This window comes from Mesoplodon densirostris, chromosome 2 (assembly GCF_025265405.1).
Source record: "Mesoplodon densirostris isolate mMesDen1 chromosome 2, mMesDen1 primary haplotype, whole genome shotgun sequence".
NCBI lineage: Eukaryota > Metazoa > Chordata > Mammalia > Artiodactyla > Ziphiidae > Mesoplodon > Mesoplodon densirostris.
The window spans coordinates 91,898,212-91,970,300 of record NC_082662.1 but is presented as its reverse complement, the minus strand read 5'-3'; the positions used below and the strand labels follow the sequence as shown (position 1 = coordinate 91,970,300).

Genomic DNA, 72,089 nt, shown 5'->3' with positions numbered 1-72,089 from the left:
ACAGAGCTGGGGAAATCAGACTCCCTGACTTCAGACTATACTACAAAGCTACAGTAATCAAGACAATATGGTACTGGCACAAAAACAGAAATATAGATCAACGGAACAAGGTAGAAAGCCCAGAGATAAACCCACGCACCTATGGTCAACTAATCTATGACAAAAGAGGCAAGGATATACAATGGAGAAAAGACAGTCTCTTCAATAAGTGTTACTGGGAAAACTGGACAGCTACATGTAAAAGAATGTAAACATTTTAAAAACAAGGAAAAGTAAAATATGTGCGCCCCCACACCCTGCCCAGCCAGAAAGAAAGATACAGGGAACACTATTTTCAGAAAGGGTTATTCTGAAAAACAAAAATAAAGATCTCCTTGTTACAGGGCTTGCAGATTAGAAATTTACAGAATTTAAGATAAATGGCCTTAAAAGCTGAACCAAATTGAATATATTTTAGTGGACTATTCAAGATAGAGAACTACCTCTCAGGTCCTTTGGAAAACAATGGAATTCAAGTGCAGTACTAATCCAATAAGAATTTTCAAGAGTCAATATCAGCTACTTAGCATTGTGATAGCCCCAAAGCCATTATTACTATTTTTAAAGCCATTATTATTGCCTCCACTTCCACTACTCAGAAGTATTGCTTTCCTATTAAACTATGGCTTTAGGGGATATTTAGACCTCTTCCCCCTAAGCATCCCTCATAATTTATTCCATCTGGAAGATTTGCATGAAGGATAACTTAAAAACTTTAGTCTCTATTCTCTCCTGCTGCAGAAGTATAACTCCCATTAGCACTAATGAAAGCTATCTGTTCATCTCAAGCAGTGTACTGCTCATAAGTGTTTAAGAGCCAAAATGTTTCATGTCCTGTGAGAGAAGCAGCATTAAAGAGAACTTGTATACAATATAGTAAGGTTAAAATGCAAAGTGTGAATTGTTTTCCAGATGACAGTATTCTTTAAAAAGTATGTCATGTTTCTTTCAAAAAAACAAGCTTCTCACAGACTCACTGGGGAAAAAAGGAGTCCTAACCAACTTTGAACATACACAAAAAATAAGAAATACTTCTATTTTAAAAAGGAAGTTTGCAGTTTGAGATTGCTATTCTTACCTTTTTTTTCAAGAGGAGAAAGATATTTGTGCTCTAAGAGTGTAATACTTTATCTATGGAGTATCCCTTGCCTAAGTTCAGAAGCTCACCAAATCTTGTATAGGCCCTATATCTCCTTTAGCTATATTATTAGAAGGTTAGAAAATTTTTTTTGCAAATTCGTGACTAAAAGCCTGTCATTTCCCACCTCCATGGTACTCAACTGCTGTTCTCCTCTTGCTTTTCTAGCCAGTGTGCCGCTGGACTGGATATCCCCAAATCACACTCCAAGCAGCCTGCAGTCATTTCTTCTGACAGCCTCACCAACCTTGGAGCTTCCTCCTGCAGGTTCTCCTGGCCAGCTGGTGAGCTCATCTGGATCACCAAAACCTTGGGACTGCTAAAAGAGTAAATCTGTTCCAAGTCCCCCCAACCCCTTAGTGAAGCAAAGGGGATATTTAGTGTTTCCTGAAAACACAGAAATAATCCTGAAGAAAATAAAGGATTTCATCATATTTTGGAATCAAATGGATGTTCAAAAAACTGGGATAGTCTCCAAGTTTTGATGTGGGGAAAAATTTGGTTATCACAACATTATCACTGAGGCTGTACATGGCACAAAATATTGATATAAAGCAACATCACTGCTGATTAAACACTATTAGCATATTCAGTTGGAAACACAAATGTAAACACAGATTTCCAATGTTTGCATCACGTACAACTGCAATACTCATCTTTGTGTAGGGGTGAGAAAATAGAGACTCAGAGACAGAAGAAAAGCTAGTGTGCACACTCAAAGAATGTATAAATGAATACTTAAAGTGGCTTAGGAGGTCTTATTTATTTTTAAAAGAAACTGGTTAAGCTCTCTTTTATTTTTTCTTTACAGCTTGTAGCTATTATGTACTTGTGATCTTGCCAAGTGGAATGTGGCTGGGAGCATATGTTTAATAAAAGTGTGTGCAGGCATGCACACACACACACACGCAGCATTAAGGCAATGCTGTGGTCTCCTCTTAAACTGACAGATGCAAGGCACTGTGGGAACTGAGGCACTCCTCTATTTTAACTCTCCACATTACATTCAGGCACTTGAAGTTTGAGTACAAAGGGAAAGGGAAATAAGTAAGCCTTATGCACACCAAGAACAGTAAGAGCTGACAGGCAGTCTAGAGCAGTTACTTTTATTGGCACAGAGTTCTTTTAGTGTTTTTCCCCCCAGGTTTGATTTCATACATTTTCAAGGTGCCAGAAATTCTGTGTTGTGTTTCTTCTGCACTAACCTCTACCAGACTCACCATCCATTTATAGCCCACCCCTACAACCATCCAGACTTTAGCACAGGTATTTTGCAACTCTAGTTCCACCTCACTTTCCCTCCCCCAAATTCCTAATTTGTTGTGGCAAGCCACCTCAAATTCTTCATGGAAAAATGTTGTCTAGAAATAATAATTTTAAAATGTGCATGCATATTCATGGAGAAACATATTAAGATAATATTAAAGTCATGTTTATATTGGGCTAAAGTAGCTCTTTATCCTATGCTCTGAAGGCATCAAGGATGGAACACCTGAAAAAGTCTGAGATTCAAAAACCTGAATTCATATCCAAATTTTGTTTCTACCAAATGATATAATAACTGTGTAATTTTCTCTTAGTCACTTAACCTTTGTAAGCTTCAATTTCTTAACTTGTAAGATGGAATAGTTGCTATACATAAGTGGTTTTCAATTTTTTTAGTAATAAAACACTTTATTTCATGTGAAAGCCTACCCAGAACCAATATTCAAAAGAACCAAAATCATAGCAGCTCAAGTTGAAGCTGGATGGACTGTGGTGTTCCTTCTCTACAAACTTCTCTTTCAGCTCCCACTTCACCTTTATGGTTACCACATCTTCTAGCACCTCTTCTGTGAAACCTTGAGTGTTCCAAGGAATTCTATTGAAAACCTGTGAAATACATCATCTCCATGGACCCACTCCAATTGAAATTATTTTATCCTATATATACTGAGAACAAGAATAGTAGTCAAAACATTTAACATATATAGCATGGGCACCAACCAGTCAGAATGGACTCCAGCTGAAAAAAAACAGTAACCTATACCTCCATCTACCAGGTGAAGGTCAATCCTTAGTATTCATGCTAAGCATATTTAATCAATAATGAATAACGGTAACTCATTTATAGGATGAAAACCTGGCAATACCTATTCAGCAGGGCTGTTGGGAAAATACAGTGAAATAATAACTGTGAAAGTGCACTGAAAGCTGTAAAATGTTACACAATTGAAGGAAGAGCATACAACCTCTTAATTCAGTGCTCCTTAAACTCATACACCTCCCAAAAAAACACATCAACAGATACAACCTAGTCTAATCTTTATTTTTTTTTAATCTTCCTTAAATATAAACTCTAGAGACACAGATGACTGAAATCTTTATCTAATTTGCTGTGATACATACAACGCTTAAATTCTCCATCGAAACACCTATATTCAGGTAGTTCCTGCCATTCAAATCTTCCTTAAGGGACTTTTGAAGATTGCTAATGGTCTGTTTCTGGATTTGGGTGCTGCCTTGTTCAGTTTGCATAAGTTTATTGAGTTGTATTTTTATGTATACTTTTCTCTATGTATTTATACTTCAATAAAGTTTTAAAAAATCTTCCCCAAGAACAGCAGACAGGCAATTTCTTTAGTGTTAAGTATGTGTATTAGTTTTCTATTAATGTGTAACAAAATTACCACAAATTTAGCAGCTTAAAATAACACATATTTATTATCTTACAGTTTTCATGTGTCAGGAGTCCAGCATGGCTTAGCTGGGTCTTTTAATCAGGGTCCCACAAGTTTGCAATCAAGGTTATCAGCTGGGCTGCATTCACATCAGGAGGCTTGACTGAGGAAGAATCTACTTCCAAGCTCTTTCAGGTTGTTGGCAGAATTCATTTTCTTATACTTGTAGAACTACAGACCCATTTCTTACTGGCTATTGACTGGAGGTGCCCTTCTAGTTCTAGAGGCCACTCACAGTTTCCTGCTATGTGACTCTCTTCATAGGCAATTCAAAACATGGCAGTTGTTCTTCAAGGCCAGCAGACTCTGCTAAGAGGGACTGATATATAATGAAATATAATCATGAAAAGTACCTACTCCATCACTTTTTCCATATTCTGTTGGTTAGGAGCAAGTCACAGGTTTCAACAACACCCACAAAGGGGGAATTCTATTTCCCTTCTCTCAGCCTCGGTCTTCTCAAGTGTAAGAATGGAGCAAGTAATAATAATAATACCATTATATTATTGAGAGGAATAAATGAGATATGTGGAAAGCTTAATAAGGAATTGAACACCTAATAAGCTTTCAGTAAGTTAGCCACTGTTTAACTTCTTATTATGTAGAGTCCTAAGTCTATTCAAACTTGGCTTTAGTATAATGCAGCTCATTAAAAGAAACTGAAGGTAGGTGGGAATCTACAATAAGACTTCATTTTTAAACTTCTTTTTTCTTTTATTTTTGGCTGTGTTGGGTCTTCATTGCTGCGCGCAGGCTTTCTCTAGTTGCGGTGAGTGGGGGCTACTCTTCATTGCGGTGCATGGGCTTCTCATTGTGGTGGCTTCTCTTGTTGCAGAGCATGGGCTCTAGGCACGTGGGTTTCAGTAGTTATGGCACATGGGCTCATTAGTTGTGGCTCACAGGTTCTAGAGCGCAGGCTCAGTAGTTGTGGCGCACAGGCTTAGCTGCTCTGTGGCATGTGGGATCTTCCCAGACCAGGGCTCGAACCATGTCCCCTGCATTGGCAGGCGGATTCTTAACCACTGCACCACCAGGGAAACTCTAAACTTTCTAATATTTGTGGGAAAAAATATTTTAAATGTAATGGGAAACTTACTAAACCTGAAATATTTTACCCAATCTAGTAGCAGCTGAAGATTTACACAAGCCTGTTAGTTATCTATTACCACATAATAAATTACCCTCAAATTTAGTAGCTTAAAACAACATTTATTGTCTCACACAGTTTTTGACACTCAGGGATCAAAGAGTGGCATAGCTAATAGCTTCTGACTCAGGATCTCTCTCGAGGTTGCAGTCAAGATGTCAGCTGGGGGCTTCCCTGGTGGCGCAGTGGTTGGGAGTCTGCCTGCCAATGCAGGGGACGCGGGTTCGTGCCCTGGTCTGGGAGGATCCCATATGCCGCGGAGCAACTAGCCCTGTGAGCCATGGCCGCTGAGCCTGCGCGTCCGGAGCCTGTGCTCCGCAATGAGAGGCCACGATAGTGAGAGGCCCGCGCACCACGATGAAGAGTGGCCCCCGCTCGCCGCAACTAGAGAAAGCCCTCGCACAGAAACGAAGACCCAACACAGCCATAAATAAATAAATAAATAAAAATTAAAAAAAAAAAAGATGTCAGCTGGGGTTTAATCATCTGAAGGGCCTGAAGAATCCACTTCCAAGCTCATTCACATGGATGTTGTCAGGAGACTTCAGTTCTTCACTATGTGGGCCTCCTCTTCCAGGGTTGCTCAAACAACATGGCATCTGGCTTCCCCCAGAGTGAGTGATGAGAGAGAAGAGAGAGTCCCAGGATGGAAGCTGCAGTCTTTTAATAACTAATTTCAGAAGTGATATACTTTTGCTGCATTCCATTTGTTAGAAGCAAGTCACTAAGTCTAGTCCACATTCAAACAGTAGGAATTAGGCTTTTCTTCTTTAAGTGAAGAGTACCAAAAAATTTGTAAATATACCTTTAAAATGACCACAAGTATTATTGTTGTCTTGAGATTTTTTGGTGTTTGTCTGTAATTTTCTTGGCCATGGATGAACCAAATTTGGCACCCAAAGTTGAGTCATTTCCTGGGAAAGATGCAAAGGAAAGATTAGCTGAGACCACTAAGTATTTTAGCTTTTGGCATCTTCTCTAGTTCCTACAACTCAAGCGTGTGTGTGTGTGTGTGTGTGTGTGTGTGTGTATGATTTTTTTATAAGGAATTGGCTCACATGATTATAAAACCTGAGAAGTCCAGATCCAGAAGAGCCAGGTTTTTTTCTATTGAGGCCTTCAATAGACTGGATGAGGCCCACACATATGGGGGAGAGCAATCTGATTTACTCAGTATACAGATTCAACTATTACTTTCATTCAGAGAAACCTATATAGACAAACCCAGAAATAATGTTCAACCAAATATCTGGGCACCCTGTGGCCCAGTCAGGTAGTGACTTGCTCCTAACCAAATGAATACTGCAAAGGTGATGGGATGTATGTGATTGCTTTATATAGGATTATAACATTCCTCTTTCTAGATTTTCTTCGACGAAGGCAGCCATGTTGAGAAAGCCCACTGGGCAATGATCTGAGAGTGGCCTCCAGCTGACAGAAAGTAAGGAACTGAGGTCTTCATTCCAACTACCTACAAGGAACTGAATGCTGCCAATAATCATGTGCACTTAGAATCAGATCCTACCACAGTGGCGCCTCAGATGAGACAGCAGTACCAGGCGAAACTGTGACTACAGTGTTGTAAGACCCTAAAGCAGAGGACTCAACTCTGCCATTCCTAGATTCCTTACCCAAAAACACTGTGAGATAATAAATATGTGTTGTTTTAAACCTCTAAGTTTGCGAAAATATAGTTACACAGCAATAGAGAACTAATATAGTCCTCTTTTAGGCCATTCTTCCTCCTAAAATGAAGGGTAGAACATTATCATCTGGACATATGATTAATCCAGTTCTGCACTGCTGGATGATGTGTTCTGGTCGTGTGTAGAGTTTCTGATGGTAGTCATTCCAACACTAAAAAGTATCAGATTTTCTTATTTTTTGTGGAAAAGTCATTAACTGCTTCATTTCACAGAACAGTGACCTCTCCACAGCATTCAAGACCCCGAAAACCATACAACTGAGCACTGAAAAACATACACTAACTGAAGAATAGTAATCATAATTTGTAGTCCATGCATAATACAGGAACCAAGAGAAAACATCCCATCCCAAACCAAAAAGCCTGTAAAACCAGATATGGGAATATAAGCCAAATTACCTAATTTCATCATGTCTTTGTTCCCTGGGTATTTTTAGTAATATAAAAGATCCTGGAGAGGTCTACAGGGATGTAAGTACAATATTCTTCTCCTAAGACGGTATACATTCTACCTCCAGATGCCAATATCCTAAAATTTAGTACTATCACCTGTCTAATTTCAGAAACCTCTCCTGTAAGTTCCACAACCTCAATGGCATTGTCTAGCTCTCATGCCATACATTGAACCACTGCATGTAGGATTATCTACATTTGTGTGGGCTTTTGTAAAGTATAAACTGAAGAAGTTTGGGGGCAGAGGAAAGATGTCCAAAATTCTCTTTCAATGTCTGAATGCAAACTGGGACCCAATTTTTCTAATTTTTGAGTTTAATTATCTAAGTAACACTTTTTTTTCTGAGAAGAGAAACTGATGGGCTAAAATGGACCTTGGGTAATATCTGAAGGCAGTCATCAGACTACCAAGATAAGACATCTCTACAAAATTTGTGGGGACAGTCAATAATCTTTTGTGACACAAATCCAATCCCAGTCATTAAGAAACAACCACTGATCTACTTTCAGCCACAACGCCTCATGTGGTTGTCATATAGTATGGCAATGTTTTAGTACCACTCATCAAGAATGGCCCTGTGCCAGGAGATAAAATTTGTCGTACAGAGACCAGCAGGCTTAATCACCCCCAAATACTCAGAGGTTAGAGGAGTCTCTTCTGGAGGAACTGAGCAGCCCAAGAAAAAAAAACACACAAATATGGATATTTAATATTCAGGGATTCCCACACACATACCACATCTGACCACTCTGCACATCATTTGACAAGCCTCTCCCCCACCCCTCCCACCCAGCTGCACAAAAAGATTTCAATCATCTTTTTAGTGTCATAAATACAAAAAAAGAGTCAAGGATCACCAGACACTTTAGAAAAGCCTCCAATAGGAAAGACAAAGACCAAGAAAAACAAACAGAAAGGGGAAATTTGAAGAAACAATGGCAATGCATTGGTTGGTGGCAAAAAGAAAACTTAAAATTTAAATTAATATCTTCTGAGAAATAAGAATATATATTGAATTCATGAAACCAGAAGGAAAAATACACTAAAAAATGAAAGAAAAGAACTCTTAGACACTAAAAATGTGACAGCAAAATTTAATTTTAGACTGAAAGATTAAGTTATGACTATATTATAATACACAGAACAAAATATCAGAATTGAAAAACTGGAGAGAAAAAATGAGAGCCCTATAGGTTTGTGGTAAAAGTAGCTACATTCATCAAGTATTCAACTATATTTCCCAGCACACTTGGGACTAGGCAGGGTCGTGTGACTAGTCATGTCCAATGAAGTGTGAGCAGAAGACATGTGTTACCTCCAGGCTGAAACAGAGAAAATTCTCCACTCTCTTATCTGTTTGATAAAAAGCTTTGCAGCAAATGGTGGTGCCTCCATCAGCTGGGTACCTGTGTGACCATGTGGAGCCGAAGGAATCTCACCCAATTCACTTTGAACATGAGTATGAGACAAACAGTTGTTGGGTTAAGCACTAAAACTTCACAATAGAAATTTATAACAGCAAAACCTGGCCCATACAAGAATCAATCCAGGAGGTTCAACATGTGACTAACAGGAATTTCAGAACAAGAACACTAAAAAAGCTGCTGTTTTTTAAATATAAATTTATGCTTCTACTTCTACTTTATAAACAATACACAGTCATTAATTTGATAAAAATTTGAAGATATTTAATAAGATAATTTTAGTATTCAGATTAGAAAAAAGTTATAGATTGATACTAGCAATATTTGCAAGATAATAGGAAAATGGGCAGGCTCATGCATTAATGATGGGCTCAAAAACCAGTAGGACTTTTTAGGAAAGTAATATGGTAGTGTCAATTAATCTTTAAATTTACACACCAGTTATTCCAATTCTAAGTGTCTTCAGAAATACACTAGTATATCTACCAAAGTATTCTTAGAATAATACCAGGGAATTCCCTGGTGGCGCAGTGGTTAAGAATCTGCCTGCCAATGCAGGGGACATGGGTTCAAGCCCTGGTCCGGGAAGATCCCACATGCCGCCGAGCAACTAAGCCCGTGTGCCACAACTACTGAGCCTGCGCTCTAGAGCCCGTGAGCCACAACTACTGAAGCCCACGTGCCACAACTACTGAAGCCCATGCACCAAGAGCCCGTGCTCCGCAACAAGAGAAACCACCACAATGAAAGCCTGCGTACCACAACGAAGAGTAGCCCCCTCACCACAACTAGAGAAAGCCTACGCACAGCAACGAAGACCCAATGCAGCCAAAAATAAATAAATAAATTAATTTTTAAAAATACCATAAATTAGAAATTACCCAAATATCAGTTGGGAACCAGTTGTATATAAAGTACATCCATACTCATCAATGCATGGAATAGTATGAAGTGCATGGGGTTTTTTTGAAGAAGTAGATGTACGTGTATGGATATGAGAAAATGTCCATGGGTCTTCCCTGGTGGTGCAATGGTTCGAGCCATGGTCCGGGAAGATCCCACATGCCACGGAGCAACTAAGCCTGTGCGCCACAACTACTGAAGCCTGCGCGTCTAGGGCCGGTGCTCTGCAACAAGAGAAGCCACCGCAATGAGAAGCCCACGCACCGCAATGAAGAGTAGCCCTGCTCACTGCAACTAGAGAAAGCCTGCACGCAGCAACGAAGACCCAACACAGCCAAAAATAAATAAATAAATTTAAAAAGAAAAAATGTCCATAATAAATTGTTGAACAGATAGAACAAGACACAGAACAATATATATAGTATGATTTTTCATTTATGTAACTAAAAAAGGGAAAGTGAATCTGCATATGTGTGTGTGTGTGCGTGCGCGCACTGAAAGGGATAAAAAGATAAGAGGCTATAATGTTTACCATCTTCTTCCCTCTCCATCACCATCACAAAGAAGAGAGATGGGGCTTCCCTGGTGGCGCAGTGGTTGAGAATCTGCCTGCTAATGCAGGGGACATGGGTTGGAGCCCTGGTCTGGGAGGATCCCACATGCCGTGGAGCAACTAGGCCAGTGAGCCACAACTACTGAGCCTGCACGTCTGGAGCCTGTGCTCCGCAACAAGAGAGGCCGCGATAGTGAGAGGCCCACGCACCATGATGAAGAGTGGCCCCCGCTTGCCACAACTAGAGAAAGCCCTTGCACAGAAACGAAGACCCAACACAGCAAAAATAAATTAATTAATTAATAAATTCCTACTCCCAACATCTTCTTTAAAAAAAGAAGAGAGATGAAGCTGACTTACTTGCTCAGTCAGCTTCAAGACCCTACTTTGTTTTACAGAATCTAGGTACTGAAGGAAGAGAAAAACTGACTGAGTAATAGAAAACTACACCAGAGAGAGGGTTGGTCTGGACTGAATTGGGTGGAGAATTTAGAAAGCTTGGAGTGAGAAAGGAGTGAATCTTTAAAGCATTGCTATGGGTGTGAACAATATTGACAATAAGAACTTGGGGAAAGAAGTTTTTGAAAGAAATTCTGGGATGCATGGGAATGTTCTCCTCTTTGGATATTTTTATGCAAGACTGGAATATGATTCACATTACTTTGAATTATTTTCTTGGACTATAGATTGGTTTTTTTTTTCATGTAATCAGATCTTTGGGTATACAAGGATTATAATTGTATTATAGACAGATCAGAAGATAACATATAAAGATATACGGAGATAATCTACAAAGATGAAAACATTTATGTTTCATGTTTAGGAAAATTTATTGAGGAATAGACATCAAACTACTAACGGCAGAAATCTCTACAATGTCAAACTAGGTGAGGGAAGGCAGAACATATGGTCAGGAGGACTTTTTTTATACATGCATATATGCATTGTTTGTAATATGATTTTTAACTGAAACAAATGAAGAAAATAAATGCAAGCTATTACTTCTTAGAAAATGTGACATTTTCTTATTTATGACTGTTAATTAAAAACTATATCTTATAGGTAATTTTTTTTCTTCATTTCAAATACCTCTCCTAGTCAACAGACTATGTTTATATGCATATACAGGTCACAGAGGTCCTTCAACTAAAACATTAAAATAATTGAGGTAAAGATGTTTTTAAAGCATAAAATAAGCATGTAATTATTCAATTCGCCTACTCAATTTTCAAGTATAGACACATAGCGAAAGCTCAGTTTTCACTAAGAATTTTCTCTCTGGAAAAGCTCTTTCTGAACATGTTTAGTCTTCTACTCTCTAAACATGAATATTCAAAGAAAACATTTTTATATTGTGTTGTCAGATCTTTTCATGTACGGGCTAGAGGAAAATGACATCTTAAACGATGTTAGACAAAGTGACACTCCGTACATACTTAATTAGTAACATTTTTAAGGTAATACGATTTTAAATCCGACAATAATGACTCTAAAAATAAGGGACTGCTCTCCAAATACAGTTAGACAGAGGAAGGTGTGTGAAGTCTAGATATGGGATATGAACTCTAGCGCCATCTAGCAAACATGATGGGTAATGTCACTAACATTCTCTGTAACATCTAACAAAGCAAGGTTGTGTTCTTGAGGTCTATGCTGTCAACCTTGGAAATCCCACTTAAGCATTCTTTAGTCTTTCTAGAGTTCTGAACGTGGTTTATAGCCCTTTAAAAGGCAAGGGGAAAAGACACTTTTCAATTCCATCGGGCCTAGTACAGAAAGGTGTCTTAGAAAAGAATAAACACCACTTAACTATAAATTTGATACTATATAAATGTTTTCACCCTCACAAGAACATTGATATCTTTTTATTTCTTAATAAAAGCAAAATGTTGCTAAATTTACTAATCTGTAATCTGGGCTATTTTCAGTCATTAAAGTAAACAAGAAAAAAAACCACATTCTCAGACTCCCACCCAACACACACACACATTTACTTTAATTTACTGATACTTTAATACACACTCATATGTAATACTTGTCAATCTATCCAAACCTCAGCTACGCAATGATTTTCAAGCAAAAGTATATATTTAAGCTCACATTTGTGAACAAAATGAGTTAAACGCAAAAGCCTCTTGGCCTTCCAAGACCTTGAGGTCTAAATAATATGAAAACATAGTACCTGATACTTTGCTGCTAAAATTCCTCAAGTAAGGGGCTATAAACATATGTTTTAATGATGAAATCCCAAATATCATAATCCCAGATGGATTTCAGCAATATTGTAAAAAGTTCTATTTTATAACAGAGAAGACATGAATGAATGACTAGAAGAATTAATAAATAAAACTTCTATTATCACCATGTTATCAACCACAGAAAACATTTCAAAAACAATATTAATTTATTACTTTCTACTTATGAAGAACTTCTTCAAGAAACTCATTATGTTTGCAGCCTTCAAAATGCTTATATGATGTTGCTTTTACTGCTCCCTAGCAGCAAGAAAAATATGGGTAATAATATGACTCTATTTGGCTAAAACACGTAGCCTTTTATATCTTCAGATAAAGAGAAATGTAGACGATGTTGCTTAATTATGAATGTCCAACAAAATTTGATACTATTTGTATCAGTCAGGGTCCTATCAGGACCTATATCACAAAGATTATACAGGAGTTTATGGGGAATGTTTAATATAAATGTTTATTAAATTCAACAAGGGATTGGCTAGTGAAAAGCGAAGAAAACACCAAGGAATACAAAAATTACAGATAAAGGAGCAGCCACTACCCTTAGGGCTGAGCTATTGCCCCACATAAGAGTCTCCCCCAACAAGGGCTAATCCACTCCCTCACTGGAGAGGGAGCAGCTGTGGCTCATTGGTTGGTAGAGAAGTTGCTGAGGTCCTGTGCCAGCAGAGCTTGCCAGAAAGTTGCCCTCTGGTGTCCTGGAAGAAAGCCATCCACAAGGTTGTCCTTCAGTAGTGGCTCTGCTGCAAAGCCACCTGAAGGGGTGCCGGGAGAAGCTGCACTGATGCTACAGGAATCTGATGCTAGAGAACTTGCACAGGCGGCCAAAGCCAGACCTTGGAGAAGCCATGTGTGCTACAGGAGTCCGGAGACAGGTGCACACTGGGCTCAATATAAGGAAGTCCTTCCTCCAGTGTCCCTGCAGCGCCCTTCACTGGCAAATCGTAACAACTTGTCAGCTGGCAAACAGAGGCCAGTTCCACTCTCACAGAACAGGCATCGCAGTGTGAATTTGGAGCTGAGAGGCAATAAATTCATACCTGGTGCACAATTCTTTAATTGTACCCATTGTCACACATCACATCATGCTTTAGGAACTGCTTATTCTCAGCTCACTGGTTTTCTCAAGCTTAATTTCCACAAGAGGTTTCTTACTGGTTTAGCTGCCTTTAATCTCCACTTTTAAATCTATAGAGCACTATCAGATTGGTTTCCCTAAACCATCATTTCACTTCGTCTTGATGCTGCTCAAAAGCCTTCAAAGGACTCATATTGCCTAGAGTAGTGATCCTAAACTTCTTAAATATGAAAACCCCTTTACAATATCAACAATTTTGTACAGGTCACCACATGATAGTAGTCTTACTATTAGAACACTTTAATTAAAAAAATAGATGATACATGCTGCAATAAATTTAGACATATACAATTAATTTGTATTTTGCTAAGTAAGTCACATCACCTACAGTCAAGTACAAACCGTAGCTCATATCATGGGACAGACATATCTGTTCCATGTCCAGGCTATGCATGGTATGCATATGGATCAGAGAGCCCCTGACAATAACTCCTCCAGGGTCCCAGAGGCCTCAGGCCCACAAGTTGGGACCCACTAACCTAAAATCAATTCCCATCCCTTCAACTCACCATTAAGCTGTCCATAACCTGACCCAACCTATTTTTATAACTTTATCTGTCACTGACTTTCCACATGACTTCAGTCAATTTGCTATAATCCCTGCACCCTGAACACATTTTGGAACATCCTAAGCCTTGGTTCCACCTGGAATACACACCTTCCTTCTTCCTTAACCAAATCTCACTTCTCTTCAAGACCCACATTATATCCCTCTTTCAGTTGCTTTTCTTCACTACTGCAGAAGACGTGTCTGTTGATTCTCAGAAACATCACTGCCCTCTAGGCCCTCTCCTGCACGGAAGGGTATAAATTCAGGAAATTACACTTCCAGGCTCTTTTCAGCAGAGCTCACTGGATTCTACCAATAAGGGGCTGACCCAGAAGGCAGGATGAACAGGTCATTACTCCCCTAGATCATGTGCAGGTAAGTAAGGTGGCACTCCCAGATGGTAAATGTAAGTTTTGGCCGGGGACACTCCCTTCTCTATGCCCTTTGTGCACTCTGTACCTGATTCTACCACATCACTTATCACACTGTATTTTGATTATGAGTTTATCTGATTATTTACCCCAGCAGAACAAGCGCTCCACAAGGATAAACATGATCTCCTGAGAATCAGCCACTCCAATGTTGCAGACAGCTGAGCTCATCAGTGGCAGCTTCCCTGTGAACCCTGCGCTTCCAGGTCTCCTAAAAGCCAGCACTCCCAGCCCTTTCAACACTTGTGTAAGTATCTCAGGCCCTGCATTTAACCCCTTTCTATTCAAAATACCTATAGCAGCTTTCACTCCTCCAAATTGCTAAAAGGCCTTAACATAGTCGTTTTACTGCTTATACAGTTAGTTATCTTTTCATATGTATTCAGATTGTCTTCACAACTAAGCTACTGAAAGAAAGGGCTGAGTTTTATATTTCTTTATGTACAATGTAACATCTTCCCTTGAAAGCAGTTTTTCAATAAATAATTACTGATTTGACTCATTTAATATAGGGATAAAAAAGACTGAGCTGATAGCCTATCAGACTTACATCTTAGAAAAAATGGACAGACTTTCAAACTGCCAAGTCAATACTTAAAGTTTCAGTGGTTTAGGACTTTTCAATGGTTCTTACCTTTCTGCCCTTCAGTAAACTAATTTACCTATTTTGAATTGTTTCTGACTTCCAATCTAAATATCTGTAACCATTTTTGGATGAACAACTTTGGGGAAGTTAGGCTATCACAGCACTTCCTGCATTACATTTTGGTCCTAAGCATTTCATATTTCTCTACATGTTAAATCTCCTTACCTCTATCAGATCTTACCTAACTACCCTTAAAGTCTACCTTTTCCCCACATCTTTTTCTTTCTAGCACCAGGTATAAAAATAGTATAAAGAAATATCTGTCTTCAAATATGAAGTATAAAGCTTTTATCCTTGATCTGCAAATATATCTTTTGCTGTTTCTGTAAATCTAACTGTAATAAGTTGAATAGTGTTCCTCAAAATTCATGTCCGCCCAGAATCTAAAATGTGAACTTACTTTAAAATAAGGTCTTTGCAGACATAAAATTAGTTAATGACCTTAAGATGAAATCATGCTGGGTTTAGAGTGAGCCCTACATCCAGGAGAGAATCAGAGAGACACAGGGGAAAAGGCCATGAAAAGACCAAGGCAGAGATTAGAGTGATGCTACTACAAACCAAGAAACATCCAGGGCCACCAGAAACTGGAAGAGGCAAGGAATGATTCTCCCCTAGAATCTTCCCAGCATGCCTCAGAAGAATGGCTCTGCTGATACCTTGTTTTAAGCCACACAGTTTGTGGTACTTTGTATGGCAGCCCTAGAAAACTAATACACTAGTATTGCTGGTATTTTTCATTAAAGTCAAAACAACTTTATAAGCATAAATGAATGTATTACATTGTGAGTAAGTTGACATCACTGTACATGCTGCTAAGCACAAAGTGTTCCTAATACATACCCTCTACTCTTTTAGGACCACCTCCAGAGATGTAAACAAAGTATTTCCTGGTGAAAGGACTTCCTGGCTAAATAGTTTATTAGGAGAATCAATCTGACATTTAGAAATTGGTTTCAAAGAGAATTACATTGGTAAAATTAAACTATTTTCTACTTTCTAAAGATAATACTTTAGTAATTATTAAAAAAAAACTTTAAAATTCAGTGAAGACATAATGCTCTTTTCCCTCTGGGGATAGAGTAGCTGAAAAAACATTGCACAGCCTGCAAGCACACATGCTTCTCCTCCTGAACACATCAGACCTTCTGAGGTTTGTATTCTAAGGGATGCTGTAGAATACAAATTCCCAGGCAGAGTTAGACACCTGCTTCTCAGGGCCCTCTCTGAACTCCGTAGGCAGCTCTATTGTTATCACATTATTTTGTTATTATTGGTTTACCTGATTGTTCCTCCCAACAGACTGAGAACTCTGAAAGGGCAGGAATGTGTGTAACTCATCCTCATATTCCCGGGCCCTGGCACCATGTCTGGCAGCACTTGGTGCTTGATAAATACTGAACTAATTAAACTGTTGACCTTACTCTGTTCATAAGGGAGTAGACAAATTTAAAACACACTGCCAAATTGCAGTCCTGAAATTGAGCATTTATTCTTAAATCAGATGCAGCAGACATATTTTTATTTACAAAATATATTTTATATACTGCCCCTTTCTCAAAAGAAAGCAGCAAGACTCAGCAATTAATTATCCAAACCTAATGAGGGAAACATTCACAAGTGACTGCAGCCTGATATTTATCAGAAAGACATAACAGCCTGGGTGGTGGCAAGGTCAAGACATTTTCCCTCTTCAGGCGCCATCCTCCCATACAGCAGGTTTTAAGAACAATGGGAATGTGTAGCTGAAGGACAATGAGTTTTGCCTAGAAGTCAAACAAAGCCAGAGGTTCAATCTTCCAAATTCTTTGGCCTGGGGTTTTAACCAGATTCCACACCTCCTACATTTAAAATTGATAATAAATGTGTAAATATTCTAAAGTGGGTCTCAAGTTTTTTTAATCCTCAAAATTGGTAGGTCAAGAGAACACACGCTATAGCTAGTATACCCGTCTCTGAGATCACACCAACAGTCTAATTCTAGGCCACTGCTAATGGCTTTACAGAGCAACCTCAAAAACTGTTCCAGGAAAAAAATTCATGAAAAGTGAAGAAATTGGGAGATTTGGGACAGGGATCCCAAAGAAGAAAGAATATTAAGAATCTTGGTTGCAGGAAGTTGACTAAGAGGGGTCTTAAAGAAGAACTACTCTTGCCAGGTTTTCCCAGTTTGCAGTTGGCAGCCTCTGAGATGGCCCCAATGATCCCTGCCTCCTAGTATTCATGCCCTGTGAAGTCCCCTCCCCTTGTGTGGGCTGGACCTAGTGACTGGTTTCTAACAAGGAGGCCACAGCACAAGTAACGGGACATCAGTTCTGGGATGAGGTTACAAAGAGATTGCGCCTTCCATCTTGGGCTGCCCTCCCTCCCTCCCAATTCTGCACATTCACTCTGAAGAAAGCCAGTGGCCATAGTGTGAGCTGTCCTATGGACAGTCTCCTTTGGCAAGGAACTCAGGCCTTCCATCCAACACCCGACTAGGAACCGAGTTGAGCCAACAACCACCTGAGTGAGCTTGGGAGATCCATGCCTGATTGATCCTTGAGATAACTGCAACGCTGGCCACCTTGATTTCAGCCTTGTGAGAGACCCGGAAGCAGAGGCACTCAGCTAAGCTACACCAGATTCCTTACCCATAGAAAATGTGTGATAATAAATGCTTGTTTTTGTAAGCCATTAAGTTTTGGAGTAACTTGTTACATAGCAATATATAACTAATATATAGCAACTTCTATTTATAATACTAAGTTCTTCCTTACTTCTCAAAACACATATTCTGATTTTTGTTTGTGTGAGGTCATCTGACCCCTTAGGTGGAAGTAGAGACCACTCTCTTAGGAGCTAAGTACTTTTTTGGATACATAAATTCAGGGAGCAAATCATTATAATCAAGGATTGGCCTATTGCCCTTCCCAAAAGGCCAATCAAGCAGAATGTGGTGAAACTGACTGTAGGGTAGCCTTCCTAACACCAGAAACCATAGCAGCTGAAGTATCAACCCATTCACTCATCACCTCATGAACGGTAGTGGAAACAAAATCATTTTATTCTTTAAACATACAACTGTATGTTCATTAATCTTTTCAATGCAGTGTTTTTATAGGGAACTGGAAAGCACCAAGAACTGCTTCTCTCTTTTGAATCACTAGAGATGCCCTCTACATGCACAAAATTGATACTAAGCACTTATTCTGTGAAGGAACATAATTGCTTGGCTGCTATGAGACATTTGTTTTCAGATTCTATTCATTGCTTACTCATTTCCCCAAACAATTTCCCTTTTACTCAAACTTTCCTAAACAATAGAGTATTTTATTAGATAATGTTTACTAACAAATTGAAGGCATGGGTAACTATTAAAAAAGATAATGTATTTAATTAGAACAGCTTAATTACAATGTGACTTTTCATAGAATTCTAGCTCGTAATTTTATCTGATAGTAATGTCAAGTGTTTGTTGAAAGTAAGAATTGCACATTTAGTTCTTTCCAGATTTAACCAGATGAGCTGGACAACACAGGGCTTGGACATGGATTCGTGGCCTCTAGGCTTTCACAAATAATGCTGGCATGTTTTATGATGGGAAATTATCATATTAGAACACCCATTTAGGGGCTTCCCTGGTGGTACAGTGGTTAAGAATCCGCCTGCCAATGCAGGGGACACGGGTTCAAGCCCTGGTCCGGGAAGATCCCACATGCCGCGGAGCAACTAAGCCCATGTGCCACAACTACTGAGCCCACATGCCACAACTACTGAAGCCCGTGCACCTAGAGCCCGTGCTCTGAAACAAGAGAAGCCACCACAATGAGAAGTCCGTGCACCACAACAAAGAGTAGCCCCCACTCGCTGCAACCAGAGAAAGCCCGCGTGCAGCAATGAAGACCCAACGCAGCCAAAAATAAAATAAATAAATTTATAAAAAATAAGAAAAAGGAACACCCATTTAGAACATGCACGTGTTTACGTCTCTCAACCTAAGCTACCACCATGAAATTTTGTGTTAATGGTTCTCAAGTAGGGGAAAGAGCAGAATTTGTCATTGGAAGTCTGTTCCACATTCTCTTTTCTACTTTTTCAATGTACCAATATATCTAAAGCTGAAGGTACACATGAATTCTTCTCCTTGAATCTTTTTTTGAAGTCCCCTTTTTTTAATGGATGGAGTGTTTTGAAGTCTCACTTAACTTCTCACTCTCCCTATATCAATCCTAACTGAACCAGTGACATGATTAAATGATGGTTTTGTCCTGCTGGAAGACTGATTAGGATGCCTGCCACCATCTACAAAATTGCCATTAACCTATCTCTTGGACAAATATAAACAAATCACTAGCTTCACATACTGGCGGCTGTTGAAACAATGTTAATGCTGTCATTAGACCTCACCTTGGCTTATTGATAGTAATTTAAGTCAGGCCTTTCTTGACACTGTATTTTTCTTATTATATCTCACATAATTGTTAAAACATTATAGATTCTTTTCCTTGAAATCTTGTTCCCTATTCAAAGAAGGAATAGATGTTGCTTCATTCACATAAACTCTGCTTAATTATCTACTACCTTTATATAGATATGTAACAACTCAGGTAAAGTGAGCTGGCAATAATCTGGAAATTTGTCAGAGAAAAATCTGAATTACATAGGTGTTTGGAACCAAACTGACTCTTCAGTTCTCAGTTATTTGTTTGCTTCAATTTAGTGCTTTAACTTTGCCTCTGGTCAGATGGCCTCATCCCCAAACACCAGGCTTTCACCTTACTATCTCTTCTCCAAAGTACCACCAGAAAGATCAGTCTAAAATACAAATATTTTCTCACTCCTCTACTTAAAATTGTTCAGTGCATCCCACTACCTTCAGGATAAGGTTGATACCCCTTAGAATGACATATAAGGCCTTTAATTACCTGGATTGCCTGGATCCTACCAGCCTCTTCATCTCACTCTCTGTCCACTTACTTCACAACCTACTCTTCAGCCACACTAAGCCACTTGCAGTTCTAACTTTACCACATTCTCTCACACCCTGTGTCTTACGCCTTTTGTTCCTTCTGCCTAGGTCACTGTCCATCTTAACATCTTTACCTTAATCACCCAGCACTATACCTTCTTCAGATCTCAGCTCAGGTCACTTTCACCTCGAAACACCTTCATTTTTGCTTCCGACATCAACTAAATATCTTTCCTATTTTCTTACTTAGCGTTCTATTCTAACCTTGATTATCACATTTATCACACTGTATCTTTGTTGACAATTTATATCTCTCAATCCTCAACTAATTGTGAAGTCCTGTGGACAGGTGTTGCATCCTACTTGTTTTGTCTTAACTGAAAAACTAGCATTGTGTCTGGAATGTAGTAGGCGCTCAGTAAATGTTTGTTGAATTAGCTAGTATGTTTCTGATGTCTCAGAAGTAGTTTGGGGAAAAGATCTTTTTTTTTTAAAGAATGCTAAGAGAAAAGAGTTATAGCAGGACAAATTACTCAGAAATTACCATTTTTTTGGTCTTATAAAATAAAAGCATTTGTAAACTTTGGGAAACATATATCCCATGAGACTCTGAAGGAATCAGTTGTCAATCAAATGCTGGAAAGGTCAGCATGATAACAAGTCTTTTGATGAGATAAAAGCCAAAGTTACCCAAACTAAAAACAAAAAATTAATGCATATCATTGAAATATGAAATAAAGAAACATCAAGCATTATATATATACATTGTAAACTAAACATGAAAAAATAACTTCTCCTCAAGAACTCCATCTTAGGATCTTCTTCAGGCCTATTCAGTGAAATTCACCATGCAATAAATTTTATATTATTAGAGGGTAAAATTTCCCGAGAAACAAACAATTCAAACACTTTTCAACTTCTGGAATAAAAAGTAACCCCAAGTCTACAGTTTGAAACAGTAGTTATTTCAGAGATCTTCTTAGGATTAGTTTCATTTGGCCTTTCACTATTTTTTTAAATTGTCTGGTATAAAGAAAACCATTACAAACACTTTTTTCCCTCTGTTGTGGGCTCAATGAGCTCTGCTGAAGGTCAAGTTAAAATCTGAAGGAATCAGAAAAGGTGGAGACACCTAAGTACTTACACAGATAAATACTGTCTTATTTCTCTAAACTAAAAGAATTGGCCAAGTCTCCAAATTATAACCCACTGAGCTCTGTGGGTGCAAATCTGGGACAAGGTAAAGACCCAGATGGCATGGGTGAGGCTGAGGAAAACCCACATAATCTCATGGACCTTACATCAAGAAACACATTCGATTTGGGCTATTTTGGAGGAGATCCAGAAGCAAACATCTATTCTACAGTGACTGTAGGATCACAAATCACTCCACCTACTCTAGAAAATAAGCAGATGCCTATAATAATCACATGCTAATCATGGTCAATGAAAACACATTAGTCTCATACACCACTGTATCTCCAGGATCTTGAGTAATACACAGCACAGAGCAGATGCTCAGAAAATATTTGTTGAATGAATGGATTAATTACTGAATAAATGAACCAGTAATGTCATACAACTAAACCATACTGCCCAGGACAACACTTAACTATATTTTATCTGTAGCCTATGGACCTTAAATTGGTTGATTTTTTTTTTTTTTTTTTTTTTTGCCCAGGGTATTCATCACCAGCATCTTTCCACTCCCACCTGCACCCCCAGGAAGAGCCAAGTTGAAACAGTCTTCCCAGTCTGGACACTAACACACAAGTAAGCATTTGTGACAGGAATCAAAGTCTGAGGGTACCCTCCTAACTCCTTGAGCCACTTCCCAACTTTGCTCACGTGAAACCTCTTAAGAAGCCTTTCCTACTTCCTCCCTCCCATAGAAATGACTCCTTTCTTTGTATTCCCTCTGTACCCTGCATATGCTTAAACATTTCTAAATTATGAAATAGGACATGAAGAAAAGTGTATAAAATATTGTGTACAGTTTAACAAATTATAATAAACTACACAGTTTAACAAATTATAGTAGAGTGTATCCCTGTGTAACACTCATCAACGTCAAGATAGAGAACATCAGCAGCATCAGAGAATGCTGCTATCACTGGCAAAGCCCGTTGACTATTCCCAGGAAATGAAAACAGACTCTGGGTAATTTAAAAAGTCTAACCTTTCATTTTTCTTTTCCTCTGTGCTTAGTGTAGTTTCAGTTGCTCATAGGGGGCTGTGTGCAGAGACCTGGCACCCAGCACTTCAGACCAGACTTCTAGCGCACAAACAGCTGCACCGACACCTCGGCTCCGAGGGACACAGGGTAGAAGCTCCACGAACGACACAGCAAGTCAAGATGGCGGCACCAGCCCGTGCGCAGAATCTCTGCACCCGGCACCGTGATCTGAAGCCGCAAGCAGCCGGCTGTGCCAGCCCTGCGAGAAATCCGCCCCCGAGAGAGCTCCGCCCCAAGAGAACTCCACCCCGTTCCCGCTGAAGAAAACCCTGTAAAGCAGCCCTACCTCTGGCCTGCCAGGGAGAGCCGGTGCTGTACAGGATGATCTCGCCCCTCTCCATTCTTTCATCAAAGAATAAAACTTTCTGGGCGTCCCTGGTGGCGCAGTGGTTGAGAATCTGCCTGCTAATGCAGGGGACGGACGTGGGTTGGAGCCCTGGTCTGGGAGGATCCCACATGCCGCGGAGCAACTAGGCCCGTGAGCCGCAACTACTGAGCCTGCGCGTCTGGAGCCTGTACTCCAGAACAAGAAAGGCCGCGACAGTAAGAGGCCCGCGCACCGCGATGAAGAGCGGCCCCCGCTCACTGCAACTGGAGAAAGGCCTCGCAAAGAAACGAGGACCCAACACAGCCAAAAAGTAAATAAATAAATAAAATTAACAAACAAACAAAAAACTTTCTTTTGCTTGGTCTCATTCTATTGGCTCAGATGACACTGGGCAGAAGGATCCTTGCTGGGGACCAAATCAGGAGGGTAAGTAACTTCCCCACCATGTTCCTCTCTCATCACAAACTCTTGCCTCCCCTGGGATAACCACTCTCCTGACTATTAGGTTAATGTGTCCCTGCTTTGTTTCATAGTTTTTCGACAGAAGCAGGAACCCCTAATCAATGTGGGTTACTTCTATCTGTTTTTGTCTTGTTTCTTTTGTTGATGTTATGTTGCACACAGCTGTAGTTTTAAATTTTTCACTACTGAATGTTATTCCATTACATGAATAAACCGTTTGTCTATTCATTTTACTGTAGATGGATGTTTGGCAGGATCCCATTTGAGGCTATTGTACGCAATATTGCACATTCCTGTCAGGTGTAGGGTAGTGCACATAAGTATGTATTTCAATAATAGAACATATCTCTGAGAGAGGAATTTCTGGATATGCACAACTGCACATTACTGGATAGTGCCAAAGCATTTTCCAAAATGACTGGATCAGTGTTTACTGCCACCAGTTTTTGAAAGTTCTTATTGCTCCACGTTCTTGCCTTGGAATTGTCTTACTTTAAAATTTTCTCCAATCTAGTGGGTAAGCAATGGTTTCTCACTGAGGTTTTGATGTGCTTTTTCTGATTCCCAATGAGGTTGAATGCCATTTTAAATGTACATTGGTCATTTAGATTTCATTAGTGAATTTTCTTGTCCATTTTTCTGTTGAATTGGCAGCATTGCTTTTGGGCTTTTTTTATCATTTGTAACAATTCTCTATGAATTCTGAATATTTTGGTTAAAATTGGAAATATGTTCTCCCACCCTATGGTTGCTTTTTACTATCTTAATAGTGTATGTCAACGAAGGGAACTTAATTTTAGTGAAATCAACTTTATTGATCTCCTTTTAGTTAGTGCCTTTTGCATCATTTTTTTTTAAATTTATTTGTTTTATTTACTTATTTTTGGCTGCATTGGGTCTTTGTTGCTGCATGCGGGCTTTCTCTAGTTGCAGCGAGCGAGGGCTACTCTTGGTTGTGGTGCACAGGCTTCTCACTGCGGTGGCCTCTCTTGTTGCAGGGCTCGGGCTCTAGGCATACGGGCTTCAGTAGTTGTGGCATGCGAGCTCAGTAGTTGTGGCTCGCGGGCTCTAGAGCACAGGCTCAGTAATTGTGGCACACAGGCTTAGTTGCTCTGTGGCATGTGTGATCTTCCCAGACCAGGGCTCAAACCTGTGTCCCCTGCATTGGCAGGCGGATTCTTAACCACTGAACCACCAGGGAAGCCCTGCGTCATGTTTAAGAAATCATTTCCGTGCTCCCTTTGGCAGCACATATACTAAAATTGGAACAATACAGAGAAGATTAGTATGGCCCCTACACAAGGATGACATGCAAATTCATGAAGCGTTCCATATTTTTCCCACACACATATGTTCACCTAATCTATGACAAAGGAGGCAAGAATATACAATGAAGAAAAGACAGTCTCTTCAATAAGTGGTGCTGGGAAAACTGGACAGCTACATGTAAAAGAATGAAATTAGAACACTCCCCAACACCATGCACAGAAATAAACTCAAAATGCAGTGTAAAGGTATCACTTTACACTGGTCAGAATGGCCATCGTAAAAAATCTACAAACAGTAAATGCTGAGCAGCGTGTGGAGAAAAGGGAACCCTCTTGCACTGTTGGTGGGAATGTAAATTGATACAGCCACTATTGAGAACAGTTTGGAGATTCCTAAAAAAACTAAAAATAGAACTACCATATGGCCCAGAAATCCCACTACTGGACCTATACCCAGAGAAAACCATAATTCAAAAAGACACATGTACCCCAGTATTCATTGCAGCACTATTTACAATAGCCAGGACATGGAAATAACCTAAATGTCCATCAACAGAGGAATGGATAAAGAAGATGTGGTACATATATACAATGGAGTATTACTCAGCCATAAAAAGAAATGAAATTGGGTCATTTGTAGAGATGTGGATGGACCTAGAGACTGTCATACAGAGTGAAGTAAGTCAGAAAGAGAAAAACGTATATCATATATTAACACATATATGCAGAATCTAGAAAAATGGTATAGATGATCTTATTTGCAAAGCAGATGTAGAAACACAGATGTAGAGAACAAATGTATGGACACCAAGGGAGGAAGGGGGGGATGGGATGAATTGGGAGACTGGGATTGATGTATATACAGTATTGATACTATGTATAAGATAGATAACTAATGAGAACCTACTGTATAGCTCAGGGAACTCTACTCAGTGTTCTGTGGTGACCTAAATGGGAAGGAAATCCAAAAAAGTGGGGATACATGTACGTATATCTGACTCACTTTGCTGTACAGTAGAAACTCACACAACATTGTAAAGCAACTATACTCCAATAAAAATTAATTTAAAAAAAGGAATCACTTCCTATCTAAGGTCATGAAGATATTCTCTTTATTATCCAGTACAAGTTTGATTTTTTTTTTTGATATGTAAGTCTGTAACCCACCTGGAATTGATTTTTGTGTTAGGTTTGACAGGAGATCCAATTTTTTTTTCTACAATAAGTGTTGTCCAATAGTCCCAGCACCATTTGTTGAAAATACTAGCCTTTCCCCTACTGCTCTGCAGTGTTACTTTGCCATATATATCTGGTTCCATTCCTAGACATTCTATTCTCTTCGTTCCCCTGTCTGTTTGTCCTTGTGCTAATACCACAGGGTATAAATTAATGTAGACTTATATTAACTTGGCTATTCTTTAATCTTTGCAGTTCCATATAAATTTTAGAATCAACTTTTCACATTCCACACACACACACAAAAACCCTACTGCAATTTTTATTGGATTTGAATTAAATCCATAAATAAGTTTAGGGAAAAGACATTTTGGCAAATTTGAATCTTCTAGTCTATAACCAATATCTATTTCTCTATGTCAGTCTTTTTAGTTTATTTTAATAAAGTTTTATAGTCTTCTCTGTAAATTTATTTATAGATGTTTGATATTTTAATCCTAAGTGTTTTAAGCCTTTTCTCTTTTTCCAAGTCTTTCTTGTACACAACAGAACTAACATTTTCCTTTCAAGGAAAGCATGCAGAAGCTTACTGATAAAACAATTGCACTCAAACAGGAATGCTGTTGCCCTTGACAACAATCTGGTCCACTAGCTAATTAGGCCATACCCTATACTGATGATATGCATGAAGCCACAGGCATCCAATCAGCAGAGTCAGTGGAAAATTGGAAATTATAGGCTAAGTCTACAAGAAGTATGCCTGGAAAATAGATGATGAAGAATCCTGCTGCGTAGCATAAGAAGAGTAGTCTGAACACACTTACTACAGTGGTTGTTGTCTTTATTTCAATGTAAATTATAAATGTATAGCTGTTTGTTTTATTATTTTCATCATTTTTCAATTTACAATAAACCCTGTTAGCAGTAATTAGTTCAAAAGAATGGAACAGTGTGTTTAATGAAAAAAATAAGTGCTACATCTTTATCTCTGAGAAAGTTAATGATGACCGTGTAACTTGCAAAACTTGTCAACATTTACCAACCACTATGAAGGTCATAGTGATATCACTGAACACATACAAAGACACAAATCTGCTAAAGAATTCTCAGCTTCTGAAAAAATAGCTAAAAAGACTGAGTGGGAAAATAAGGATTCAACATGTGCTGCTGAAGAAAGTGCATTTACACGAGACTGTGACGCTTATCTTTCCAGTTAGAGCCAATGCCTGTTCTCCTAAATGAATTTCACTCCTTTTGATTGCAGGCTTTTTGTGCACATTCAAGGAGGGGAGCAATGGCTATGAAGGAGCCGGCTCCATTAGTAGCACCAGGACTTCGCACACTGTTAGATGATGCCAACTTTACAGTGCTATTTCCAGATACTTTAAAGATTAAGAGACATACAGAGATTTTCAGGTGTGTATATGTACATCTATTAGTAAACTTGGCCTATTTCATACATATATTTGCATATGTTTCACTCTGATATGTCTAAGTGTGGATTTCTTTTTATTTGTCATCCTTAGGATATTTGAATCTGTGTATTTTATAAGTTACAGAAAATTCTCAGTCACTGTCTTCAGATATTCCATCTGTCACATTCTCTCTTTTCTCTCCTTCTTGGACTCCACTTATGGCAGCCCTTCTCACTGTATCCTCTATTTCTGTTGCCCTTCCTTCAATATTTTCCATAAATTAGCTTCTTTCTACTTAATTGTGATTAATTTCTTCCATCATGTCATCCAGTTCACCAATTTTCTTATCAGTTTTGCCTAATCTACTATTAAACTCATTCATAGCGCTCTTTATTTCACCTGTTGAAGTTAGTTCTAAAATATATAGTTTAATGTGCTGTGTCACTATTCATAATTTTCAGTTACCTGCCACGGTTTTATATTTGACGTTTATTTTCTCAGAACCATAGTAACCACAGTTTCATAGTTTTTGTCTGATAATTCCAGTATCTACAGTCTTTATGGATCTACTTCTATTAACTGCGGTTTCTCAAGAGGAGTCTTGTCCTTTGGATCTAGATGTTCTTATTGTATGTTAAATATGTTATTTGAAAATTATTAGTAGTATCAATTTATTATCTTCCAAACAGGATTTTATAATGCTTTTGCTAAGCACCTGGGGAAACTAGCAATGCAAGATCATTTTAATCCAAGTTCAGAGCTTGAGATTTTACACACACACACACACGCACACACACACAGACAGACATATTATTCAGCTATGAAAAAGAAGGAAATCTTTCCATTTGCATCAACATGGGTGAAACTGGAGGACATAATGCTAAGTGAAATAAGCCAGACACATGAAGAAGATATTGTATGATCTTAATTATATGTGGAGTCTTTTTAAAAAAAGAGTTGAATTCATCGAAACAGAGACTAGAACATGAGTTACCAGGGCTGGGCCAAGCAGGGAGGAGGGGAGGGGAAATAAGGGAGGTATTGGTCAAGGGTCAAGGGTATTGGTCAAAGTTGTTGGCCATTATGTAGTATGAACAAGTCTAAAGAATAATACACAGCATGATGACCATAATTAATAATACTGTATTGAATATTGAAAATATGAATAGAGTAGATTTCAGGTGTTCTCATCACACACACACACAAATAACTATGTTAGGAGACAACATGCTGCTTAGCTTAAGGATAATAATCATTTCACTATACCCATATATATATCAAATCATGATATTGTACACCTTAAATATACACAACTTTTGTTTAAAACTATATTTTAAAATGATTACATCCCAAGAGTATGGAAAGAGTGTTGGATCCTTCTCAGGAGACCCATCAGCAGTGCTCTGTGTGTCTCTTCTGATTTATCTCCTCTCACTCATCATCACACAGAATCTTCATCTATCTGGATATTAGAAAAAGTGCCTCTGACCCACAACATATTCTTCCAAATCTATCACTTAGGCCATAAATTCTGCCCACTGATCTCAGGACTAAGGCATCTGATGCTCAAATTCCAGATTCTTACAGCTCATAAGCCAAGAACTTCACTCTTGTTGCAGAGCCATTCTCTAAAAACCTTCCCTGGAGCTAATGAGTGACCATGAGTACCTGTAAGAAGGTCTAGACTTCAAGGTAAGAAGAGATAGGAAGACATACATGTCAAAGCAGTTAATCCATTTATTGGAATATATTAAGCTTGTAGTTATCAGACTGTTCTACAGAACCCTAAGACATAATAATGATTTGATAAACATGATTTTTAAATTGCCACATTATTTGCTAATATAAACAGTGTATGTAATTTATCAATAGAAACAAACTATACTGAAGTCTGTTTTTGTGTTGTTAGGACGAACAGTCTCTAGCCATTGAGCCACTGAAACCTCAAGAAGCAAATTGTTGGAGCCCTGTCAAGTCCTCCCAGAATCTCCAGAGCTGGTTAGAGATAGAGCTTTTCCCTGGGGAGCCATTCAGTTGGGAGCATGGAGAGGGTCATGGAAAGGGCACAGGAAGGGCTACAGAACTGTACTCATTGTGAGAAAGCAAGAAAGTTCCACAATTTCTCAGACTTTGTTTCTTACACGTTAATGAAAAAAAGGGAATAGAGGGACTTCCCTGGTGGTTGTCCAGTGGTTTAGACTCAGCACTTCCACTGCAGGGGCCGAGGGTTCAATCCCTAGTCAGAGAACTAAGATCCTACATGCCACAAACCGTGGCCAAAAAAAGGGGGGAGGGGATAGAAATCTCTGTTTCTCAGAGTTATTTGAGAATCAATGACCTAATATGTGCAGTAGAACATAGCACAGCACTGGACACAAAGTACATAATGAGTGTCAGTCACCTGTCCTTGTCTTTCTTCTAGCAAGTCCCCAGACCTCTTAGAAAGAAGTTTTCCAGCTCATACTGAATCACAGCTTCCACAGAAGCTATTCTATCTATGTCCATATATGCAGGGCCATGAAAAAGGTAATTTTTGTGCTTATGTTTGATGCCCTTAAGGACATCTTTTTCCAAACAGCTTCTCCTCATCTACCCATGCCTGCCAATCTAGCAGTACTTTACAGGGTTCAGATTGCTCTGACTCTAAAACAACCTACTTTTGCTTCTGATAGTCCATAACAGGAAACATTTTTATAGAGTATAACGGAGAGGCTGGCAGCATAATGGAGACTCTAGAACAAGACTTAAAATGCTGCAGTTTTCCATCAGTCACACGACACAGCATGTCATGCATAAGAAACAGCTGATTTATTAGCCTGATGGAGCAGGCTGTGAATATGAAATGATAGGGTGCAGCCACAGACCAGTTGCAGGAAAATGTGCAGTTGTGGGCCAACTCGTGGGTGCTGTTGACAATAATGCCAGAGATCAATTCTGACCAACACATATTTATTTATCAGGAAAACTCTGAGAGATGACAAAGCACGGGAGCCAGCCAGCCCCACAGGGAAGACAACCAATGTCCAGCATTCTTGTGTGAGTTGGTAACAAATCTACTTTTCCCCTCGTGGTGATGCTACTAAATAAATAACATGAATAAAAATAAACTATTGGAAGCCTATTTCTCACATTACATTAGCGAGGATATTTGAGGATCTGTTTCATGGCTTTAATTCAGGCATATTTCCCCCCTCATCTTTTTCTGAAACATATCAATTTCTGTTTGTGACATTACCTATCTTAGGAATAGTTGTTTACGGCATGTGGAGAATGGGAATTGGTTAGCCAGCAAATCAAAAAGGGCAGATGATGTAAACCTCGTAGGGCAGAAGTAAATGTGGGTGAGAGCTAAAAAGTTCAAAACTCCTCACCTTCTGAGCACCAATGCATTTCCTGAAAGGAGATCAAAAATGCACCACCTAGGGCTTCCCTGGTGATGCAGTGGTTGGGGGTCCGCCTGCCGATGCAGGGAACGCGGGTTCGTGCCCCAGTCCGGGAGGATCCCACATGCCGCGGAGCGGCTGGGCCCGTGAGCCATGGCCGCTGAGCCTGCGCGTCCGGAGCCTGTGCTCCGCAACGGGAGAGGCCACAACAGTGAGAGGCCCGCGTACCACAAAAAAAAAAAAAAAAAAGCACCACCTATACTGGTTTGAGAGTAGTAATCCCCACATTCCAGCTGAATGTTAAGTACATACAAATTTCTAAAGCCTCTCATAATATTATTTTGACATTGCCTTTTCAAAATAAAATACTTACGTGATTTCATTTTGACCTGTATAGTGACTTTCTGACCCATAACAATGTCACAGAAAAACATACTGCTGAAATCATCAAATTACTGAGTATGTGCCTCAGACTATGTCCAGCCAAACTAAAGTTGAACATTTCATGGGAAAAAACCTTGCTCAATGACCTAGATATTTCCCACCTTAAAATTCTTTAAGATAGTATTTCACGTCAATTTTTATTTCCCCTCACAATCCATGATTGTGCCATGATTTCCTATTTCACTTTGCCGGTATTCACACAACATTAGGTGTAACATTTTACAAGAACCCACCAAAACCAGTTAAGCCTGACTGGCTCTATAGGTAGTGACTTTACTTTCTGAACCAGAAATGTTATAGGACACATGGGCTGCCAGCAGGGCAGAGCACTTTGTATCCAACCTGTGTCCTTGAAACAGTCTCTCCTCCAGCAAATGAGTCCTCAAAACTGCCACTGGGATTATCTTCATAAAACTGAAATCTGATCAAGCCACTCCGATGCTTTAACCCCTTTGAAATCTCTTCTTTTCCTATAGGATAAAATCTAAACTTTTTGGGTGGGCAACAAAACTCCAAATAGCCTGCCTCAAGACATCTCTTTCACCATTGCAGGTTCCATCCAGCCATTCTGAACTTCTCACCATGTCTTAACACAGCCTTTCCTAAATTCCATATCTTTGCACCTATATCCTCTCTCTGGAAATACTCTTCCCCACCACACACACACACACACACACACACACACACAGACACACACACACACGAGTACATAAGCACATGTACTTATCCTTCAAGACGAATTCTTTCCCATGTTCTCCCATGCAGTTAGCTGTTTCTAAACAACTTATCTGTGCCTCTATCAAAGCATTCACCACATTTTATATCAACTTATCTATTTATACATTTAGGTCCTCTCCTAAGCTGGAGTTCACTATAGTTTTAGGTAAACTATATTAAGGAATAACTCTAAATTATAACTGCTGGATTATGAAGTCTGCCTTCTCCCCACTGTCATTAGGTGTGTTCGATCATGATCAAGGCAACCACTTGGGGGAGATGTTGTAAAGATGTTACCAGCATAGGGTGGGTGAGGGGACAGACTAGTGACCTTTAATAACTCTAATAACGTTAATATCTGCAATAATTCTTCCAAACCTAAGATGATGCGTGCAACAACAGAAACAACCAGCATCAAAACAGCCTAGTTGTTTAATCAATAACCAGCAGTTGTAAAACCAGGGCTTCCATCAAGTTCCACTGTGTGGGAAGGCAGCATATGTACAGCTGTTCATTAGGTTGAAACTTCACATTAGATACAGCTTGGATTTAATAGCTGTGAATTTTCTATCTCTAGAAAGCTCATTAAAAGACTATCACTCCCCTTTTTGTTGGTTACTAAAGAAGTTTAGGAAGTATACCTACTGGAGAAGTATGAGAAGTTAGAGAGGATTAATTTAGATAGGTGCTAATTCCAAAGAAGAGGAACAATAATAACAAAAAACCTTTCTTTCCTTACACAGAAGTTCTCTTTGAATACAAATATAAACTCTAGGCAAAATGCTTTGGCCCAAATAATTAGACTCCTGCTGACAATCAGAGTCAGCGGCGGACTGATGTCATGCCAAAGGACACGCAGTCTGAGCCTTTAACGTAGAGTTCTAGGGCTAATTAGAAAAATTACACCATGCCACATCCAGTTCTGGAGTCTGTATTTCAGCTGCAGAAGGTGATACCAGTAATGTATGGTGTCACATCTTCAGTCTCGATCTAAGACAAAGAACAAAATACTTTTAAAAGAATTCCTGAAGAACAGAAGGGGATTCAGCCTTACTTGCCTCTTCACGAACACCTAATAAAAGAGAGAGAAAACAGGGTTATCTTCAACAAGCAAATCTTTCTCATTCTCAATTTTCTTTTTTTTTTTTTATTTTTTTTTATTTTTATTTTTTTTAATTTTTTTTTATTTTACAAATTTAATCAGTTATACATATACATATGTTCCCATATCCCCTCCCTTTTGCGTCTCCCTCCCACCCTCCCTATCCCACCCCTCCAGGCGGTCACAAAGAACCGAGCTGATCTCCCTGTGCTATGCGGCTGCTTCCCACTAGCTATCTACCTTACATTTGGTAGTGTATATATGTCCATGCCGCTCTTTCCCTTTGTCACAGCTTACCCTTCCCCCTCCCCATATCCTCAAGTCCATGCTCTAGTAGGTCTGTGTCTTTATTCCTGTCTTACCCCTATGTTCTTGATGACATTTTTTTCTTAAATTCCATATATATGTGTCAGCATACAGTATTTGTCTTTCTCTTTCTGACTTACTTCACTCTGTATGACAGACTCTAGGTCCATCCACCTCATTACAAATAGCTCAATTTCATTTCTTTTTATGGCTGAGTAATATTCCATTGTATATATGTGCCACATCTTCTTTATCCATTCATCCGATGATGGACACTTAGGTTGTTTCCATCTCCGGGCTATTGTAAATAGGGCTGCTATGAACATTTTGGTACATGTCTCTTTTTGAATTATGGTTTTCTCAGGGTATATGCCCAGTAGTGGGATTGCTGGGTCATATGGTAGTTTTATTTGTAGTTTTTTAAGGAACCTCCATACCGTTCTCCATAGTGGCTGTACCAATTCACATTCCCACCAGCAGTGCAAGAGTGTTCCCTTTTTTCCACACCCTCTCCAGCATTTATTGTTTCTAGATTTTTTGATGATGGCCATTCTGACTGGTGTGAGATGATATCTCATTGTAGTTTTGATTTGCATTTCTCTAATGAGTAAAGATGTTGAGCATCCTTTCATGTGTTTGTTGGCTGTCTGTATATCTTCTGTGGAGAAATGTCTATTTAGGTCTTCTGCCCATTTTTGGATTGGGTTGTTTGTTTTTTTGCTATTGAGCTGCATGAGCTGCTTATAAATTTTGGAGATTAATCCTTTGTCAGTTGCTTCATTTGCAAATATTTTCTCCCATTCTGAGGGTTGTCTTTTGGTCTTGTTTATGGTTTCCTTTGCTGTGCAAAAGCTTTTAAGTTTCATTAGGTCCCATGTGTTTATTTTTGTCTTTATTTCCATTTCTCTAGGAGGTGGGTCAAAAAGGATCTTGCTGTGATTTATGTCATAGAGTGTTCTGCCTATGTTTTCCTCTAGGAGTTTGATAGTGTCTGGCCTTACATTTAGGTCTTTAATCCATTTTGAGCTAATTTTTGTGTATGGTGTTAGGGAGTGATCTAATCTCATACTTTTACATGTCCCTGTCCAGTTTTCCCAGCACCACTTATTGAAGAGACTGTCCTTTCTCCACTGTACATTCCTGCCTCCTTTATCAAAGATAAGGTGACCATATGTCCGTGGGTTTATCTCTGGGCTTTCTATCCTGTTCCATTGATCTATCTTTCTGTTTTTGTGCCAGTACCATACTGTCTTGATTACTGTAGCTTCTCATTCTCAATTTTCATCCACCTGATTTGCAAGTTATTTTTTCCCCTCTCCTCCTGGAAGTAAAACAATAAAAACCTAAGCCTCTTCTAGTCAGTTTCCAGTACAATGCAATACAGTGCCAGCTTTTGTTCCCAGAGCCTAAAACAGGCTGGGGAACCACACATGTGCTCTCCAATGTCCATGGACGGCTGAAACTTAGAAAAGGTGCCTTCAGTTGACATAAGCTGTTTCAGCCTTGTCCAGAGTCTGAAACCAGTTCTGTCCTGGGTGTCCCTCCTCAAACACTGGGGATACTGATTCTATTTGGTTCTAAGTCCCAGTTTCCTACTAACTGCAACGACTTGAACTAGAATCCTGTCCTGCCTCTCCTTCCTCAGGAGGCTCCACACCACCGCAAGGATGCTAACGCAGTTTTTCCAGAAGCAATCATCTAAACCAAACCTAGGTAATCAAAAAGCCATAGCCAAGAGGTAATCAGGAAAAAGAAGGTTCTAGGAGAAGAGAGGTCTCAGAAAGCATTAATCACAGACAGCATCTGATGAAAAATTTCCATTATCTCAGACAGTCAAAATTATCAAAATAACAGAGCCAGGCGGCCCTGGGAGCTCCGCCTCTGCCAGCCGGACCCAGCATGCTGCTCGGACCGGTGCTCAGGGGGCCCAGGCCTGCTAGAGGCGTAGGGGGTCACCGCCTTCTGCCCCAAGAGCCCCGCGGGCCCTGCGGCGCAGTACCAGAGGCCTGGCTTGCAGGTGGGACCCCCTGTCACCAGGGAGCTGGATGCCCATGGCTGGCTTGCAGGTGGGACCCCCTGCCGGCTCCCCATTTGGCGCAGCTGCTTCACTTCGACCTGACGTGCCACCCACCATGACGGACCCATTCCGAAAACTCCTGCTTGTGCCCCAGGCCCAGCCCCCGATGCCTGCCCAGCGCGGGGGGTTAAAGAGGAGGAAGGTGGCAGATAAAGTTCTACCTCAGCGAATTTGGGAGCTTGTCCCAGAACCTCAGGCGTGCATAGATCTCTTGGCTTTTGAGCGGAAGCTGGACCAGACCATTGCTCGAAAGCGGATGGAGATCCAGGAGGCCATCAAAAATCCTCTGACGCAAAAAGGAAAGCTGCGGATCTATATTTCTAATATGTTCTGTCCCAGCAAGGCAGAAGGTGATAGTGCAAGAACTGCAGGGACCCCCGGGGGGAAACCCAGCAGGGGACAAGGTGGCTTCCTGGGAACTCCGAGTAGAGGGAAAACTGCTGGATGATCTTAGGAAACAGAAGAGGAAGCTTTCTTCATTCTTTAAGAGGCTCGTCATTGAGCTGGACAAGGAACTGTACGGGCCTGACAAACACTTGCTGGAGTGGCACCAGATGCCCACCACCCAGGAGACAGATGGCTTCCAGGTGAAACGGCCTGGAGACCTCAACGTCAAGTGCACCCATCTGCTCATGCTGGATCATCAGCCTCCCCAGTACAAGTCGGACCCCCGACTGCGGAGGCTGCTGAGGGTGCACACACAGACGAGGGCTGCCATCATGAAGGCCCTGTGGCTCTACATCAAACACAGCCAGCTGCAGGACGACCACAAGCGGGAGTTCGTCAACTGCAACTGGTACTTCCGCCAGATCTTCAGTTGTGGCCGACTGCATTTCTCTGAGATTCCCATGAAGCTAGACAGGTTGCTGCAGCATCCAGACCCCATTGTCGTCAACCATGTAATTAGTGTGGACCCTAACAACCAGAAGAAGACAGGCTGTTATGACATTGATGTGGAGGTGGATGACCCACGCAAGGTCCAGATGAGCAATTTTCTGGCCTCTACCACCAATCAGCAGGAGCTTGCTTCCCTTGATGTCAAAATCCATGAGACCATTGAGTCCATCAACCAGCTGAAGACCCAGAGGGATCTCACGCTCTGTTTTAGCACTGACCCCCAGGACTCCATCCAAGAATCGCTCTGTTCCCAGCGCCAGGACCTCAAGATTATCACTGATGTGATTGGGAGTCCTGAGGAAGAGAGACAAGCTGCTTTCTACCACAAGCCCTGGGCCCAGGAACCAGTGGGGAGGCACATCATTGCCAAGGTGCAACAGCAAAGGCAGGAACTGGAACAGGTGCTGGGAATCTGCCTGACCTAACTGCTCAGGGATCCCTTCCTTTCTTCCCAGCCCTGGAGCCACCCCCTCCTCAGCCTGGAAGGGGACCATCCACTGGGGCACAGACATGTAGGATGAGGGGGTGAGGGGTGTCTCCTGTCACCCTCTGCTCCCCAGCTTTAGTTTCATAAGTGTAGTGATAGGATTCCTTGTTGCTTTGTCCCCAAAGCCTTACTACTTACACGTTGGCTTTAATTGGATTCACAGAAGAGGCCTCCTCTGCCCCCTGCAGGCAGGCCCAAGTAGGACCTGGAGGCTGTGCTTTGGCATCATAATGGAGACTTTTCAGAACCAAAGGCCCCTGGCTTTGCTTGTTTACTGACCCCCTTGGAGCGAGTGTCAGCGCTGGCTCTGGGGAGCTTGGCGAGGAAGAGGGGCACAGCTCACACTCTTCCTAGCCTTTCCAAACCAAAGTTCTATGCCATTCCTACCAGCCCAGCCTTGCTGCTGGTTTTTTTTCCTTTCCTTTGGGTATTTGCAGTATTCGTGGGGCAGGTTTTTCTATGCGGGAGCCACTTTTTTTGTACAGCGGTAAGCTTGGGTTTTTCAGGGAGCCCTACTTGGTGGCTCCTTCCTTATTTTCTGTTCTCAATCTATGCAAGCGGCTCTGGCCGCCATCATCTCCTGAGAGGCCAGAGAGCTGCCACCCAAGCTCTTGGGCCCAGGGGTAATGCCTTTTAGAGGGAGGGCACACTAGTTCTCTGGTGTGGCCTGAGGCATGGGTGTGTATCATTGCCCTTTGGAGCTTGGTAAGGAGGGTGGACCTAGGGCTTGGCAAGTGCCACTTCTGGCAGGTTTGGAAATTTCCAAATAAATCTTTGTTCATTGGTGATAAAAATAAATAAATAACAGAGCCATTACAAAATTGCTCTTTCCTTATCAGTACATTTGAAGAAAATAACAGGTCTTTGTCTTAAGGTGTTCATTCAACTTACGGAGTTCAGTTCATCAGAAGCTCCACAATTTGTGTTTTCTAGTTGCCTCTTTCTGGAATCACTGAATATTTGAATATCTAGTGCTTATATATGAACCAAATGAAAGTTATTCTGAGACAAATATTACTCAAGCCAAATTATTTTAATGCCAAATATGTTAATAGTACCTTTTCAAAAGTGTAAACATGGAGAGCTCAGAGAGCAAGTTTATGCATTCTTTATCAAATAAACAACATGGGTTTTGGCCCATTTTTTCTGCTGGAACAATAGAAATCCAAGTTATACATACAGAGAAAGCAGCAGAGGTCATAACAGCATTTGAATCTCATACTAGCCTGTTTCACTTCCTTCTCACAATTACCATTCTGCTTGTCTTTATCCTAGTGATAAAAACCAAAATAAAACCTCAAAATCAGATATTGAAACCCAAGATTATTTATAGCTGCCCAATATCTTATGACATAGTTACATTAGGTTTGATCCAGTTCTGCATGACTAGGAAAATTAAGCATGAAGCACCTTCTTCAACCTACTTCTCTAGTATCTAGGATGCTTTCCAGCAATTCAACATGTGTGTGCTTTCTCTTTGGTGGAAAAAAAAAAAAATACAAAGATAGATGGCATCACCTGAAAAGCAAAAGAAGTGAGGGCCTAAGCCTGTGGAGGCAGTTTAATCACCTGCAAGCAGTTTATCATTCAACATAATAGCACAGGGCCTTAAAAAGCCTGCTCTGACACTCTTATTTGTCCTGTGATAGAGTGCTCCCTGCAGGGGAATTTAATATCCCCACTGCAATCAAACTTTGATGTGCACAGAATGTGTCTGTCATCTGTAAGCTGGAAGTCACAGTGCAACCCACTTCGCTGACCAGGAAGGGCCAGTCTGTTTCCCACAGGAAGGTTCTCAACCTCAGTTAGCACCTAAGACACAATTTTGGACACCCAGACCCCACCTCAGAATGCCCGAGACTAGGGCCTGGGCATTGTTTTCAAAGCTACATGGTGATTTTGTCACAGAGCTGCATTGAGAATCACAGGGATGCAGTGTTGACCTTTCAGTGTCGTTGCTGGTGCATTGTTTTAAAATTCAGTCCAGGGACTGGGTGTATACTGCCTTCCAGAAAATGAAGGCAGCCTCTTTTGTGGAGGCTACATAATAGTTTTCCCTCTGGGTGATCAGCCCCCGGGAAACTCTGATGGAGCGTAAATCTCCCTTTTCATACAAACAAGCCAATCTCCTGGCTGTTCTGCTCCTGATTAGCCTGGGACAAAATCTCTTGTTCCAGGCAAAGTAGGTGTTATATATTATCATCATTTTATAAATAAAGAAATGGAAAGCCTGAGAAGTAGAATGACTTGCCTACTTTCATACTACAGACTAAAAGGTGACTGGTTCTAAACGAGGATTAAGATTTTCTACCTCTAAGCTTTTTTCTGATTTTAAAATGTATTTTCTATTGTGTTAGGTTCACATGCGAATAAAATCTCAGGGTTAGGAAAGCAGGATGTCCTCTTTAAAAAAATAAAAAGCAGTTTATTTTAGAAAAGTGGTTCTCAGAATGTGGTTTCTGAATGAGCAGCTTGAGAATCACTTAGGGATTTGTTAGAAATGCAAATTCTCAGCCCTCACCCTAGACCCAGAAAATGAGAACTTCTGGGTGTGGGCTAGCTCTCCAGGCAATTCTGAAATTTTAAGAACCACTGTTTTAGACAAAAGCCAAACTATAAACCCTTTCCCCCAAATTTTGTTGAAATAGAATCTCATAAAAATATTTTTTTAAAACTCAAAGGTAAAGTCAGAGAGAAGTAATAGTTTTTGGAGAAGTAAATCAGCTTGGTTGCCAGAGGTGGAGTCTTCTTGGCTGGAAAATAATCATTAGACAATTGTGGGAAATCATCCCCAAATATTTTTCTCTCTTGAGAAGACATTTAAGTAAAAGTTAAGGGCAACAGGCAGAAACAGTTTAAAGGAAATACGTTGAGTAAAGAAAGAGAATTCTCTGGCAAGGAAGGTACTAGGGCTTAATTAGGTCCTCAAACTAGCAGAAAAAATGAAAAAAGGCCCTTAGGAGAGAGATGGACAGGGTTACCAAATCTGTTTTCCTTTCCACAAATCTGTTTTCCTTTCCACTTGAGTACACAGCCCAGACTCCCTTGTAGTAGAGTGTGGCCCCAGGACTGAGTTCTGACTCCTGGAATGTGAGTAGAAGGGGTGGACGCTACTTCCAGCGCAGCCCATTAAAAAAAATCTCTGTCATAATGCTCACTCTTCTCTCTTCTCACATTGGCCTACTGGAAGCAGAGGATTCAGCAGAAACCTCCATGGCTTTAAGGGACAGTAGATGCACAAGCTAGAAGGACCCAGAGCTCATAAATCACCCTAGGGAATGACACTACCACACACCTACACAAAAACACTATATGAATGAGACAAATTCCCACTGGGCTAAGCCAGTGAAGTTTGGGGGTTGTTACAGACAGCATCTACCATGTGTAATCTAAGTCTTTGCGAGAGTGACTAAAATAAATGCATTTTTAGTCAAAGCAGCAATGTTTCATACCGAGTTCTGATGCCTGCACCTCAAATGGCTATAGAGCAGTAGCTACAGAATTCCCTGTAGATTAAAAAGTGCTCCTGTAAGTAGCAGCCAAGCACACCTGCACCTTGTTTTCTCTGTGAGCCCTCCCAGATAACACAGGGTCTCACTGCTCCTCTTCACCAGATTGTCCCTTCTGGAATTTGCCATTATATCCACGTGATGTTTAGAAGACAGAAAGGTAATCTATTTAGGGTCTATATTTTAAGTCTAACACTAATAATTGACCACAAACATCATTCATGATGAGTATGTTTTCAGAAATCTCTACTTCTCTCCTCAGTCCCACCTTTTGTTATGACATCCCCATTTTCCCTTGATGCCCTATTATCTATCTTCCTTGAAGATGTCATACCTCTTGTTCAATATTCATTCATTGCTTAAAAAATTATTTGTCCAGTGGGGGAAATAGACAAGTCATCTTTTCAGTCTGTACACAGCTTCTGACATGGATGAGTCTTCCATTGGCTTCCATCACACAACTCTCTCCTGGTTTATTCCTATTCTCTGGCACTTCCTCCTCCCTCTGCTTTGCATGACCATCCTTCTCTATCCAATAATTAAATGATATTAAGTGATGGAACTTCCTCAAGTCTCTGTCTTAGCCTTTCTCTCTCTCCAATTTCTATATTCAGGTTCTTATATCGACATCAACAACTTCTATTTTCGCCCACCTACACATGACTGAAATCTGTGAATATTTCTCATGTACAGACCTTGCTTTGGCGTTCCAGACTCACATAACAAATTACCTACTAAACATGTCTACTTGGATATCTCAAAGGCATTTTAAACACAACATAACACACAATTGAATTCATTGTTTCCAGCCTCATACTCCACCTCCACGTCTTCTTACAGTGACCATTATCAGTGAATGATACAAGCTTCCATTCTGATAAGCAAGCCAGACATCTAAGAATAATCCTAGACACCTCCCTCTTTCTTGCCCCTGATAGCTACTCCAAAACCACATCTTACTGATTTCACTTCCAAAATACCTCCTGAATCTGTATACTGCACCACATCTCCTCTATAGTATCCCAACCCAAACTGCCCACATCTCTTGCTTGAATGATGGCATTGCTTTTCCTTTTTAAAACACCACCAAATAGTCCATTCTCTACAATGCACAGTGATTTTTTTTCAAATTGCAAATCTGATCCCATCATTCCACTACTATTTAAAACTTATCAGAGGCTCTCCCTCGATCCTAGGCTAAAGATACAAATGCTTAACATTGCCCACAAGACCCTACCTTGGCCTGGATCCCATCTGCCTGCCCAGCCTCATCTCAAAACCACCCTTTCACTTTCCCTCTGCAAACCAACCACACTGGCTTTTTTCTTGAATGGGCATGTACCCTTCAACCACAGAACCTGGAACATACAAATTCCTTGGTCTCAAACAATTTCCTTACTTGTCTCATCTCCCTTTCACTTCTACTTTTAGATTTTATCTCACCTTGTTTCCCTTTCTCAGGGACCCTAGTGTGACCTCCATTTTATGGTTAATGGCCCATTACTAAGTCCTCCTAGAATGGCTCTATCTCCACACTAATGATAGCTGTAAATTTGCATTAAATTGTAGGATTCTTTGCTTAATGTCTATTGCCCTTGCTAAACTACAAGCTGCCCCGCAAAATCAGGAACCATGTCCAATTTTGTCCCACCACTGTATCCTAAGTCTCTCACTCATTTAACAAATATTTATGTGTCAGGAAATATTCTAGGTGCTAAGGACATAGTAATAACAAGACAGAGAAGTTTCCACCTGTTGTGGTATGTACATTGTAGTAATAGGAGACAGAAAATTAAAAATATATTTGTTAAAATAAGAAAAATAATAGGTAATAATAAGTGCTATGCAGAGAATTCAAATAGGATCATATGACACAATGTGATTAAGATGTTTATTTCAGATTGAAAGAAAACCTTTTTGGAGTGGTGAAATTGAAAATTTTAGTTAAAATTTTGACAAGATGAAACCAGTCATGTGAAGACTGATGAGGAGAATCCTCCAGGAAGAGGGCTGTAAGATGGGAGCCAACACCTGACACAGGCTAGGTTCATTATGAATGTTTAATAAATATTAATTGACTGTTGTCAGATAAGCAGGGCCCAGTTAGGGGCTATTAACCCAGGCTTCTCTTCTTTAGCCTATGAGAGATGTAGGGGACAAAGGAAAAAGGGGCAGGTGACATGAATGGTGTCTGTTGTAGTTGCTGTTGACTGATAGATCCTCAGTGCTGCTTTCCAGGGAAGCGAGATATGACACATTGAATTTTTTTTTTTTTTTTGTGGTACGCGGGCCTCTCACTGTTGTGGCCTCTCCCGTTGCAGAGCACAGGCTCCGGACGCACAGTCTCAGCGGCCATGGCTCACGGGCCCAGCTGCTCCGCAGCATGTAGGATCTTCCCGGACCGGGGCACAAACCCGTGTCCCCTGCATCGGCAGGCGGACTCTCAACCACTGCGCCACCAGGGAAGCCCGACACCTTGATTTTTGTAATTTCTATTGTGAGACGGGGATGACTGGTCTTAGTGATGAGCGATTAAGTAACTTGCACACAGTAAGACTCTGGACAGGCTGAAGGAAAAGCTGCATCTGCTGTAACTATTACTGTTTTACTCAAATTATATCTGACTCCAAGACCTGGCTTTGAACTTGGCACAGTATGGTTAAAACTATTTTCTTGATTTAGAGGTTCTTCTTTCAAAGTTAAGCTAAGTGTGCAAACAAATTCATAATATCTAGAAGATATGACAAACATAAAATATATTTTTTAAGTTCAGGATCATCTCATGTCTTCTTCCCTGCCCTTGCATACTCTCTCAAATTGCAATTGTCCTTGGTTATTTTTCTCCTCCTCTAACTGTGGAGTAACAATAAAGCTTTATACATTGAATGATGAATAAGACATGTTCTTGCCCAGGAAGAAAAGGGGATCAAAGCAAAGTATGTTACTCAAACCATCAGTCTTTTTCAAAAGCAAATGTTTCTTCCCAGGATGAACTAAAATATTTAAGGTTTCAAGAAAATGTGGTCTAGAAAGTCCTTTAAAGTTGTTGTTCAATTACATAAGTAAATTGTTCTATAGAATAAGAGTTTTAAAACAATCAGGTTTCAGATTTTTTTCTAAATGACTCTGTGTGTGTGTGTGTGTGTGCGTGTGTGTGTGTGTGTGAGAGAGAGAGAGAGAGAGAGATAAGAAAGAGAGGGACTTTGGAAATTTTCTAAATAAAACTGTAAATGAAAGAGCCTGTGTGGCTTTCTTTTTGAAAGATAACTTTTGATGACAAAACTTGAAGATGCTTCAGTTACTACAGATCATTATCATTAATGAACTAATAATCAACCTTATGCTAACCAAATCAACTTAGTCAATGGCGGTTCCTTTGGGAAATTTACTTATTCTCCCTGCTTTTCAACATCCTAGTCTGTAAGAGGGTGATAACATCACCTCTCTCCATTTAGATAATGCCGACAACATCTAATACATAGCCTATGAGGGGAAGGTGCAAAGGTAAAGATAAATATTTCTATTACCATGATGTCTTCCTATGAGGAGAATAAGACTTTACAACTTGAAGGTAGGCAGTAAGAAACATATTTGGATTAAGTACATGATCCACAGGGTACTGACATCACCAGTCACTTGGTTTTCTGAGAATGTGACATAAGAAGTTGTTTTCCACTCTAGCTATCATCAGAATCACCTGGGGAGTGTTTTCAAAAGTACAGATCCCCAAGGGACTCTAATAGTCAACCAGGTTTGGGAACAGTAAGTTGGAGGACATATTACAATGACTAATACTCTAGAGTATCTCTTATAAAGCTCATGACAACTCTTACTGTATTGAAAGGAGAACAGAATTTGCAGTCAAAACGACTGGACTTTAGCTCCCATCTAGTCACTTTTTCTTTCTCTCTCTCTAGTGGTGGTGCGCGGGATTCTCTCTAGTTGTGGTGTGCGGGTTTTCTCTCTCCGGTTGTGGCACACAGGCTCCAGGGTGCTTGGGCTCCGTAGTTTGTGGCACGCGGGCTCTCCCACTGAGGTGCACGAACTCAGTAGTTGTGACTCACAGGCTTACTTGCCCCGTGGCATGTGGGATCTTAGTTCCCCAACCAGCGATCAAACCCACATCCCCTGCATTGGAAGGCAGATAGATTCTTTACCACTGGACCACCAGGGAAGTCCCCCAACCATGTCACTTTTTAGTGCACAAAAACTTAACTTCTGTGATTCTCACTTTCTTCACCTATAAAATGAAAAATAAATGTAGTTATATCTGCCCTGCATGCCTGCTAGACCTTTTTTAAATGCCAAAGCACCTGCAAATATAAAGCATAATTATTAAAAATGAGAAATGGCATCATTATTTGGGATGGGTTATGTGTCCTGAATGTCTTTATTAAACAGTAAAGCTAAATCAAAATCTGGGCATCTGAAGAAAGATGTGTAAATGTCTATGTGTGTATGCAAAGATATGTAAGTGTGTTTATGACAATATTAGAGATAAGTTGGACCAAAAAGATTTTAGATGGTATCTACTTTAACGGCACTCATTTTTTTTCAAGTTTTCCAATTGGCTGAATGAATTCAGATTGAGTGTTAAAAGAAATATCTCAGGGGCTTCCCTGGTAGCGCAGTGGTTGAATCTGCCTGCTAATGCAGGGGACACGGGTTCGGGCCCTGGTCTGGGAGGATCCTACATGCCGCGGAGCAACTAGGCCCGTGAGCCACAACTACTGAGTCTGCGCATCCGGAGCCTGTGCTCCGCAACAAGAGAGGCCGCGATAGTGAGAGGCCCGTGCATCGCGATGAACAGTGGCCCCCGCTTGCCATAACTAGAGAAAGCCCTCGCACAGAAACGAAGACCCAACACAGCAAAAATAAATAAATTAATTAATAAAACAAAGGACTAGTCTTAAAAAAAAAAAAGAAAAAAGAAATATCTCAGTTTTAAATCTGAACTCTGGAAGAAAATTCATCTTCTAGAATGAAAAACAATGTTTATACATTAAATTAAAGTATTTGGGAAAACTACTGTCATTCTTTAACTTTAACTTTTGCATTGTGAACTATTCTAAGAGTGTTTATAATAAGAAACCATAATGGGTTTCTCACCCCTCCTCTATAAAATAACTTTAATTTTTGGTTGGTTTTACTTTGATAGTTTCCATTCTTCTAAATAACCACCTAAATTAGATTTTATAGTAAATGGGAGCACTTATAAAAGAAAAGAACAAAATTAAAAAGTCATGTGGTTTTTAATGCATACGCTACAGAAATGAATATTTTTCCTGTGGATACAGAATCAACTTTCGCTTATGAGCCTAGATTATGGTTTATAAGACAATTACAATGGTTATGTGAAATGAGCATATAACTAGAATGCCAGCTTTAAGAAGAATGTGTATTATACTTCATCTGGAGAATAGACAGTGACCACTTATGGTCTAAGAGTAAAATATCCTCCTATTATTTTCTTAACTCTGGACATCAAAAATTAGAGAACAGGTGGAAAGAGCAAGGACATAAAAACGACACACTCTCTGAGACCAAAAATAATTCACATAAAATGAGTAAGAGCCGTTGGCACCTGGAAAACATCCCAGAAGCAATTAGGAGACAGTCCATTGAAAAGGTAGTCACTGTAAAATTGGATATTGACATTGTAAAGCTGTTTGGAAGGTATTTCAGTGAGGTAGAAAACTGCAATAGTTGAGTTTGGGGCCAATGCAGGGACTACAGAAAGGAGAGTTGGAAGAAAATATTTTAGCCATTATGCCTCAGCCATGTCCAATGAAAGAGATAATCTGGTTTTTTTTTAAATCCAAATTATGAGAAAAACAAAAAACAGAATTTTATCAAGCTAATATATATCAAAGTTATTCCTAAAAATCCATTCCCTTTGCTTTAAACCTGAATTTCTCAAGCTCTATTTTCTTATGCCATTTGGTTTCTTAAGTGAATCCAGCCACAGAGAAACCTCAACTATAATTGGCAAAATATATCTCCTGTTGTAAATCAATATTAACTTTCTGAATTCAAAGAGGTCTCTTGAGAGTATGGTTAATGTCAATAAATCTCCCAAAGACTGATGAAACAGAGGATGCAGAGGAGTAATATAGAGGTAACTATGAAAAAATGTAGTAATCAAGAAGCACCATCTGTCTGCCTAAAACAGACACACAGTCACATGCACAAATACATGCAAAGAACACCTTCAAATCTGAAAAGTCTTGGACCTCTGGAAACATACCCTCAAAATTGGGATTGCCAAATTTAACAAATAAAAATATAGGATTCCCAGTTAAATCTGGATTTCAGATAAACAACAAAAAGACTATTAGTATAAATATGCCCCATGCAATATTTGGGACATACTTATGTTCAAATACTATTTGTTGCCTATCTGAAATTTAAATTTAACTGGGCCTCCTGTATTTTATCTGGCAACCCTACATAGAATTCTGTGTACTCAAGTTTTAAAAACACACTAAAAATTAAATGCTGTCACTTTAGACAATCAACTGTCCCCAGCAATCATAACCCTATCACAAATTTCATTACTGAAATCATATGATTGTCCTCTGATAGGAGATGAACAACCAGTTGATCCTGAATATAAATATTTATCATTAAATGCAAACACAAACATTTAAATTCTCATTCTGAAGATCAGAGACTATGTCCTCTCATCCCCCAAGGTAATCCTGGTACCATGGTGTATTATCAGGGTTCTCCAGAGAAACAGAACCAGCAAGAGAGACTGCTTGTGGAGGTTGGCAAGTCCAAAATCTTCAGGGTAAGCCAGCAGGCTGGAGACCCAGTGAAGAGTTGCAATTCAAGTTCAAAGGCTGTCAGCTAGCAGAATTCCCTCTTTTGGGGAGGTCAATCTTTTTCTATAAGGGCTTCAATTGACTGAATGAGGCCCACCCACATTACAGAAGGTAATCTGCTTTACTCAAAGTCTAGTGATTTAAATGTCATTCTCATCTAAAAAGACACTGTCACAGAAACAACTAGAAAAGTGTTTTACCTAATATCTCAGTATAGTGGCCAAACCAAGTTGACACATAAAATTAACCATCATACTCAGTTTGCTCTACATCATACTGTACTACACTGCACACCACATTTCCCACCAGAATCACAGTGACCCTCATCATCTGGCTTCTCTCCTGATACCCCAGTCTATATACTGATTCTCAATCTTTAGAGAATCTATGTATCACCTGAGAAGTGTCTAAGTAACACCTGAGACATTTGTTAAAAATGAAATAGCTGAGTCCCACCTCCAAGATTCCAATATATTAAGTCTGGAGTGGAATCAAGAAATCAGAATTTTGAATAAGCACCCAGGAGGTGTTTGGGGACCACTCTTTGAAAATACCACAATATTGAGTATAACTCAACACAATATAGGATTTTAGTTAGAGCGAGGTATGTGGCAAAGACCTACAAATCACAGCTGAGTCAATTAGATTCCATGTTCTTCACATCTGTATCTGTGGAATCTATAGTTCTTTATTCAATTGAGCATTCCGTGTGCAATAAAATTTAGTGAGAACACCAGTAGGAATTCCCATAACTCTATCTTCCCAACTAACTCAATCCTTTTCTAGCTAGCCTGAAGGGAGTCAGTCTGGACTAAAAGTGTCCAGTGGGTCTGCCCCAGGAGAAAAAGACTCAAATTATTCCTGATTTGAATTCCTACACAAAGGCCCAGAGTAGTGAGAGTCACTGACCAAAACAACAAATTCAGGTAAGTCATATAATTGTTTTTACAAGCAACATCAAATTACTGAATTCAGGCTTATTTCTCTACTGTCCTTCCACCCTTTAACAAGATTTCATCTGCCTCATTTTTATGATGTTAAAATGCATCTTAGAACCAAGAAGATAATGAGCTTTCATGTTAGAATTCTGATGATGATAGCAGTGATGTGTATCAGGGACTGTGAAGGGTCTGAGATTTCAATTTACTTTCAAACAAACACGTTTCATGGATGTTGCTAAAGACATGAGTATCCTGGCTCAGAGACAGAGCACCTCATGATGCATGGGGCAACAGACAGCATAAGTGCTAGCATATTTACATCAGTTCCACCTGCTCCCAAGTCCCACAGAGGTGATGTGGATGGGCCCAGATAGATGTGTACATGTGCAGTGAGTTGCATTTTAAAAGAAGAACCCTGGGCTTCCCTGGTGGCCCAGTGGTTAAGAATCCACATGCCACATGCCAATGCAGGGGACACGGGTTTGAACCCTGGTCCGGGAAGATCCCACATGCTGTGGAGCAACTAAGCTCATGCACCACAACTATTGAGCCTGTGCTCTAGAGCCTGTGAGCCACAACTACTGAAGCCCACACACCTAGAGCCTGTGCTCTGCAACAAGAGAAGCCACTGCAATGAGAAGCCTGCACACCACAACAAAGAGTAGCCCCCCACTCGCCACAACTACAGGAAGCCCACGCGCAGCAACAGAGACCCAGCGCAGCCAAAAATTAATTAATTAATTAATTTAAAAAAATAAAAATGTAAAAGAAGAGCCCTGAGCTTAGGGATCTAAATTTTTTATAATGGGCAGTAAGTATATCTGTCCTTTGGTCCGGAGAGAGACACTGTCTCTGTGTTCCAGGCCTGTTTGCTATAGCAAGAGTCTTTTATTTTTATTTTTTTTTAAATTATTTATTTATTTATTTTTGGCTGCATTGGGTCTTCTTTGCTGCTTGCGGTCTTTCTCTAGTTGCAGAGTGCGGGGACTACTCTTCATTGTGGTACACAGGCTTCTCATGGCGGTGGCTTCTCTTGTTGCAGAGCATGGGCTCTGGTTGCGTGGGCTCTAGTAGTTGCAACTAGGCCCACGGGCTTAGTTGCTCCACGGCATGTGGGATCTTCCCAGACCAGGGCTTGAATCTGTGTCCCCTGCATTGGCAGGCGGATTCTTAACCACTGCGCCACCAGAGAAGCCCTAGCAAGATTCTTAAAATGATCATCTGGAGCAAAGGGCAAATTGGTGCCCTTGCTTATAGAAACTCACAGAACAGGAGAGACCCATAGAGAATTGTCTTCCAACAAAATGTTTGTTATGACTGTAAGTTGCATAGAGTCAGGCACATATGTTTTATGTTGCCAATTCCCCTGAATCTAGTATAGTGTTCTATAATTATTATTATTACATAAATTATATATAAATATAATTAATATATTAAAGTATATTAATAAGTATATAAACTAGCATTATATAAATATTTGTAGTATGACTGATAACTTTTTAAAATGTAAAGTATGAAACTGATAAAGGATAAATGAATATCTTCCATTACTACTGCTACTGCCTATCTATCTATCTATCACCTCAGAAACAATGTTGTTTATGAGATGCCTCATTTATTTAGTAACAGCATTTGACAGTGGATTAAGAACAGGTGAAAACTAAGGTATTTAAGTTACATATTTAATATACAATATATTTCAATTCCAAAATAATTAACAGTGTGTAAAAATGTTAAAATTCAGCCAAAACTTATTAAATTTGAAGATTTGGTTTGAAAATCAACCTAAAAATTTCAAAAAGATCTGATGTTCTGACTCATTCATTTATTTGACAAATATTAATTAGTCAGCTCTTATATTTCAGACACTGCTCTAGGTGTTGGGAATATAGCAATGAACAAAGCAGATAATAATTCCAACTTTCATGAAAATTTCATTCTAAAAGGGAAATCAGATGGCAAAGATAAAAGTAAAATACAATGTATAACAGATTGTGATTAGTGCTAAGTAAAACAATAAAATAATGAAGGGAATGGGAAATATTGGAAAGGGACATTGAATTTTTTTAAAAAGACCTAAGAAAGGTTTTACTGAGATTTTTGTTGAGTAAAGATGTGAAGAAAGTTAGGGATCCAGCCTCATGTTTATCTGGTAGACTAACATTCAGGTCAGAGGAAATTGTAAATCCAACAATATTGAGACAGGCACAGCTAGGAGGCCAGTGTGATTGAACCAGCGTGATCTAGGGAAAGAGTTGGAACATATGAAGTTAGAGAGCTATTGATGAGGGGTTTAGAGGTGAAGATGAGGGAAGAGCATGTAAGGACTTGAGGTCATCATAAGGTTTTGGCTTTTACAGGACTGAGATGAGAAGCCAGTGGATAGCTCTGAAGAGAGAAGGAACATGACGTATCTGTATTAGGGTTCTTCAGAGAAGCACAACTAATTAGACATATATAATATATATATATTATATATACATGGATATTGTATATTCATTTATATTCATATATGTGCATATATATACATACATATGCAGGGGAGGCTGGCAGGCTGGAGACTCAGGAAAGAGTTGCAGTTTAAGTCCAAAGTCAGTCTGATAGAGAACCAGGAAAAACTGATTTTGGAGATGAAGTCTGAAGGCAGTCTGCTGGAGAATTTTCTCTTCTCCAGGGGAGGTCAGCCTTTTGTTCTATTCAGACCTTCCACTGATTGATTAAAACCCACCCACCTTATGGGCAATCTGCTTTTCTCAAAGTCCACCAATTTAAATATAAATCTCATTTAAAAACACCCTCACAGGAACATCCAGAAAATGTGTGAACAAATATCTGGGCACTGTGGCCCAAACAAACTGACACATAAAATTAACCACCACAGCATCTAGAAAGATGAATGAAGTGGAGGAAAGAACAGACTTCTTCTGTCAGGTAAAGATAACAGAACTTGTTCCTATGGATGAAAGCTATACCTAGGTAGATTAAAGTTTCATATAAAGAAAAATTACTTGATAAATAATTCTAGTAAAGTCTGTGTGTTATTTAGAAAAAAATATTACTGCATTGGTGGGTAGCTGAGCCAAGTGGCCAAGTTTCTTTCTCACCTGTCAATCCTGTGATTCTGTGATTTGTTCAGGTGATTTACTAACAGAGTTAATCACAATATTTCAAAATTTCTGACTCTCAAACGGAAACATTTTTGCATGTTTAGACAAATGAACTACATCTTTCAGAGGAAATCCTGATATTTGGTCCTTAACTGAGTAATACTTAGTGATAATGTATCTACTGTCTTAGGTTGCTTGGGCTGCCATAACAAAATACCATAGACTGGGTGGCTTAAACCACAGAAATGTATTTCCTCACAGTTTCGGAGCCTAGAAGTCCCTGATCAAGGTGCTGACCCATTCAGTTCCCAGTGATAATTCTCTCCCTGGCTTGTAGACAGCCACATTCTCCCTCTGTCCTCCCATGGCAGAGAGAGAGAGGGAGACTGAGATTGAGAGAGACCTCTCTCGTGTCTCTTCTTATGATGATACCAGTCCTACTGAATCAGGATCCCCATCCTTTTGACCTTATTTAACCTTAATTACATCCATAAAGGCCTCATCTCCAAATACAGTCACATTGGGAGTTGGGGCTTCAACATATAACCTGGGGGGGCGGTGAGGTGGGGCGGTGGAAACAAACATTCAGTCTATAACATCAACCTATCTCTTTCTGCCAATAGCCAGCTCAGTAGGATTCATGTAAGCATACTAATATAAAAGAATTTACTGTGCTCTTCAATGTGAGACAGATTCTAATACTATGTCATTCCTGCTTTTGGCAATATGGGGACCCAGAGAAGTTGAGTGGCCTAGATTTCATCTAGCTTGTCATCTCTAATCAATTAGTTGTGGCTACCTGGAGCAGTGTGCTGAGAGCTCAGCTACAGGGTCGTGGTCTGTTAGTAAAGTCTTGCAGGATTATGGCCACATATTTGCATATACCTATCATGGACATAAAGGACTCTTAAGAAAGACAGGAATAATTATTCCATTATCCTAGTCTGGTCATCCAATGTAATTCTTTATTATTGTTTACGTCAGCAAAAATAATAATAGGAGTAAGTTAGGTAAGTTATCTCTCCCCCTGCAAAAATATTCAACCACTACATATGTGATTTAGGTATTTATTAGATGAGGTAGAAAGATGTTTGTGATGGATTTATTACAAGAAAAAGTGGTTTCAAACTACACAAAGAATGCTCACATTTCTAAAATAGATTGTTAAGATAGAAAATATTGAGAAAGTATTTACAAATGTAAACACAAAGCAAGTCAGAGTTTTCTTCCTTCCTCACTTCTTTATTTTCCTTCTCTTCTACTCCTTCCTGGGAGGAGTTTTGAGTTTTGTCATTATGTCATTATTGTTGTTGTTGTAGTTATTTTACTTTATTTATTTTTTTTATTTTTGGCTGTGTTGGGTCTTCATTGCTGTGTGCGGGCTTTCTCTAATTGCAGTGAGTGGGTGTTATTCTTCGTTGCAGTGCGCGGGCTTCTCATTGTGGTGGTGTCTCTTGTTGCAGAGCACGGGCTCTAGGCTCATAGGCTTCAGTAGTTGTGGCATGAGGGCTCAGTAGTTGTGTCTCATGGGCTCTAGAGCACAGGCTCAGTAGTTGTGGCACACAGGCTTAGTTGCTCCATGGCATGTGGGATCTTCCCGGAGCAGGGCTCAAACCCATGTCCCCTGCATTGGCAGGCAGATTCTTAACCACTGCGCCACCAGGGAAGTCCCAGCAGGTGGATTCTTAACCACTGCACCACCAGGGATGTCCTGTAGTTATTTTTTTATTCCATTTTATTTTGTTTGTGTCTTTTTAAGGTAGGAAAAAAAAGGCAGAGAATCTGTTAGCCTAGTAAGGCACTGAATTTATGCTATAAAAGGCATCAATATAACCAAAGTGTTTTTTTGTCCTATAAATGTTTAACTATGTATAAAGTTCCTTCCAAGGAAGAGCAGGATGAAAGGTGCTAGTACCACCTCTCCAGGAGGGGAAATCAATCAAACCAATAAACTAGGAGAGAGGGAAAGAAGATAAAAAATTCTAAGACAAGAAGGAGACCAAAGACATAGAAGCAGCATAAGAGTCCATCAAGAGATAAATGGATAAAGAAGATGTGTATATATATACAATGGAAACAACCCAGCCATCAAAAAAGAATGAGATTTTGCCATTTGCAGCAACACAGATGGACCTGGAGGGCATTTTGTTAAGTGAAATAAGTCAGAGAAAGACAAGTAGTGCAGGATATCACTTATATGTGGAATCTAAAAAATACAACAAACTAGTGAATATAACAAAAAATAAGCAGACTCACAGATATAGAGAACAAACTAGTGGTTACCCATGGGGAGAGGGAAAAGGAGAGAGGAAATAAAGGGGTAGGGGATGAACAGGTACAACTACTATTAAGTGTAAAATAAACTTCAAGGATATATTGTACAACACAAGGAATATAGCCAATATTTTATAATAGCTATAAATGGAGTATAACCTTTAAAATTGTGACTCACTATACTGTATACCTGAAACTTACATAATATTGTACAACAACTATACTTCAATAAAATTTTAAAAATAGAATTTTAGAGAACAAAAAAAGAAAGGAGGCCAGAGGAAGCCCATCTGAGGCAAACCTAGATAGACTGACACATAACGCAAAATAGAAGCAAAGGACCATCCTCTTCCTCCTCCAAACTCTATACATGTCCTGAACATCTAATAGTGAGAGTTTCTTAATGCACCTCAACCTTAATAACCTTCAAGATGCCACTGACATAACTAAAGTGTGTGTGTGTATGTGTGTGTTTTCAGAAATATCTGAAACAATGTCAGAGGCACTGTATACCACAGTGTTAATAGTAGATATCCAAGAGTGCTGAGATTATGCATAGTTTTATTAGTTTTGTTTATCTACATTTTCTAACTTTTCTGTACAACAAGCATGTAGAGTTTTGAATAAGATTTTTTAAGTTATATCGATGACTTTAAGAGAGAGAGGAAAAGGCTGCAAGGGATATTCAGACAAAGAAACTCTGATATTCTCTGCATGTTCTTTCCTGCACAGCAAGCAATAAAACATGTTATATACTTCTGGAAACTGCAAAGCTGGAAGGAATCTTAGAGGTGACATGCTCCCTCACTTTCACTGTGTAGATGAAGGAACTCAGGCCTAGAGATCCCTAGTACTGTACCCAGTAAAGAGTCACAGCAGTAGAGCAAGGAAATAATTTAGATTTATTAATTCTTAACCCAATACTTTTATTAGGTGGCAGGAGAAGCAGTATCATTACAGTTTAAAGTTCTACAGTGTCTCTAATTATGTCCAAAAGTAAAAAATAAAAATGTGAGTTTTTTTGGGCCAACAACAAAAGAATAGAATCAGCAAAACTTTAAGGTATTAGTCCAATCCATTTCGAGAGGTCTTAAGTCAATGGCCACTCTCCCAGGATGTGTGGAGTGGATATGCATCTATAACATGCCCCTCTTTAAACTAAGTGCTGATGTCTGCACTATATTCTTATAACGCCCTTCCCCGGGGGAAGCCCCGGGATTGCATCATCAATGACCCCCTTATCCCCTCTAAACAGAGTGAGGGAACATTATTATAAAACCCCAGCTTTTTTCAGTATCATATTTTTTAAAGGTACCTAACTGACACATAGACAACATTTTTCTTCTATCTCTCTTTTATACTTAAGAATAGAACTTTAAATTATTTCATTTATTTATTTATTTATTTATGGCTGTTGGGTCTTTGTTTCTGTGCGAGGGCTTTCTCTAGTTGTGGCAAGTGGGGCCACTCTTCATCGTGGTGCGCAGGCCTCTCACTATCGCGGCCTCTCTTATTGCGGAGCACAGGCTCCAGACGCGCAGGCTCAGTAATTGTGGCTCACGGGGCTAATTGCTCCGCGGCATGGGGGCTCTTCCCAGACCAGGGCTCGAACCCGTGTCCCCTGCATTGGCAGGCAGATTCTCAACCACTGCGCCACCAGGGAAGCCCCAAGAATAGAACTTTAAAGAAGATTTTACAATAAAGCATGCCTCCCCCCTGCCTCAGGTAAAATGAATGTGACAGTGCATATGAAGTTCTTTGAGCTCCCCAGACACAGACATCAGAAGCCAGCAGCAGTTATCTTGCCCTCATGAAAAGTATCTGCTGAGCCTGGCAAGACTCCAAACCAAAGTAACTTTCCTGTATTTCTCAGTGAGGTCCAACCCCATTTGTATTTCTCAACTAGATACAGAAATTGAAACTAGGAACCAGTAGTTTGGGGGAGAATCAAATGCCAAAATTGTTCGGCAGCGTGGGTAAAATATGAGGTGAGAGGTGCAAAGAGGAAGCTCTCTGAAAGCAGAGAGTATAATTAAGTCAACTTTCAAATTTAACTTCTTTCTTTCCCACGTATTTCAAATCTAATGTCTTTCCCATAGGCCTGCAGATGGTGCCTCTAGGGTGGCCGTCACTGATCTCTGAAGGGTGAGACTGGAACTGAAACCCACAAGCCTTGCACCTGTGGGGTCAGCTTCATTCACAGTGTTGACCTTTGCTGGTTTCCAAGACCTCCCCCAATAAATGTCACCCCCACAAGGAGCTCCTAGAACATCAACCTCTCTTTAGTAGTCCAGTTCTAAGTACAGCTCTGAGTTGATCCAGGGCAGATACCTTAAGTCAGTACTCTGTTTAGTGAAACATGAGATGGATACTTGCTCTTTGACACATCTCATCCAGCAAAGGGAAGTTTAACTATTCATTTACAACTTGGGCTTCAATTAACATCTTTTGTTTTTTAAAATGACTTAAATTGCCACAAAATAATGGTTCTACCCTTCTTCAGACAGATTCCATCACCTTGATTTTCCCATTTTTAGCCCAACTGCAATGAAAGCACGCCGAGGACATATTGGTAAGGCCAGGTTTAGGTCTTATCCTGCATAGATTGCCATTTTCTGCCGTAGGAGCTGTCCCCATGTACAGAGGAAATTTTCTGGAGATTCCTGTGAATGGTGGAAATATTAGACCACATTTGTCATAGGTAGAGGAAAGCTGTGGAGTAGAGGTAGAAATACCAGGAATTACTGGGGAAAAAAAAAAAAAGACACTGAGTTTTGTCCACAATACTTATCCTCATTTTACAGAATTAAAAAACCTAGGCACAGAGAGGTTAATCTGGCCAAATGATACAACTAAATTATAAAGATTCCTATAAATACTTTGTCAATATGTAAATCACATTATACATCTATTGAAACATTTAGTAGTACTAAGTAATTATCGTTCTAACAATTTAGGAACATATGCTTTACAAAATAAGGAATGGGGGCTTCCCGGTGGCGCAGTGGTTGAGAGTCCGCCTGCCGATGCAGGGGACACAGGTTCGTGCCCCGGTCCGGGAGGATCCCACATGCCGCGGAGCAGCTAGGCCCGTGAGCCATGGCCGCTGAGCCTGCGCATCCGGAGCCTGTGCTCTGCAGAGGGAGAGGCCACAACAGTGAGAGGCCCGCGTACCGAAAAAAAATAAAAATAAAAAAAAAAAAAAAGGAATGGGATTGATCATTTTGAAGAAGGCTTTGGGCTGGTAGTGAATCCAGACGACAGTTTTATACTGTTTGAGAACAGCAGCTCTTTGCATAGTAGAAATAGTCCTTACTCACAAGATAAACTCAGCTCCAGGGCAAAAAAGGATGTTTTATTTTGACTCTAAATATACGTTGAGTATCTACTATGAACTAATCCCTATGCTGAGCTGGTATGCCATAGAGACGTGTTTATTCTCTCTTTTTTCAAAATTCTGAGAGTCTAAGAAGGGTGAAGAGATAACCAGCTATAACATAATGCAGAGTAAAGAAGTGTCCAAATAGAGCTACAAGTGAGGAGCATTCGGGACCCACAGGAAGTAGCAAGATGACCAAGGAGATGTTCCAGAACTGTTTGCCCAACGTTCACTTTTCAGCTACAACCACAGACATGAACACTGTCCCCTCCTCCACTTCTCAAAAGAAGAATCAGCAATAATTACAGGTTTGAGTTGGAGATAAATTTGGCTCCTAGAAGGTGCTAACAAGGTGAAAATGATTAGAGGAAATCCATGAAGGTTTCCTGGAGGAAGAGTGGACAAAGAACAAAGTAAGGCGTGGTAGGGCGTGTCCGGCAGAAGGGAGAATGGTTCAGGCATGTTGGATGCCAACAGGAAGTAAAAAAAAAGGAGGAGGGAAAACAAACAAAAAGCAACATGGCCAAAACCTGTCTTAAGCCATTTGATAAATGGAGACAGAATAAAACCATCAGAATGAGCAAAATGGAAAACTCTTAAACAACATGATGCTCTTGGGATGTTACGCTTCTTGTTAAGTCTGAAAGGCAGATAGAAGACAGACTTTGCACTCAAACGACATACAGTGTAGTTAGGAACGCAGGAAATGCCAAATATATGAAAAGTAAGTGCTTTGGGACACAGAGGACAAAGTAATCAGAGACTCAGAGGTTGAGAGGCAAGAAAGAAAGGGTCTATGGTAAAGCAAGGATGGGATAACTGGGGCTCAAGAGAGAGAAGTAGGGGTGTGAAACACTTTGTATTGAAAGCTAAAAAAGAGTGATTTGAGATTAAACTGCTATAAAGATACTCAAATGAAGCATATTATTCTGCGGTAAGAACACGTCCATGCACAAACTCTAAAACCATTTGGACCCCAGCGACTTTTCCAAGATGTGAAAAGGCAACCAGGTCCTCCATGAGTTAGAGAACAGTTCATTGAGGGTATGTACACTCTTAAAAAAAAAAAATCATTTCCCTTATGCTCACCATATGTACCCCATGATATCCAAAAGGCAAGTCCTATTTCAGAGGCTGGAGAATGATGCCTCTAATACAAGTGACACAATTAATTAACAACATCTTTTGTGAAGGTGTTTATTAACTGTGCATTTCTGTGTTTAATTATTCAGATGTGTTGCATTTATATACAATAACTTTCAGAGAGTTCCATATACCTAGCATGGCATGGGAGTGGTCTTGTATTTAGAAAATGTGAAATCAATCTCTTTTGTTTAGAAAGTACAGTGGAAAATTATTTTGCTCATTTGGAAAGTGCTTTATTTATGCAAATATGCATTGTACGTATGTAGTAAATAATTAATATGCTTTCCATTCAAAACGCAAATAAAATATCTATAAAAACTTTCAAACCACTGTGTCTGTCATCTGACCAGACACAACAATTGCCATGGAAGCTTTCTGGGACTGGATTTAGGAAATGTAAATTAAAACCTAGAACTTTGGCCTCACCATGTTCTAATCAACTAGAAATGTTTAGCAAGCTTTTCCTGTAAAGGGTCAGAAAGTGAATATTTTTGGTTTTTGTGGGTCATACGATCTCTGTCAAAACTAAATTCTTCTGTTATAGTGCAAAAACCACCATAGACAACGTAATTGAAGGGGTGGCTGGCTGAGTTCCAATAAGACTTCATTTATGAAAAAGTTGGTGGGCTGGGTTTAGCCATAGCCTGACCCCTGAACTGGGTATTGACATCAATCAGTAATAATAAACAAGGTTAAACAGTCCTCCTTTACAAGGGCTTAGTATGTGGGGACTATTAGTGCTTATGGATGGAACTCTTTGCCTAAGCAAAGGAAGAGCCCTGGGGACTCCACATCAACATATCCGAAGAGTTTAAGAGATGGTATGAGAGTTACTACAAGGGATTAAAGATGCTTTTGTCACGAGGTCTCACCGGGGATTAGAAGAAGTCTGAATTTTCATTTCAGGATTCTATCCATTAGAAAGCATTTCTTCTAACTCCCACACACCCCTTCCCACTTCAGATCATCCCATATTTTCGCCAACAAAAGTGCTTTTAGCCTAAAGAATTCTTCACTCTAGTGCTGCTATGGCAAAGCTTAATTTCACCTCATAGACTGGGTTCAAAACCAATATACGGGGAAGGTTGACACGCTGCATGTCTTCCTTTGTTCTCTGTGTGCAATTTCCTTCCTGAATTTTCTACTCTAGAACATATGAAATGTTTCAATTCCAATTATCTCGACAGGAATGAGGGCTTCCCCTTCCCTTATTTTATAGTTCGGAGGGGACTGAATATCCCCTGGGATGGTAAAAGATTTTTTGAGAGGGTGGGAAACAGCTCCCTACAATAAAAGAGTTCTTGATACATAATTCTTCCTAATAGTTTCAGTTGCTGCATTTAGTATCCTTTATTCAAAAGAAATCACATGAAGAGTCTGGGAGAAGAATGCAAAGATTCTCATTTTAATTTTAATCACTCTTCTAAAACCCTGGAGTCATTATCCTAGAAACAGGGTCTAAATTTTCTGAAGTGGCTACTCATCTTGCTTCCCAGCACTCACTCTGCTTCCCAGTGTTTCTCTGTCATTTTCCATCCATTCTGTTGAGCAAAGCAATCCTTCATCAGGAAGGCAGCATCATTTATAATGAATTCTCCAGGAAGGGGTATTTATCTCACACCCAGACAATGGTAACCTTTCCAGTGACTTCTCCATTTCTGCCCTGATGTGCCTTCTTAGCATTTCAGTTCCTTAATATGGTATTGAACAGGCAGCAGGTTGAAAGGACACGGAGGAACACTGTGAAATAGATGCACTTAAGGGTCTGAGACACTTGCCAGTGCGTGAGAGAAGAGAAATCTCTTATACCCGAGCACATTATAATGATGTCAGGGAAAGCAAACTAGCAAGACTGAATCAGGAAAGATTTGAGATTGTACCTGTATCACAAAGAAGTGTTGAAAGGTTAACAGATGCCCAAGTGGTCAATTTAGGTTAAAACACAAGTGTGATGACAGACATTCGATACAGATGTCAATAGACTTGGGCTGATTGAAGTGACTAGTGCATAAGGATTGAATCTTAATGAAAACCTTTTTTGCCCTCACAAAATTATATATATGCAATATTTATATATACATGCACATAGATCTTCTGTATACATACAAATGTAGTTATGCAAACATATAAATACATGTAAATATGATTACACTGAGTTTTAAAAACCACGCATTGTTTTAAAATAGACTAAAGAATTTTCCCAAATTATTCACTGTATCTAGGTGTGATTTTTATCACTATATAGTCCTGTATTTTCAAATGTTCTTTAGTAAGTAAATATAACTCTTATAATTAAAAAATTAACAGTAGTAAAAACCCTCTTTTCATTCCATTTCTTAAAAAAATAAGATAGGCTCTCAGGAATGCCTCCTGAGATTCCTGCTGAGGAAAGACAGTCAACAGAAAAAGAACTGCAGACAAGTGCCTGTGCTTACATGGTGGTGGGGGAATGCCCCAAAGCCTTAATCCTGGGCCCATTTCATGCCTTAGCGGAAGGGAGGAAAGGTGGAATAGAGGAAATAGAATAAGGCAAAGGTCCTAAAATAAAGGAGGAATTAAAAAGCAGGCCAAGTGAAGTGTGAGTACAGGAAAGAAGGTGGGGCTCGCAGATCCTGAGAAGGGCCAGTCTGGAGCAATTCTGCCCAAGTGTGAGGCTGGAAGGTGTATCCTTTTTTGTCTTCAAATATTGTATTTATTCATGAACAGTGTAATAAACTTTTTTTCTATTATAACAGTCTTTATTATTATTTTTTATTTTTTTATTTTTTTATTTTTATTTTTATTTTATTTTTTGCGTTATAACAAATTTAATCAGTTATACATATACATATGTTCCCATATCCCCTCCCTTTTGCGTCTCCCTCCCGCCCTCCCTATCCCACCCCTCCAGGCGGTCACAAAGCACCGAGCTGATCTCCCTGTGCTATGCGGCTGCTTCCCACTAGCTATCTACCTTATGTTTGGTAGTGTATATATGTCCATGCCGCTCTTTCACTTTGTCACAGCTTACCCTTCCCCCTCCCCATATCCTCAAGTCCATTCTCTAGTAGGTCTGTGTCTTTATTCCTGTATTACCACTATGTTCTTCATGACATATTTTTTTCTTAAATTCCATATATATGTGTCAGCATACAGTATCTGTCTTTCTCTTTCTTACTTCACTCTGTATGACAGACTCTAGGTCCATCCACCTCATTACAAATAGCTCAATTTCATTTCTTTTTATGGCTGAGTAATATTCCATTGTATATATGTGCCACATCTTCTTTACCCATTCATCTGATGATGGGCACTTAGGTTGTTTCCATCTCCGGGCTATTGTAAATAGGGCTGCTATGAACATTTTGGTACATGTCTCTTTTTGAATTATGGTTTTCTCAGGGTATATGCCCAGTAGTGGGATTGCTGGGTCATATGGTAGTTCTATTTGTAGTTTTTTAAGGAACCTCCATACCGTTCTCCATAGTAGCTGTACCAATTCACATTCCCACCAGCAGTGCAAGAGTGTTCCCTTTTTTCCACACCCTCTCCAGCATTTATTGTTTCTAGATTTTTTGATGATGGCCATTCTGACTGGTGTGAGATGATATCTCATTGTAGTTTTGATTTGCATTTCTCTAATGAGTAAAGATGTTGAGCATCCTTTCATGTGTTTGTTGGCAGTCTGTATATCTTCTGTGGAGAAATGTCTATTTAGGTCTTCTGCCCATTTTTGGATTGGGTTGCTTGTTTTTTTGCTATTGAGCTGCATGAGCTGTTTATAAATTTTGGAGATTAATCCTTTGTCAGTTGCTTCATTTGCAAATATTTTCTCCCATTCTGAGGGTTGTCTTTTGGTCTTGTTTATGGTTTCCTTTGCTGTGCAAAAGCTTTTAAGTTTCATTAGGTCCCATGTGTTTATTTTTGTCTTTATTTCCATTTCTCTAGGAGGTGGGTCAAAAAGGATCTTGCTGTGATTTATGTCATAGAGTGTTCTGCCTATGTTTTCCTCTAAGAGTTTGATAGTGTCTGGCCTTACATTTCGGTCTTTAATCCATTTTGAGCTTATTTTTGTGTATGGTGTTAGGGAGTGATCTAATCTCATACTTTTATATGTCCCTATCCAGTTTTCCCAGCACCACTTATTGAAGAGACTGTCCTTTCTCCACTGTACATTCCTGCCTCCTTTATCAAAGATAAGGTGACCATATGTGCGTGGGTTTATCTCTGGGCTTTCTATCCTGTTCCATTGATCTATCTTTCTGTTTTTGTGCCAGTACCATACTGTCTTGATTACTGTAGCTTTGTAGTATAGTCTGAAGTCAGGGAGCCTGATTCCTCCAGCTCCATTTTTTGTTCTCAAGATTGCTTTCGCTATTCGGGATCTTTGGTGTTTCCATACAAATTGTGAAATTTTTTGTTCTAGTTCTGTGAAAAATGCCAGTGGTAGTTTGATAGGGATTGCATTGAATCTGTAGATTGCTTTGGGTAGTAGAGTCATTTTCACAATGTTGATTCTTCCAATCCAAGAACATGGTACATCTCTCCATCTATTTGTATCATCTTTAATTTCTTTCATCAGTGTCTTATAATTTTCTGCATACAGGTCTTTTGTCTCCTTAGGTAGGTTTATTCCTAGATATTTTATTCTTTTTGTTGCAATGGTAAATGGGAGTGTTTCCTTGATTTCACTTTCAGATTTTTCATCATTAATATATAGGAATGGCAGAGATTTCTGTGCATTAATTTTGTATCCTGCAACTTTACCAAATTCATTGATTAGCTCTAGTAGTTTTCTGGTAGCATCTTTAGGATTCTCTATGTATAGTATCATGTCATCTGCAAACAGTGACAGCTTTACTTCTTCTTTTCCGATTTGGATTCCTTTTATTTCCTTTTCTTCTCTGATTGCTGTGGCTAAAACTTCCAAAACTATGTTGAATAAGAGTGGTGAGAGTGGGCAACCTTGTCTTGTTCCTGATCTTAGTGGAAATGGTTTCAGTTTTTCACCATTGAGGACGATGCTGGTTGTGGGTTTGTCATATATGGCCTTTATTATGTTGAGGAAAGTTCCATCTATGCATACTTTCTGCAGGGTTTTTATCATAAATGGGTGTTGAATTTTGTCGAAAGCTTTCTCTGCAACTATTGAGATGATCATATGGTTTTTCTCCTTCAACTTGTTAATATGGTGTATCACATTGATTGATTTGCATATATTGAAGAATCCTTGCATTCCTGGAATAAACTCCACTTGATCATGGTGTATGATCCTTTTAATGTGCTGTTGGATTCTGTTTGCTAGTATTTTGTTGAGGATTTTTGCATCTATGTTCATCAGTGATATTGGCCTATAGTTTTCTTTCTTTGTGACATCCTTGTCTGGTTTTGGTATCAAGGTGATGGTGGCCTCGTAGAATGAGTTTGGGAGTGTTCCTCCCTCTACTATATTTTGGAAGAGTTTGAGAAGGATAGGTGTTAGCTCTTCTCTAAATGCTTGATGGAATTCGCCTGTGAAGCCATCTGGTCCTGGGCTTTTGTTTGTTGGAAGATTTTTGATCACAGTTTCAATTTCAGTGCTTGTGATTGGTCTGTTCATATTTTCTATTTCTTCCTGATTCAGTCTTGGCAGGTTGTGCATTTCTAATAATTTGTCCATTTCTTCCAGGTTGTCCATTTTATTGGCATAGAGCTGCTTGTAGTAATCTCTCATGATCTTTTGTATTTCTGCAGTGTCAGTTGTTACTTCTCCTTTTTCATTTCTAATTCTATTGATTTGAGTCTTCTCCCTTTTTTTCTTGATGAGTCTGGCTAATGGTTTATCAATTTTGTTTATCTTCTCAAAGAACCAGCTTTTAGTTTTACTGATCTTTGCTATCATTTCCTTCATTTCTTTTTCATTTATTTCTGATCTGATCTTTATGATTTCTTTCCTTCTGCTAATTTTGGGATGTTTTTGTTCTTCTTTCTCTAATTGCTTTAGGTGCAAGGTTAGGTTGTTTATTTGAGATGTTTCCTGTTTCTTAAGGTGGGATTGTATTGCTATAAACTTCCCTCTTAGAACTGCTTTTGCTGCATCCCATAGGTTTTGGGTCGTCGTGTCTCCATTGTCATTTGTTTCTAGGTATTTTTTAATTTCCTCTTTGGTTTCTTCAGTGATCACTTCGTTATTAAGTAGTGTATTGTTTAGCCTCCATGTGTTTGTATTTTTTACAGCTCTTTTCCTGTAATTGATATCTAGTCTCATAGCATTGTGGTCAGAAAAGATACTTGATACAATTTCAATTTTCTTAAATTTACCAAGGCTTGATTTGTGACCCAAGATATGATCTATCCTGGAGAATGTTCCATGAGCACTTGAGAAAAATGTGTATTCTGTTGTTTTTGGATGGAATGTCCTATAAATATCAATTAAGTCCATCTTGTTTAATGTATCATTTAAAGCTTGTGTTTCCTTATTGATTTTCATTTTGGATGATCTGTCCATTGGTGAAAGTGGGGTGTTAAAGTCCCCTACTTTGATTGTGTTACTGTCGATTTCTCCTTTTATGGCTGTTAGTATTTGCCTTATGTATTGAGGTGCTCCTATGTTTGGTGCATAAATATTTACAATTGTTATATCTTCTTCTTGGATCGATCCCTTGATCATTATGTAGTGTCCTTCTTTGTCTCTTCTAGTAGTCTTTATTTTAAAGTCTATTTTGTCTGATATGAGAATTGCTACTCCAGCTTTCTTTTGGTTTCCATTTGCCTGGAATATCTTTTTCCATCCCCTTACTTTCAATCTGTGTGTGTCTCTAGGTCTGAAGTGGGTCTCTTGTAGACAGCATATATATGGGTCTTGTTTTTGTATCCATTCAGCCAATCTGTGTCTTTTGGTGGGAGCATTTAGTCCATTTACATTTAAGGTAATTATCGATATGTATGTTCCTATTCCCATTTTCTTAATTGTTTTGGGTTCGTTATTGTAGGTCTTTTCCTTCTGTTGTGTTTCTTGCCTAGAGAAGTTCCTTTAGCATTTGTTGTAAAGCTGGTTTGGTGGTGCTGAACTCTCTCAGCTTTTGCTTGTCTGTAAACATTTTAATTTCTCCATCAAATCTGAATGAGATCCTTGCTGGGTAGAGTAATCTTGGTTGCAGGTTTTTCTCCTTCATCACTTTAATTATGTCCTGCCAGTCCCTTCTGGCTTGCAGAGTTTCTGCTGAGAGATCAGCTGTTATCCTGATGGGGATTCCCTTGTGTGTTATTTGTTGTTTTTGCCTTGCTGCTTTTAATATGATTTCTTTGTGTTTAATTTTTGACAGTTTGATTAATATGTGTCTTGGCGTATTTCTCCTTGGATTTATTCTGTATGGGACTCTCTGTGCCTCCTGGACTTGATTAACTATTTCCTTTCCCATATTAGGGAAGTTTTCAACTATAATCTCTTCAAATATTTTCTCAGTCCCTTTCTTTTTCTCTTCTTCTTCTGGAACCCCTATAATTCGAATGTTGGTGCGTTTATTGTTGTCCCAGAGGTCTCTGAGACTGTCCTCTCTTCTTTTCATTCTTTTTTCTTTATTTTGCTCTGCAGCAGTTATTTCCACTATTTTATCTTCCACCTCACTTATCTGTTCTTCTGCCTCAGTTATTCTGCTATTGATCCCATCTAGAGTATTTTTTATTTCATGTATTGTGTTTTTAATTGATGCTTGATTCATCTTTAGTTCTTCTAGGTCCTTGTTAACTGTTTCTTGCATTTTGTCTATTCTATTTCCAAGATTTTGGATCTGGGAAATAGAATCTTGGATCATCTTTACCATCATTATTCTGAATTCCTTTTCAGGTAGACTGCCTATTACCTCTTCATTTGTTAGGTCTGGTGGGTTTTTATCTTGCTCCTTCACCTGCTGTGTGTTTTTCTGTCTTCTCATTTTGCTTATCTTACTGTGTTTGGGGTCTCCTTTTTTCATGCTTCAGGTTCGTAGTTCCCATTGTTTTTGGTGTCTGTCCCCAGTGGCTAAGGTTGGTTTAGTGGGTTGTGTAGGCTTCCTGGTGGAGGGGACTAGTGCCTGTGTTCTGGTGGGTGAGGCTTGATCTTGTCTTTCTGGTGGGCAGGTCCACGTCTGGTGGTGTGTTTTGGGGTGTCTGCGGACTTTTTATGATTTTAGGCCACCTCTCTGCTAATGGGTGGCGTTGTGTTCCTGTCTTGCTAGTTGTTTGGCATAGGGTGTCCAGCACTGTAGCTTGCTGGTCGTTGAGTGAAGCTGGGTGCTGGTGTTGAGATGGAGATCTCTGGAAGATTTTCGCCGTTTGATATTATGTGGAGCTGGGAGGTCTCTTGTGGACCAGTGTCCTGAAGTTGGCTCTCCCACCTCAGAGGCACAGCACTGACTCCTGGCTCCTCAATTTGGGATGATTTGTTGTCTATTCATGTATTCCACAGATGCAGGGTACATCAAGTTGATTGTGGAGCTTTAATCCGCTGCTTCTGAGGCTGCTGGGAGAGGTTTCCCTTTCTCTTCTTTGTTCTCACAGCTCCTGGGTCTCATCTTTGGATTTGACCCCGACTCTGCGCGTAGGTCGCCGGAGGGCGTCTGTTCTTCGCTCAGACAGGACAGGGTTAAAGGAGCAGCCTCTTCGGGGACTCTGGCTCACTCAGGCCGGGCGGGAGGGAGGGGCACGGAGTGCGGGGCGAGCCTGCAGCGGCAGAGGTCGGCGTGACGTTGCACCAGCCTGAGGCGCGCCGTGCGTTCTCCCAGGGAAGCCACCCCTGGATCCCGGAACCCCTGCAGTGGCGGGCTGCACAGGCTCCCGGAAGGGCGGTGTGGACAGTGACCTGCGCTCGCACACAGGCTTCTTGGTGGCGGCAGCAGCAGCCCCAGCGTCCCACGCCCGTCACTGGGCTCCGCGCTTTCAGCCGTGACTCGCGCCCGTCTGTGGAGCCCCTTTAAGCAGCGCTCTTAATCCCCTCTCCTCGCACACCAGGAAACCAAGAGGGAAGAAAAAGTCTCTTGCCTCTTCGGCAGCTCCAGAGTTTTCCCAGACTCCCTCCCGGCTAGCTGTGGCACATTAGCCCCTTTCAGGCTGAGTTCTCGCCACCACCCCCAGTCCTCTCCCTGCGCTCCGACCGAAGCCCGAGCCTCAGCTTCCAGCGCCGCCCGCCCCGGCGGGCGAGCAGACAAGCCTCTCGGGCTGGTGAATGCCGCTCAACACCGATCCTCTGTGCGGGAATCCCTCCGCTTTGCCCTACCCAAGTATGTGGGGAGTTTCTTTCCTTTTGGGAGGTCTGGGGTCTTCTGCCAGCGTTCAGTAGGTGTTCTGTAGGAGTTGTTCCACGTGTAGCTGTATTTCTGGTGTATCCGTGGGGAGGAAGGTGATCTCCGCATCTTACTCTTACGCCATCTTACCCGGAAGTCCTCTGTAATAAACTTTTATCAGTATAATTCTCTTTACACCCTTCCCCCCCGTGGTCCTTGTCTTATATCTCACTTATACGTATATTTTTAACCCCAAATACTGGTTATTTTTCCTTTTAACAGTATTAATCTTTTAAAGAAACATGTGTGTGTATGTGTGTTTGTGTAAATAAAAGCAGAAACAAAGAAAACTCTTGCCATAAAGTTCTATATCCAGCAGAATATCCTTCAAAAACCAAGGTGAAATAAAGACATTTTCAGAAAGACCAGCCAAATACATTTGTCACCATCAGTGCTGAGATACATGAAGTAATAAAATGAGTTACTTAGGCTGAAGGGAAAAGATATCAAAGAGAACCCCAGACCTATAGGAAGGAATAAAGAGCTCCCAAAACAGATATGTGCGTAAACATAAAAGGGAGGGTGTGTCTTGAAGCTGCACATTCCTGCTCCTAATTCGGCTCTCCCTCCCCGCCCTCCAATCCGGGGTTCCTCCCTCTCATCCAGTGTCTTAGATTCTCTCCTGACTCACTACCTTAAAGATCTGATGAACTTTTTGGAATGAGTTTTAACTCCTATGGGTTAACTCCATCCAGTGGTATTTGCATGTTGACAAGAGGAAAACCCCTTCTGTGACTAAAGCCAAAAGAATGAAGACCACTGTGAGGAAAGTCACATATTAAAAAAGAGGAAAGGAAGAAATGGAGGAAGGAAGTATTTCTTCTTCTAGGACTAGCTTCCTCCCTCCTACCGACACACCTCCACTAAAGAGGTGTAGTTCATGCACCTGATCCTACCTCTTCCTAGCAGTGTAAACTAAGATAAGTCCTTAAGTTCAGTTGCCTCAGTTTAATCATCCCTAGAATGGGTATAACAATGGCGTGTTCCTCATACCTTTGACTGTGGGGATTAAATGAACTAATCCATGCAAAGTACTTAGAGCCTACCACATAGCACACAGACAGTAAATGTTAGCAATAATTATTATCACAATGTACACACAATACACAGGTTCTGTGTCCCAAGGGAAATGAGAATCCTTGAGAATGGGACCTATGTCAGGGTAATCTTTGAGCCTAGTTAACATTAGGGGGTCCATGAATGTTGATTATTTTAATATATTGATGAATCAGTTATTGCATAGAAGGAAACTAAAATGTACATCCAAACACATCTCCCTAGACTTCCTGCAACCTGAGGAAAACCCAGTGTCACTCCTTCCAGGAAGTCTTCCCTGACTGTGCCCTAATCAGAGCTATGAGGTGCTATGAGCATCCCAATTACACACTGAACTTTTCCCTTGTCCTCATTTTTTGAAAACTTTTGTTAGATTTTCTTCCTCATCACCAGAGAAAGCTTCTTGAGAGCAGCAACCATGTTCATCACTAAATTTAATCACCACTTTCTCCTTAATTCCTTATACAATATTGGTACATGGTAGATGCTCAATAAGCACTTTTGAATGAATAAAAATAATATTATTACCATGTAACAACATTATTACATTTAGTGAAGTCTTATATTGTTCAAAGTACTCATTTAATCCTCATGGCTAGTGGTACTTTTATTAACCCCATTTTATACACCAAAAAAACAAAAAAATTGAAGCTCAGAAAGGAAAATTATACTGAGTTCACACACACATAGGATGCAAGGCCAGGCCCATTTGGCTCATAACTATGTTATACAAACTCTAAAGAGTTAGACCCAGGTTCATATACAGAAAACTAGAGGGAGAAGTAGTGTTCATATACAAATTCCTTACCAGCTCTATTATTTATATTTTCCCAACCTAACTTTGTATTTTAATTAAATAGTGAATTTGATGGATATGTTCTGCGTAAGTCTTATTGCTAAGAACCTCTGAGGAAAGAGAAGAGGTCAGCATATTTTAGTAGTTCTGTTTTGAGCAATGCTGGTGACAAAGGGAAAAAAATCAATAAAGAAAATTGTGCATTAGGAAAGAAACATTGGGCTAATGGTAAACCAGAATGTTTTAAGCAGAAACCAGACAAAACTGGATCTACTTAGGTCTTTCCACAGTTTAATTGGTTAAAATCCATGTGACAAAATTCAAGGGGAAATAACATATATTGGTGTGGGTGAGAGAGAGAACAGATGTAAAACATTTCTTGTAAATTTGAGCTGGTGCCCAAGGACTTCAGTTCTCCCCTTTTTACCAGCATCCTTTGTGCCCAGCCAAGAGGAAATGGCCCTCAGCTTGCAGGAAAGCTACAAGAGCAAGGGACCAGAGAACTGACACCATAAAGATGATACTCAAGAAAGGCCACAGTCATCTGGGAGTGTTTGAAGTGTCCCAGGAATGTGACAGGCCTCCGAACTAGTCAGAAACCTGATTTCATTTTGATTGTTGTAATGACACTCTATCAGACGACGTGGTGTGTGTGATATGATTGCATATATGATTTTGTGTGTGATGTGTTGTGTGTGAGAGGGAGAGAGATTGTATGTATGTGTATGCTATAGTGTATTTGTGATTGTAATTTGTGAATGTGTGTGTGTGCATGTAAATACAATGAGAATCTATGTCAGAGACAGAAAGCAAAACTACCCCTCTGCTCAGCTAGGGGAACAGACTGCGGCAAAAGACCAACAACGATGCACTCACAAGCAGGATGGGGCAGAGGTTGAGAGCAGGGGATTGTTCCCCAAGCCAAAGGATAGAAACTTCTCCTGAAGAAAACATAACTAGATCTAGGTTCAGGAAAACAAAACAAAACAAAACAGTTCTTATGTAAATTATAGAAAAATTAGATATTGGGTTTTGCCTATCGGTTTGATAAATATTAAGAAGACTGACAACATCCAGTTTGAGCAAAGGTGTGGGAGATATAATGCTTTTGTACACATCCAGCAGGAGTGTGTTTAGGACATTTCTGGAGGGCCATTAGCCACATGCAGTACAATGTAAATCATGCATACTCTTCAACCCCACAATTCCACATTGGGAGATTTCTCATAGGAAATGAAAGGGTAAGTATGGAAAAATATAAGTGGAAAGATATTCCTTGCAGCACCATGCATAACAGGGGCAATGCCCATCACTGAAAGATCTGTTAAATAAATAATAATAATGCTGTTTGAAGAATGAGCTGTAGGTCTGTAGATAACGACTCAGGGAGATGCCCAATACATAGTGTTAAGGTAAAAGATCATATGACAAAACAAAAGTGTATTTTCGTTTCAGAGAAACAAAATTGTGTTCACATTTTTAGAAAATATTTGGAATGATTTATAACAAAATATTAACAGTGGGTTATGTCTGGGAGGTGATGACATTGGGGGGAGGGAAGAGAATTTCACTTTCTACTTTGTACATAATTATTTTTCTCCTTAAAGAGTATATATCATTTCTGCAACTAGAGATTATCGTACTAAGTGAAGTAAGTCAGAAAGAGAAAGACAAATACCATATGATATCACTTATATGTGGAATCTAAAATATGGCACAAATGAACCTATCTACGAAACAGAAACAGACCCACAGATATAGAGAACAGACTTGTGGTTGCCAAGGGGGAGGGAGGAGGGGAGAGGGATGGACTGGGAATTTGGGGTTAGTCGATGCAAACTATTACATTTAAAAAAAAATTTTTTTTTTGCCACTCCACGTGGGATCTTAGCTTCCCGACCAGGGATTGAACTTGGGCCACTGCAGTGAAAGCGCCGAGTCCTAACCACTGGACCACCAGGGAATTCCCCAAACTATTACATTTAGAATAGATAAACAACAAGGTCCTACTGTATAGCAGAGGGAACTATATCCAGTCTCCTGGGTTAAACCATAATGGAAAAGAATATTTAAAAAAATGTATACATGTGTATAACTGAGTCACTTTGCTGTATAGCATAAATTAGCACATCATTGTAAATCAACTATACTTCACTTAAAAAAAAAGAGCATGTATTATTTCTACATTTGGAAGAAAAATACCAATAAGGATGTTACCATTTAGGATGGAAGGAAAGGAGATTTTTCTAATATGCTATAGTAGAGCAGATTCAGTTTATGTCTCTCCATTCCAGGTTTGAGTCCCTGGCCAGATTCCCAAGCTACGTAAAAAACTAAAAGTTTGACTCCCTAGATTTCTGAATCTGTTTTCCCACTGATTCATAGCCTGGTGTTTCTTATGCAGCCTGTGCATCTGCAGCCATCTTGGCAAAACAGAGATGCCACAGTAGACAAGCAGGGAAGAAGTCCTTTCCTGAGAGCTCAGCTAGTGCTTGCTGACAAATAGAAAAGAAACAGCTTTGCTGTTTAGGACCTTATAGATGGTTTAATTTACTTTGGTAGTAAAAATGAAAGCAAGGACTAAATATGCCCTTACAACAAAATCACCAAAAGACAATAAGAATGCATGCTATTCAGCATACAAATATACAGATCACCTTTCTGTATTTGACAATAATGTTTAGATTTCAAAGTGCATGGTAGAATAATGAAACAGTATCCTACTTTCAACAACGCTGAAGCTCTATCCAGTTGTCTGGGGTTTTGTTTTCTGCCTGCGACTTGCTGAAATAGAGCACTTCATCATTCTCATTATTCATGGCATGTCTTGTTTTCACGAAGTGCATGACCATACCTCTCTTCTGTGTGAAAGATAGCTTTTACTACAAGGAAAAGACACTTTCCATCTTACAAACCATAAAAATTTTCATTTCGTATCACATTTTCATGAAACATGAATTTAATATTTTTCTCTTGGCTTAACAATTTTCTAAGTGTTTTTTTTTTCACTTTTTATTGATCTTTAATCACTATGGTTCCCTAAAACATTTTACCTTTCTCTGGCTTCTCTCCTCTTCCACCACCACCCCCTATTTCTTTGTTATCCATAAATAAAATCCAAAGTATATTAGATTTATCCAATTTAAAAGAATTGTTGAAGAAAAGCCTTTTAGAAATCAAGGAATTATACAGGCTAACTCTGTAACTTATCTGTTTTGTAAAATTTCCCATTTTGAATGTGGATTCTTTTCTAATAGGATACATCTGTATTTTTCTTTTCCTCGTTGTATCACTATAAAAAGTAAACAAGGAAAGAAAAGGAATATCTTGAGACAGTTTTCAAATTAATGACAGTTGAATCAGGAGCCCTAATTCTCAGCTACAACCAAGGTATGTTCACTATTAATCCATAGAAAAAAAATTTTTT

At 39.7% G+C, this 72,089-nt stretch overlaps 1 protein-coding gene and 1 non-coding gene across 2 annotated transcripts; both read left to right on the top strand.

Annotated features, from left to right (window-relative positions):
* Positions 1–24,309: 24,309 nt before the first annotated feature.
* Positions 24,310–24,416, top strand: LOC132484686 (U6 spliceosomal RNA). The gene has a single exon (XR_009531248.1). It is a non-coding gene; the product is annotated as a U6 spliceosomal RNA (small nuclear RNA).
* Positions 24,417–35,037: 10,621 nt separating this feature from the next.
* LOC132481132 (SWI/SNF-related matrix-associated actin-dependent regulator of chromatin subfamily D member 2-like) lies at positions 35,038–36,346 on the top strand. The gene is made up of 2 exons (XM_060085758.1): positions 35,038–35,321; positions 35,359–36,346. The coding sequence occupies exons 1-2, from the start codon at positions 35,072–35,074 to the stop codon at positions 36,285–36,287; spliced, it is 1,179 nt and encodes a 392-aa protein (XP_059941741.1). The 5' UTR covers positions 35,038–35,071; the 3' UTR covers positions 36,288–36,346.
* Positions 36,347–72,089: the final 35,743 nt, after the last annotated feature.

Coding starts and splice junctions, on each gene's coding strand:
- LOC132481132 (XM_060085758.1), top strand. CDS start 35,072: ATGCCTGCCCAGCGCGGGGGGTTAAAGAGGAGGAAGGTGGCAGATAAA. Junction 35,322..35,358: donor CAGCAAGGCAGAAGGTGATA/GTGCAAGAACTG, acceptor GGGGAAACCCAG/CAGGGGACAAGGTGGCTTCC.